Source organism: Lissotriton helveticus, chromosome 11 (genome assembly GCF_964261635.1).
Source record: "Lissotriton helveticus chromosome 11, aLisHel1.1, whole genome shotgun sequence".
Classification (NCBI taxonomy): Eukaryota; Metazoa; Chordata; class Amphibia; order Caudata; family Salamandridae; genus Lissotriton; species Lissotriton helveticus.
Genome location: NC_136072.1, coordinates 456,458,468 through 456,530,556, shown reverse-complemented (window position 1 = coordinate 456,530,556; position 72,089 = coordinate 456,458,468).

The window sequence follows — 72,089 nt, the reverse complement described above, 5'->3', positions numbered from 1 at the left end:
CAGTGGTTTGACCTGCTGTCAGAATTTTTTCTGTAGAAGTCAATTTCATTTCTGCTTGTCTGTACAAATGGGATTTGTATGCAATTGGTACTTTTTCACCTTCGTTAAAAGTTAAGTAGGTGAATCCGCATTGATCCAGAACGATTCGGATCACTAAGTTGCGTACGTATACGCGTGCTTGTAAATGTTTGGTTGCTAACATGTCTGTTTGCAGTGAACGCAAAATTTCTGTGTGTTTTTGTGTTCTATTCACTGTTTTAAAATCCGGTTTGATTAATTCTTAGAGCGGTGTAACCCTTTCTGCTTAGTTTAGAATGTAAGTTCTTCCAAAATTCAGGAAACCTAGAATCAGCTGTAAGTTTTTCAGCGTTTTTGGAAGTTGGAGCAGCGCACACTTTTCAAAAAGGTTGGCTGCCAGGCTTTTGCCTTCACTTGATAGTTCATATCCTAGAACGAGGACGTTGAGATGGGCAAGTCTTGATTTTTTTTAATTGAATTTATATCCTTCAGAGGCGAAGCCAAGTATAATAGTGTTCACCCTGTTCAAGTGCCTATCCAGGTCATCATCTGTTGGAGAGATATTATCGACATATGACAATGCCTTGTCATCATAAGTTTGTAGTAACTCTGTTACCCTTGCTGAGAATAACCCAGAACTATTCTTGAATCCTTGAGGGAGACGACAGAAGTGAAACTGTGTCCCTATTATTGGGTAAGCGGTCAAATACCTACTTTCAGGTGCAATATTTTGACAAAAGAAACCGTTAGAAATATCTAATGTGGTTTTATATTTTTTACACATAATGTTATTCATTAATACTGCACTTTGTGCATTTTGCACTGCAAATGTTTTGCAACAATAGTTTAAGTGTCTGTAATCCAAAACTAGATGATATATAATGTCTGGTTCGGAAACATGAAACAAAGGATTGTTCATTGATGAGATGCATGTTTTAATCACCCCTTGATATTCAAGTTGATCTAAGATCTCCCTGACTTTTTTTTAGCTTCTTGCTTAACTGTATACTGTGGTTATGCAGTTGGTTGATTTTTAATTGGATTTTGTGGTGAGGTGAGTCCTCATCCCATCCTACATGATTTTTATATAATGCTGGGGCTTGGGCAACTGCCCATTTCCTGACATAAGTATATATCTGAAAGAAACAGGTTAGTATTAGATTCCTTACCTTAGAATATCCCCAGGCGTCAGACTGGATCTGGAAAATTTTGCATAGCAGTACCTCTGCACGTCGGTATGTGTCGTCTGCGGCACCACGTCCGTCGTCGGCGTCATTGGCGCCGGGATGACGTCGTAGGAGTACTTATAAGCCGCCCTCGTGCGCTGACGTTTTTTCCGTGCCAGCAAGCGCAGGTCCGGAGAAAGTGGTACCCTTTAGCCACTTTTTGACTAAGCTTTTTTGATCCTTTTTGGATCCATTTCGAGTCTACGACTCCATCGGTGCCGGTAGGGACGCCCGGGTTCAAGCCCTTTGCCGACTGCAACCGACTGTTGTCTGTTACTGACCCTCATCGCTGGTGCCTACCTTGCCTGGGGCCTGACCACGATGACAAGTCGTGCCCCGACTGCCGGGCCTTGACGTCAAAGGCTAGGCGGGAGTGGTCCCATAAGCACCTCGAGCTCCGGCAGTCGGCCCGTGCCGTTCGAGGTCCCGGTCCGGAAGGAGGTCGAGGGACCGGTCGAGGGGCTGGAGTCATCACAGCTCGGCGAGTTGACACCACTCGTCGGGCTGCAAGTCCTCAGATAAGAGGCACAAGAAGTCGAAGAGGCGACATCGCTCTTCTGACTCCCCGCTACACTCGCGCGATGCGGCCGGGCGTTCAGGTGACACCGCCCACGCGGCTCCGCCGGAGCCAAAGGTGTCAAGGCCTGCTTCATACCCGCCGGTCCATGGGCAGAACGCGACGCCGGAGGAGATCGAGGCCTTCCTCATGGCCATGAGGTCGCTCACTCCTCCGTCGGGTTCCGCGGCGCCTTCGGGCCACATGGCCCCGACTGGGAGCCCAAGCGGGCCGGGTGCTTTGGCCCCGGCACCGTCGGGTGCTTCGGTCCCAACGCCGCAAGGCCGTACTGGATCCGGGTCACCGCTGGTCGATCTTACGACCCCTCCGGCATCGACCCCTAGGGTATCACCCCCGACGCTGTCCTCGTACGATGCCGTCCCTGGTCCAACCCTCGGTCTGGATCCGACGCCGGAGCGGTGTCGCTCGACGCCGCTTTCGGCGCCGGCTGAAGAGTAGTTCTTTGAAGATCTGGATCCATCCTTTACCCCTGAATATCAGGAGATGGACGACAAGGGAGGCCGGGAGGGGTCTGAGGACCCTCTGGCACGTGAGTGCCAGTCATTTCAGGACTGGACACAGCAACTAGGGGAGGCCAGTGGCCTGGATACCTCCCCTGAAACTGGTTTTGTCTCCCCTCCTACCGTGGCTACGGAGTAGGGAGCTACTTATAGTGTGGTGCTGATGAGGCTTGGCTCTTGAGCTCCCCATCGCAACGGTGAGGTCTAACATCCTCACAGAGGTCCTTAAACCGCAGGTAAGCTCCCCAGAGCCTCTACTGCCGTTTAATGAGGCTCTCACGGACGTCCTGTTGAGCACTTGGTCCAGGCCGACTACAGGTCTGCCTGTAGATAGGACGTCGCTAGGCGCCACCGCCCTGCTCTGGGCGACCCTAGTTTCTTGTCCACCCACCCCCGAGAGCCTGGTTATCCAGGCCTCTACTTCCCAATCCGCATTCCCAATCGCACCTCCGGATCGGAAATCCAAGAGGTATGAGCAATTCAGCAAGTAGATGTTCTCCTCCCTTAGTTTGGGGTGCGGTCGGTCAACACCGAATGCCTCTTGGGCCGTTACACCCACTCCCTGTGGGATACAGTTGCGGCCGTGCTGCCTGAGTGCCCGGAGGGAGCCCGGGTGAAGCTCGCTCAAGCCCTCGTGGAGGGACGAGATGCAGCGCGGTACTCCATACGATGTGGACTGGATACCATGGACTCGCTGGGGAGAGCAATTTCCACGTCTGTGGCGGTTAGCCGCCACGCCTGACTGAGGTCCGCCAACTTCTCGGCCGATGTCCAGAACACCCTTATGGACATGCCGTTCGATGGCAGCCACCTCTTTGGTGGCAAGGCAGATAGTGTGCTGGAACGCTTTAAGGACTACAGGGCTACGGCCAAGTCCTTGGGCCTGTCGGCCCCGCGCCAGCAATCTTCTGCCCAGCGTTCCTTTCGTGGCCACGGAAGGGGCGCCCCCCACACGTCCTGCCAGCCACGGGCCACAGACTACCATTCAGCGTGGGGGCAGTCGTGGTTACCGTTGCGGCGTTAACAGGGGACAACGACGCAGCCAGTCCACATCCACCCCCACAGCATCCGCCTCAAAGCCTTCCTTGTCCGAGCTTTCAGGCCCATTTGGCACCAGTGGGGGGCAGGGTTCGCCATCACCTCCTCCACTGGCGTTCCATCACATCGGACAGATGGGTGCTGCAAATCGTCCGAAGGGGCTACTCCCTCCTCTTCGAGGGGACCCCTCCAGCCATGTCACCGCAGAACCACCACCTGTCGGGGGATCACTTGAAACTTCTGCAAGAGGAAGTCATGGCCCTCTTGGCCAAGGGGGGCATCGAGTGCGTTCCTGGGCCAGAAGTAGGGTGTGGTTGTTACTCCTAATACTTTCTGGTTCCCAAGAAGGGCAAAGGGGGCTTACGCCCTATCTTGAACCTGCGGAACATCAACGGCTGCCTCCGGAAGGAGAAGTTCAAGATGCTAACTCTCACTCAGGTCTTAGCTGCCCTGGACCCGGGAGACTGGAGGGTAGCGTTGGACTTGCAGGATGCTTATTTTCACATCCCCGTCCTGCCGGCCCACCAGCGTTACCTGCGGTTCACGGTAGGCCACGAGCACTTCCAGTTTACCGTGCTCCCCTTCGGCCTTACCAGCGCCCCACGGGTGTACACGAAAGTGATGGCGGTGGTCGCAGCTCATCTGCGCATGTTAGGGGTTTCAGTCTTCCCCTACCTCGACGACTTGTTGTTGAAGACAGGTTCGCCCCAGATAGTCGTCAGCCACCTCCAGACTACGGCCGACCTCCTGCACCTGCGGGGGTTGTCCATTATCGTGCCGAAGTCACACCTGTGTCCCTCTCAGAAGCTCCTCTTCATCAGAGCGGTTCTAGACTCGGTGCAGTTTTGGGTTTATACTTCCGAACAGCAGCTTTGGGATATTCAGGCTCGGTCCACATGGGAGAGGCGGAGATCAGAGGACTCCGGTCTCCAGCGGAGTTCCGGCTCCACATCAACCTTTTGGAGCTGCGGGCGATCCGCCTTGCACTGAAGGCATTCCTCCCCTCTGTCCGGGGGAGTGTAGTGCAGGTTTTCACGGACAACACCACCGCCATGTGGTACTCCAACAAACAGGGCGGGGTGGGGTCGTGGACCCTATGGCTGGAGGCTCTGCGCCTCTGGTAGTGGCTGGAACATCAGGGCGTAACCCTGGTGGTTCAACACTTGGCAGGTTCCCTGAACACCAGGGCGGATGAACTCAGCCGTTGGTGCATGATGGATCACGAATGGTGTCTGAACTCGGACGTGGCGCAAGGTCTCTTACAGCAGTGGGGAGAGACTTGGTTAGATCTATTCGCCACAGAAGAGAATGCGCAATGTCATCAATTCCGCACGTTGGAATTTCCAAGGCGGCACTTGTTCGGCGACGCTTTTCGTTGCGAGTGGAGTTGCAGTCTGTTGTACGCCTTTCCACCTCTACCACTTCTGCCCAGAGTGCTGAAGAAGATCAGGCACAACGGGGCCCAAGTCATCCTTGTGGCTCCGGACTGGGCACGAAGATACTGGTATCCTGAGCTACTCAGCATGTCAGTCGATCCCACGATTCGTCTGCCTCTTCAGGAGGACATTCTGTCGCAGCAGCAGGGGACGGTCCTCCATCTGAACCTGTCCAGCCTCCACCTCCATGCTTGGAGATTGAGCGGCAACAGTTGAGGCCATTTGACTTGCTCCTGAAGTCTGTGATGTTATTCTGGCGGCCAGACGGCCCCCCACAAAATCGGTATACACCTGCACGTGGAACAAATTTTTGGCATGATGCACAGCAAAGGCTGTGGATCCACTCTCTGCCCCTCTTTCTGAGGTTCTCCTTTTTCTTCGTTCTCTTGCCCAGTAGGGCTCTGCTCTGGGCACTATCAAGGGCTACCTCTCTGCCATTTCTGCCTTCTTAAGGCTACCTGATCAGCCCTCTTTGTTCAAGTCCCCAGTTGTAAATAGGTTCTTGAAGGGCATCACTCATATGTTCCCTCCTGTTCCTTTCGTGATGCCTCAGTGGGACTTGAACCTTGTTCTGACTTATCTGACGTGCGCTCCCTTCGAGCCACTTCATAACTGTCCTCTTCGTCTTCTTACCCTTACGACTGCTTCCTGGTTGCCATCACCTCTGCCAGGGGAGTGAGTGAGCTCCAGGCCCTTCCTTCTAAACCTCCTTTCCTTTCTGTCCATCTGGACAAAGTAGTGTTGCGGACATGACCCTCTTTCCTGCCCAAGGTAGTCACAGCCTTCCACATTGGGCAGTCCATCACCTTGCCCACCTTCTTTCCGCCTCAGCATCCCTCGAAAGAGGAAGAAAGGCTCCACCTTCTGGACCCAAAACGTGCGCTCTCGTACTATCTGGATCGCACACGCCAGTTCCGGGTGGATGACCAACTCTTTGTTCCTATATTCCCAATAGGCTCTGCGCATTGGAATAATATAAACAGCAGTGTAGACGTAGGACTGAGGTTGACTAGGTCTCTACTGACTATATTAGACTTAATTAGTTTTGCCAGCTAGCTCAGAGGTCACTAGAAACTTTCTGGAATGTTCAGGAAAGAGTTAACTCTCCTGATTTAGAGAAGAAGGGATTAGCTTCTGACAACCGCATAAACATGACAACTTTGCTCCCTCAGAATACAGAGTGTATCTCTAGAGTCGTGTGAAAACAATAGACAGCTATTTCACTCAGCCAATCGTGCATACTTAGTTTCACCAGAGTGCAGAGAAATAGAGAGATGAGCGTTTTCAATAAAAGGTGTTATTTATTGAGCAGTCTTCTTTCTCATGCAAGAGAAATGAATTGCCATAATTGCAATACTTATCATAAAGTAAAGTGCGTACAGTAAAAGGAGTATTATGAAATAATACTGTAAAAGCATTGATATGGTTTCTTAGCCATATGATACTTTAAAATGGATAAAATATATACATACATAAAAACATTAACTAACGTACTCAACTGGTGCTTCTAATCTACGCATACCCCGGTGTACCTGACCTAAGCCTAATACGTGGGAAGGAGTAAGTTAGTAGCAGTTTTAAGTTAAGTTGTTTTTTGCCAAGGAATCTGAATCAAGAATTCTCTCAAGGGTTTAGTCAGCTCCGTACCTGGGTAATAGAATGCAGGAGGTCTTGTATCTCTCTCTCAGGACTCGATATCCCAGCAACCCGCAAGGGTATCTGGAAACACCGGAGCTGGATTTTCTCGGCAGGAGAAAAGACAGTGTCTCTTTCAGTGCGTCAAAGGGGAGGGGCAGCTTCCGTGGGCTCTCGCATCAGCTGGGCTCTCGGGCAAGTTGATAGCTGCTCTGCTCCAAACCACCGTGTGATTGCTTAAGGCAACGTTGGTATATTTATACCTCAAAGGTGCCGGGTTTGACGTAAGGTTGGACATAAGACGTCAATAACAGATGTCACTAAGAACTGGCCGTTCTTTCAGTGCTCGCAGGAGTTCTAGGACAAATCAAAACAACGGCATGGGGAATTCCCAGGTTGCTGGAGGTTTGGTTTGTTTAAAGAACGCGTTGTACTTTCTAGGAGTCTAGGGAAGTAGCCTTGCCTAATTTGGACTGCATGGGCTATGACTAAATATGGATATGATTCTTATGCCTTTATAAGGATATTATTTATTATAACCACATGAGGGCATAAATCGGGAATATTGAATTAGGGTCCTAGATATAAAAACAACAGTTACGTGGGCGCTAAGAAGGGACGGGGGGTGCACAAACGAACCATTTCCCGATGGGTCGTCTTGTGCATCAAGGCTTGTTATTCTTTGGCTAAAAAGGAGCCTCCTGTGGTGCTACATGCCCATTCCACTCGGGCTACGGCAGCTACCACTGCCCTGGGTCGTGGAGTCCCCTTGCAGGACATCTGTCAGGCAGCTACGTGGGCCTCGCTGCACACGTTCGCAAGATACTACTGCCTGGACAGCCAAGTCTGGAGAGATGGCTTTTTCGGCCGTTCCGTTCTCCAGGACTTTCTGGTGTGATCATTGGTTCGCAGACCCACCACTGGGGTTGGTATTGCTGGGGTATCTATTCTAAGGTAAGGAATCTAATACTAACCTGTTTTTTTCAGATGCACAAGTTACTTACCTTCGGTAACGATAAATCTGTAAGAAACAGTAGTTAGTATTAGATTCCTTACCGTCCGACCCATCCTCCCCGTTCTGCGAACCGATATCTAGGGTTAAGGTCATCCCCTTTCAGGGCCCTAGTTTCAGGACACCAGTGTTGGTTTTTATCATGGCTCTGTGTTTCTGGCACGGAAAAGCTGTGTATAAGAACTGATGCCACCACGTGAGGGCGGCGTCTACGTACTCCGACGACGTCATCCCGACGCCGACGAAGGACGTGGAGCAGCAGACCACGCCTACTGAAGCGCAGGGGTACTGCTACGCAAAATGTTCTGGATCCAGTCTGACGCCTGGGGATATTCTAAGGTAAGGATTCTAATACTAACTACTGTTTCTTACAGATATATTGTTACCGAAGGTAAGTAACTTGTGCTTCAAATGTATTGGAATATGATTAGAGAAGGCTGGCATAATTATGTATTCGCTATGTGGGCACTCCCTGACAAATTCTTTTGGCCAGTCTTCTTCTGCTAGAAGTATATCAAAACCTTTGGAAAGTTGCTCCCAAAAGAGTGCTTTCACTTTTCTTGGTATGTCTCCTTCCATCCGGAGTGTTATTTCATATAACCTAAGAGGAGAGCTAACCCTGGTGTCTGCACTTTCAACTTGAATGAATGCATTCAAGTCCACTGTCTCCACAAGTCCCTTCAGGTTCTGGCGAGCTATTGCTACTTCTGCTGCGCTGTCCAACATTGTCTGAGCCCATTCTCCATTCTTGAGTTGTATCCTCAAGATCATCGGCATGTCTGATTTTTAGACCTGCTACCTTCTTTTTGGTGAATTGAGGTTTTGGTTTCCTTTTCTGAACATGTTGATGGTCGTTGGACTTCACACGATCTTCCTTGTTGTCTGACCATCCTCTTCTTCTGGATGTCTGTGACGATATCTGAAAGGTACAAAAGGAACGTGTATCAGTATCTTGATACCTGTCAGGTTTTCTCAAATTATCCCTATTCCTGAGGTTATACCTCCTTTCAGAGGGCTCCTTTTGAGGAGGCCTACCTCAGGAATGAGAACGCTTCTCTTTGGAAGTTTGTTTGCTATTCTCCCACTTCTTTTTAGAAGAGGTAGGAGTGTTTTTAGTAAAGACCTTTAAAGGACTTTCGGACAGTTTCCCACCCAAACTGTCTGCCTAATTCTTCATAGGATTTTTCAATTATTCTAGCTAGTACTTGTGGTTGTTCTGTTACATCAAATTCCCTTAACTTTTGGCAGATCGCCACTGATGCTGCTTCTCCTTTAATATTAGATCATATTATTGATGAGACCTGGTTAACATTTTTCAGTAATTTCCTACCTAAATTCAGAACAGGCTCTGCCCCGTATTCATTTCCAAGTGGTGCAGTCTTCCAGATATGGTGTGATCCCCATTGGTAAACCGATTGTTAAAATTCTGTGTTTTTCATGAGGGCTAGTATTTGGAAATACTGCTTCAATTTGAGTATTTTTTGTGCTATCCAGAATGGAATTTTTTCACGTTTTGCGGGTAATTTACCCATGACTGCGTGTAAAGTCTTTGGTGTAATTTTTAGTATATTCCCCTGTTGAGAGGTTTCTTGTGGAATAACTACTGGAGGTTGGACTGTGAGAGTCTGCATGACATATTTAACCAATTGTCTGTAGATTTTGATTAACTCTTTGAGTTGAGTGAGTAATTCTATGTCTGACATGTCATTAATGTCCGGATGTGGTGTATAGCCGGTTAAAATCAGCCAAGTTGCTCCTGGCCTACCTAGTGGACCGAGCCTGGTAATGTGATTTAAATGTTTTAGGGCGCCTTTAAACCAGAGATTATGCTCCTGACATGTGAGTGGAATTTTAATATCCTCGAAAGGAATATATTCCTCTGGTGGATCATCTTCTTTGTAGAGGTGAAACATATGAGTTACTGGATTAGATTCAGGGAATACTATCCATGAATATAATATTTCTGTCTGGTGATATTCATGTGCCTCTATCACAAAAACTAATCTACCACCTCTTGATGATAGGCCATGTTTTATAAGTTTTAGAGTGATGGCTCTCCTTAAATTTGGAGGAATGGTTATAACATTCTCATCTTTTTCTTGGAAACCTGTGAAGTTAAGAGCTGCTTCGGCATTGTCGCCTGTAGCTCCACCGGCTTCGGTGGTGTTATCCCCGTTTAGGGACTTTTTTTTGTTTAATGAAAACTGCAGAGCAAGTTTCAAGGGAGCAAAGATAAGGTGCACAATATTTTGGAACACTGTATCCTTCAACGTTGAACAAACCAAAAAACTCATACATAGGATTTTTTGGCCTACTCAGCTATGGCGGATATTATCCCTTACCCACTCCAAACGTCTATTGGAGTATTATGAGTAAAGGGGTCTCTGAGAAAAGCACGACTGAGTTACTTCAGTATCTAGCGTTAAATTAGTGCCTTACCAAACCGTTGGGTACCATGTAGTTCCTATATCCCTGATAGGCTCTGCGCATTGGAATAACCTGCACTATAGATTTGATGTCAGGTACCACTGCAGTCCCAGGTAGAAGTCGCCGTTCCCTAGGAGCGAAGCTAATGTCTCTACCTTTCCAAAGATTACCACCCTCGCTGTGTAATCATAAAACACACAAGAGAAGGTAGGTAATTCCAGAAAATGCAGAGACCCAGAAATGACCCAGAAGTAGCTCTCAGTCTGTACAGAAAAGATTGGAGAACCCTGGTGTATAAGGAGTCATTTTATCGTGTGAGAAACACTCAAATAGTTTGTTTAGCAGAGGACTGCTAGACGTGATACAAAAAACGCTACTCAGCAATTCAGCCCCAATTGCTTTACAAAGATAAAAGACAAATGCCTTTACTGCATGTATAGCTGACAGGCTTGTTTTTGTCTTTTCAATATTAAACCTATGACAAACATTCTAGAAAGAGCTGCCACATGAATGTCAAGCAAATTACATTTGTATTTCTGCAAAGATGGGTACTTAAATTTTGTTGAAGGGCTGTTTTTAAATATCCACTTTTTCTCAGTTTACAGCGTTCTGTCAATGTTTTTTAAGTTGTTGGGAGGACCATGTAACCAGAATCAACATAAGAGAAGAGGAATATTTAAGTCTGTGTGTGGATTTGCTCCAAGTTTAAAAGTAGTTTCCTTCATTGCCAAGGACTTCTACTCAATGTTTGTTTTTTGGGACCAAGAAATATTTTTGCTTGTGCCACTCTATAGGCAAGACCCAAAATATTCACACCCTATAGTTGTTTGCCAAACGCTTAGCTTTGGCAGTGCTTTTATTCTCATGGTTTTTTTGTAGAACCATATGGTGGTTCCCCCACAATAAGTTTCAGCAAAATCCATAAAAAACCAGCACTGGTAAAGCCAAAAGGTTGACAGCCAATTATAAGGTTTGAACATGTTGGGTATAAATATATAGGCAAGCCCAATTACATTTTCACTGGACAATGGAGATGAAACAAAATGTTACTTTCACCTTTATCTCGAAAGGAAAAACATGAACATCCTCCATCTCAGGGCAGATCGCCACATAAAGCACTTTGGAAACCGTGGCAAACCCCCTCCTTTAGAAAATAATTCCCAACCCCTTGCCACTAGCTCTGCAACCAATCGAGAATAACGGGTGCAAGCTACTTGAGTAAGATCTCTGGCGATCAGTATTAATGCAAATTCACTAATGTCCTGCATAATAAACACCCTAACGAGCATGTGCAATATCAGACTGCTGAGTTTTAAGTAGCAAGACAGCAACCATAGTCCCTCACTAACAACTGTGAGATGAACTTTGTTAATTTTTGCTAACTGCTCTGTTTATCCTATGCTGATGGCAACAGCTGCAGCCTCACCTGATTTAAAAGTATGTTTCCACCTTCACAGCCTCTTATATAGCAGTAACATGTTTTAAGTGTTAAGTAGGTGACTTCCTTGTAAACCTCCAGGAGTGGGAGGAGGGTGCATGAGGTGGGTATAAGAACAATAGAGATCAGGAGGAGGGCTCGGAAGAGGGCTTAAAACAACGCCAGGGTTTGATGATTAAAAACAATGCCAGGGGTTTGAGTCTCGGCAGGAGGCTCAACATCTTGTGATGCTGGGTAAATCACGTGGGAAACAACCTTTACAACGCAACTTTTACAACGCACTACCATTACAACAAAACCTTTACAACGCAACATCCATTACAACGCATGCATTTACAACGCAACCATTACAACGCATGACACTACAACGCTCACCACTACAACGCATGTCATTACAACGCATACCATTACAACGCATAACATTACCATCCAACACTTACCCTGCTGTTGCACCCCCTGGAGTTAGAATAGTAATTTTTACCCCTACACTATGCAACACTTACCCTACTGTTGCACCCCCTGGAATTAGAATAGTACATTTTACCCCTACACTATCCAATACTTACCAAACATGCAATGTAATCTAATGCGTTGTAATGGTATGCGTTGTAAAGGTAGTATGCGTTGTAATGGAATGCGTTGTAAATGTAGTTTTAAAAATTTCGTTGTAATGGCATGCGTTGTAATGGAATGCGTTGTAATGGATGTTGCATTGTAAAAAATGCGTTGTAAAGGTATGCGTTGTAAAAGTGTGCATTGTAACGTCATACATCCAAATCATGTATGTCTTAGTGTCTAAAAATGGATGTGTATCTGTGTAAAGCAGCTGACTGCTGTACAGCACTCCAATACTTTCAGAGTGTGGGGACAAACTTTTTTTCAAAAGTACGTCAGAAGCACGCAGCCAGTGGCAGGACACTGGTGTCCAGCCACCCACCAGAAGCAGTGCTTGGTCCAGGCTCCACAGCAGTATAACAAAGGCCCTGCCCAGTAAATTAAATAAACACAAGTGACGTGGGAGGCAGTGACAAGTAAGGTGAGGAGGGACCCATGTGGCAGCTAGCCAATGGTAAAAAAATGACCTAGGATCCATGTGGAAGCCAGCCAATGGTAAGTATAGTTAGGTAAGAGGCGGGTTCAAGCCCCTTTTGTATTTAAAAAGGAAAAAAATCTTAAAAGAATTCGCAAGCACAGAGCAAGTGCTGTGCGGGCAAAACTTAAAAAAAGGGCTCAGCACTACAGAGGAAAAGTCTCTTCAATTAAGTGGTTAAAGTATATTTAATTGATTGATTGTACTGTATGCGTTGCAATTTTATGGTCGTAATGACTGAAGTGTGTATACTTTTGTGACTTTCTTTATTTCAAAGTGAATAGTGCAGGCATATAAAATCAACAACGGAAGGTTGGTCAAGACTACATTATATCAACCAATGAATTATGCAATTTATCACAATACCGTTTACTACAGTTTTCAATGGTAGGTGGATCAGAAAGTGCAAATACGTACAGTACAATATGAAGATGGAGTAGCATAATGGAGCTAATGATTAACATAATTATTTAGCTAATAGCCACCCCACATGAGTACTCGACTGGCTAGAGCTAGACTTTAATCGAAACAGTAAGCTAATGTGCAACCTATGGTGCAGAGGCCAGAAAGTGCAAGTGCATACATATCGACAGAGAGATAGGTTTTATGCTACCATTTTTAGTTGGTTATGTTCTGACGCAGACCTTCTAAACCATTGACCGACAGTAATGTGTCCTGGTAGTTGTGAAAATCTATGACCTTAACAAGTTTATAGAAGTTGGCCTGGAAACCAAACCAATGTGAATTCTGTTTTGAATGAGCAAATATATATATACATTATATATATATATATATTCACTGAAAAAACCATAGGTTATACACCATATATAGTTAGGAATTAGCATTTAAAAAACCTTATTTTACTCACACAAAACCAATGAAATTCCATATATAGTTAGTTGTACTAACTATATATCACGCACCCGCAATCCACTGCTGATGATGTCACATATTACATCATTCATGACATGGTCAGTGACATCACTGATGACATCACTGATGACATCTCAAATGACATCACTGATGACATCACTGATGACATCTCAAATGACATCACTGATGACATCACTGATGACAACATCCAGTGACTGTATTTTTCTGTAAAGTTAAAATATGTCTTACATATTTATGAATGAGTCGATGTATAAGTGTCTGGACGAAGGATTTAGTAGGTGCATGACTGAATGTATGAGTGAGTGATTAAATGTGTCTCACTGAGTGCATGGGTTAGTGACTAAACTGTCTTAATTTGTGCATCATTATGTCTGTTGTTCTGTAAACTGCTGCATGTGTTGATCAGTAGCTATATGAGTAACTATATAGGTTATTGATTGGTTGCACAAGCATTTGTATGGGAGACTGAGTGTGTGTGTGGGTGGCTGGGAAGTGTATGACTCTGTGCATAGATGTATGGATTCAAAAGTGCATGTTGGAAACAGCTGTATGGGCGGTTGACTGTGTGCATGACTGTATTGGTGAGTGAATAGATATCTCAGTGCTACATGTCAAATTAAGTACATATGTAAAATACAGTACATGTGAGAGTTGACATATATAAATAACTGTGCATAAGAGCCAGTGAATGTGTGAGTGGCTGTATGGATCATTGTGAACTTGTATCCAGGATTGTATAAGTGAGTAAATATGTTTTAGTATATGTTTGAATAAGTAAGGTGTGTTTAACTGTATAGTTAAGGAAACGGAGGTGTGATTGATTGTTTGCATGACTGTCTAGGTGTGTGTGTAACTTCATGGATGAGTGACAATCTGTGAGTCTGTGTTTACACTGAGTGTATCTAAGGTTATATTACAGTCTGAAGAGGTTCATCGTATTATCACATGAATGATTTCATCAGTGATGTCATCAGTGATGTCATTTGAGATGTCATCAGTGATGTCATCAGTGATGTCATTTGAGATGTCATCAGTGATGTCATCAGTGATGTCACTGACCATGTCATGAATGATGTAATATGTGACATCATCAGCAGTGGATTGCGGGTGCGTGATATATAGTTAGTACAACTAACTATATATGGAATTTCATTGGTTTTGTGTGAGTAAAATAAGGTTTTTTAAATGCTAATTCCTAACTATATATGGTGTATAACCTATGGTTTTTTCAGTGAATTTCATTGGTTTTTTAATAGCTAATATCAAAACCTTTACAATGTATTATTCTTTAAAAAGAAAAATATTTTTTACATGTTTTTTATACAATTTTTTTTTTATTTTTTTTTGTTTCGCTCCCAGTACGCGTACCGGTTAGCTTCCCGTTAGCTCAATCCGGAGGCGCGACCCGGTACGCGAACTGGTAAACGTTCCTTTTGCGCACCTCTCGCGTTACAAAACAACATCGCGACGCTTCGCGTCAGCATGACGTTTCGCGTTCTCGCGTAATACGTCATATTACGTGCTACGTTCGCGTACCCGGAAGCGCAGCGGTACGCGAACCGGAAGCGATCCGCGGCGCGGCGCCGACCGCGTAATGTAAACATAGCAGGTCATGTGACTCGGTAATAACACTTTTCATTGGTTCATTTCACTTTTGGTTTCCTAATGATGTAATACAAGGTCATGTGATCTAAAATGGACACTTTTCATTGGTTTAGAACTTTTGTTTTTCCCAAATGATGAAAACCCCTCCTTCTTTCATCACTCTGACTTTCATCTTGGTGAGAGAAAGACCCTTTATTGATACTTTGTGATGGCTTCATTAGTAGCTTCAGCTGGTGCTAGCCCACCACCTCCACCAAATCCAAGAAAGAGAGGACCACCTGCAGAAGTAATTTTGCAAGAAGAGGAAGAACAGGAAGAGGAGGAAGAGGAGGAAGAGCATGAGTTTTTGCCAGAGGAGCCCAGGAGGTACAATCGAAAGGAGAATTATATCTGGCAATTCTACAGAATTCCTGAGGGGCAAAAGAAAGTGAATGCACGTTACGTGTTTTGCCGCATATGCGGTGATAGATTGTCAAGGGGCACTGATAAAAAATACAGTTATGGCAATCATACTATGCATCGGCATATGAGTAGGTGGCACCCAAATAATTATAGTGCTGCCCAGCTACGTGACGAACAACAAAATCCCCTCCCAATGGCAAGAAGATCGGTGGTTCCAGAGGTGTCGGGACCAGAGGCGAGGGAGATGATCGCAAACATCCAAATGTTGTTTGGGCACGTAAAGCAAGTGTGCGTGGAATGTGGCACTTTCATCTGCTACAGAGAAAGTAGCATCACTTTGATTTTGCGAGCAATTCAAAATCATATTAATGTTTGTACGAGACGCACCAAAAAATAAATTCTTTTTTTTTTTTTTTGCTCCTGTTGAGCCCTTTATAATGGATCGTTTTTGTTTCCCCCCCCCCAAAAAAAACAAAAAAAATTTAAAAACGTTCAGAAAATACAAAAAAAGTAAAAAAATGTTCAAAAAATACTAAAAAAAATATAAAACAACAAAAACATTAAAAAAAAGTTCTTTTCAGAACTAACTCCCCATTATAAAAAAATTGGTAGAATATTTGGAACTCTGCCAACCTCTATTTCTCTTAGTTCGCTCCCGGAGCGCTACCCGGTACGCGTACCGGAAGCTAACCAAAAAAAATATTTTTTAAAAAAAAGAACAGTAAGTATAAGGTAAGCAAACAGACAGTTATGTTAAAAGAAAGACAGCTCTAGGGAGTAAACTAAGGATACTGTTACCTACAATCCACTGCTGATGATGTCACATATTACATCATTCATGACATGGTCAGTAACATCAACAGCAGTGGATTGTGGGTAACAGTATCCTTAGTTTACTCCCTATAGCTGTCTTTCTTTTAATATAACTGTCTATTTCCTTCCCTTATAGTTACTGTTCTTTTTTAAAAAACATTTTTTTGATCAGTCATAAACAGTGACATTAATAGAAACAGAGAGAGTGAACAAGAGTGAAGAACTATGGTCCTCCTCAGCCACCCTCAGAAAACCAAGGGGGTCAAGATACATCTACCGTGCCCCCTTCTACCCATTCTGAACATTATTTGCCCTCCATCTTGTATCTTGATTCGACCGAAACACAAAATGGTGGACTGCCATAACGCTGCTGGTTTGCGAACCGGGCAACTTCCCAGGAAGCGGTCCAAAAAAAAAAAAGTTGGGAAAGTAATTCACAGACACTAAGAGTAATAGAGATGGAGTGAGTGAACAAGACTGAGGAACTATGAGAACAGAGGGACTGAGAAAAAGAGTGGAAGGAGTTGAGTAAATAGGTAATAGAGAAAGGAATGAGGAAAGTAGCAAAGGCAGGAAACTGAGGATTAAAGAAGTGAAGCAGTGGATCTAATAGTAGGTGAATGTGATAGAAATGTAACGAAAAGAGTACAACTATTTACCTTGTAATTGCCGTTATATTAATCACATTTTATTTCTATACTTTCAATCTGTGAAAGAGAGAACCAACATTTGAAAAAAATTAAAATATGTATTTAAAAATTACAAAAGACAAGGGAAAATATTGAAGGACAAATAGTTTTTCAACAACTTTGACACTGACAGAAGCTTCTGCTTCTCCAGGTCCTCTACACAATCCTAAAGATATACATTTTAAACTAACAGTATCTTGATGCAGATGAAGTGAGGCCTATCTTAAAACATGGTGCATCTTTTGCATTGCTCTTGTTTCAGAAAAGTGTCGCTTCAGTATGCCAATAACATGTCTCCTATCCAGAGATTTGTTTGAGGTGAGGCCTACTCAGAGTTCATGATGAGATTTACACTTGTTGAAGTGTACAGAGGAGATAATATCTGTGAAAGTCTACTAATGAAGTGAGTCATGTCCACTGCACTCTTCAACAAAGTAGAAACCTCCTATGTTTCCCTGGACAGACCTAAACTTGATCTGCACAATGTGATTCGTAATGATAGGAAACACAGGTGATGTAATTGAAATATGTGCAATTTATTTTGCTCATTTCACAATCACATCACTTGTGTTTCCTTTGCTTAGGTATCTCATTGTGCAGATGTAGTCCAGCATATGAAAGAATACGTAGAAGTGCAGCACTGCATACAATAAATTTAACACTTACAGAAAACTCACCTTCTCCATGCCTCCTACACAGTTCTACATATACATCATAAATGCAAACAGTACAGAATTAATTATACATGTTAAATGGTTTATTTTTGCTGTTCTCAGAATGTATCAAAATTCACTAAAAACAGTGACTTGAAGGTATTCATCATGTAACAGCGGGGAAAAAAAAACACAATCAAAATGATTGTGTTTAAAAAACCCATACAACATCAGAAATTAAAATTCAGAACTCCTTAAAGTTAACTTACTTTCCATGACGTCCAAGGATGTCCTATGAACAGCTTACACTCTTTTGTGCTGTTATTACTTTCAGCCCGCCACTTTCTGAAAGAAAACCTCCATCGTTTTTAAAAACACGTTACATGCAATAAATGACTTCTTGCTCTCTACCACTATTTTCCACAAGGCCAAATCTAGTCAGAGATATTTATAACTCTTGGATTTCTTGTAAGCCAATCCCATCATTTGGCATTTCCGCAACTTTCAGAATTAAAATGTTGAAGATCATTTTCACAATCCTGGAATAGTAATATCTTCCCCTTCTTGCTCAGTCATGTTCTACATTTCCTATGACACTGATACTGCTTAATATGAAGCAGACTTACACTACCTCTATGAGTACTACAATTATTTAATTCTCTACATCACTTTTAATCACAAAGCAATGTAAAACAGTAGACAGCATTGCAGACTTACATTCCCTCTACTCCATGTTTTGATTGGCTGCTTCAATTAGCTTATGAAAAGAAACAGTTTTTCTGAACTCATTTAAAGTGCACATACATCTCCATGATGTCCAATCCTATGATTAGAAGTTATGTCTCTGAACTACACTTATCCTCAAGGCCAAATTGTGTAGGAGCCATTAGAACTTCTTGAAATTCCACAGATCATATCCCGAGATTATTTTCCTAAAATTTTGGTTTTAAAAACACCAGGTAAGAGTTTTTAAGGTCATACGGCAATTTTTTTTTGAAAATTAAAACAGAATCATTGCAGAATGACCAGCCATTTCTAGACTTTAAATAAGCTGTGTAATGTCCTGATGATATTGAAGGGCCGTCATGATATATAATTGCTGTAGTTACAAAAGTCCTTCCTGATATTGACAACTGCGAAGCTACAAAATTTTTTATTAAAGTTGTCAATTTTGTTCCATCAGGCCTACATCGTTGGAACATTAAAATGACGTACTGGCCATATGTTTGTATAAATAATGTGGACATCATTTCAGATTTACATTGGCTACACTCCATGTTGTGATTAGCAGCTTTTACTAGCTTATTAAAGGAGACTGATTTACTGTCTGGCAAAGTTAAATATATAAATCTTTCTGAGTCTACACTAGTAGTACTTGATACCATACAGTTCTCGCAGTCATGCTGCCATTGATAAGAAAGCCCAAACAGCTGATCTACATCTACACCTTCAGCATGTAATACATCAAGCATATACATTAAAAACTCCTGACAATCTTGCTGAATATTTTGAGAGAATTGTGTTTGGCCTGAACATCTATCTAACAGATTTCTAATTTCAGACACACTTTCTATGTTTCTTTTATCAGTGGTACATTTCTCTAACACAGAATTTAACAAACTGCAAAATCTTTGATCAGAATTGACCACAATCTCTTCTTTTACATTTTTTAGAGAAAACAAAACATTAATTACTACATTAGCATAGCAGTTGACACCAGAACTGTTTTCAAACTGAAAACCAACAACATCTTCAACAGAATCCTCTTTGTTTCTGCTTGTAATTTTAGGTTCATTCACTTTTTGTCTTTTTGCTACAACCTCCCCAGTATTGTTCTCATTTCTTCGTTTCCGGCCTACCAGACGTTTCTCAAACAAAGGAAACTGAGGCAAATGTGGCGCATACTCTCTTCTTAACCTATTGTATTCCTTAACACAATCTAGATCTGCACAAATGTTTCTGACATCACACTCAATCAAGTACAATCCCGATAAAGTTCTAACTCGTGACAATGCCACATATGCCATACCCTCCTTGAACACAGAACTGCCAATATTCACCAATGCAGTGTCTACACTTAAACCTTGCGATTTATGAATTGTCACCGCATATGCCAAGCAAACAGGGAACTGCTTACGGCGAACATATAAGTCTTTTACAAGCAAAAATCTAGCAGAACAACGAGCAATTAGCTGTACTTCCTCAATGCCATCAAATTTAATTTTTAAAAATTCAATTCCATCTCTATTTCTGTATTTCACAAAATCAACAACATTACCCATTGATCCATTTACCAGACCTCTTTCAACATGTAAATTCCTTCTTAAAATTATACGGCAGTTCAAGCACACATTCAGAGTCTTTTCAAAACCTGCAGTTTTAGATATACTCTTCTCTAATGAATCCAATTTTGTTTTCAGATTCTCAGACAAAATAATTGTTGATCCCATATGCTCTACTCTATCAATAGCTTCCACTTTCACAATCTCTTGCTTTTCTAAATGCAACATTTTGTTGTTAAATTTGGCACATTCTGCAAGAGTTGGCATCAAACATATTCCAGATTTCTTATCAGTAATTTTCTGAAAAATATTCTCAGGCACAACATCTTGTTCTGGATATAAATTTGACAGTAATCGTGCATGTAAAGCTTCTTTCCCATGCTCGGTCACTTTTCCAATTCTAACATCTTGTAGAATAGTCTTGTAAACTTCATCCTTTGCCTGACGCATATTTTCATGCAGTTCAGCATAATTGAAGTTTAACCATATATTGACGTTGCCAATGCTGCCTAGGCACTTCCTGGTATCTTCATGCGTGAGCATTTTGAACACAGGTTGCCCTTTCACTGGTGTCAGCTGCAGAAGATCTCCGAAAACAATGATGTGTTTGCCACCAAATAACACATCATACTCTGTTTTGAGAACTTCTTGCATCCTCAAATGCACAAAGGCAAGCATGACATTGGAAACCATGCTTACTTCGTCAATGATAAGAAGTTTCATTTTCCTCAAGATTCTTGAAACTTCAAAACAAGCATCTCCAGATAGCTTGTGATATTCTAATTTGTTGTCATGCTCCACTGGCAGCATCAGTAAACGATGTAAAGTAATCCCTTTAATATTATGTGCTGCCAGTCCAGTTGGAGCAGTGACAACACAAGACAGCGATGACTCTGTCCTTTCCTGCAAATAGCATGAAATTGCTTTAATGAGGAAACTTTTTCCAGTTCCCGCTTCTCCACTCACGTACAGTCGGACAGGCTTCAACGACGTACATGAGCACTCTTTCTTATCATGACTTAATCCATGATCAATTTGCATGGTAACTTCGTCATATATTTTCCTCTGCTCAACGTTGAGTTGCCTTTCCAACTCTTCTAAGTTAACCGCATCCTCTTGAGCATGTGCCATGGCTCTTTCCACCTCATTCATAGCAGTGGCAGCTTCATTTTCAATAAGAGGTCCTCCTAGTGGATCCTGACTCAATGAAGCAGAACTCTGACTGTCCTGAGAACTGTCTCTGGCAATCTCGGCTGCAATCGTTGCTTCCTGCTCAATTTCCGCATTCAACATTTCTACATATTTGGGAAAAGCAGGACATTCTATGGTCTCCTTGGCGGCATTGAAAGAGTCTTCGTAACAGAGGAAATCTCCAAGCAGTTCCTCTTCTGCACGCCAAGGCTTGAAAAGTTGCAAAAGTGCTAAATAGAAAAACTCCTTTTTTTCAGGAGATTCGCCACTCAATTTTCGATGGTTTATCAAGTGGCATTTTCTTTGCTTGACCAGACATCCCTCACTTCCTATTACAGCATACACTCCTTTCTCAGTATCTTCTTTGATGTTCCTCTTGAACATGTAATTTTGCAGAACCTCATACAGACAAACATTCTCTAGGTGACTGCTTCGATTTGGATAATATGTATCCAACATGTTTGTCTTCAAAATGTCGGTACTGTTTGGCTCCTTTTCCGCCAAATACTCAATTTCCCGCACAGGTTTGAGAACTCGATTACGCGTTGCAGCAAGACCAAGACTCGCCCAAACGATACTCCTGGACTTGGCATAGAGACTTGCTGAAGACAACCGGTCAGAACATTCGTACGCTCCGATTTCTCGATGCGACAACATCTTCAGACTGAAACTGTACAACTTCTTGCTGAGGCTCTTTTCATGGGAAATGTCCTCCCACATATCCTTCAATTCTGTCTTCTCTTTTTTGGTGATGTAAGACGTCACATACCGAGCCACAGCCATACAGTTATCAGCCACAAACTGTATATCCATGTTAGCATTCCACATGGACAAAATCACCGGGTTGTAGTCGTTGATGTACTTGGACTCTTCGTTCCTCTTCAAATTGTAAGTGTTTTTAGGTGATTTCTTCATCACATTATGTCGCAGCGAAGACATCAAACTGTTTACTCTTCCTTTAGAAATCACCGGTCGTGGAAAGCCGAAACGACATTTGGTGTAGAACTTGTCTTTGTTTCGGAATTTACGACGGCAGTACTTTCCACATCGATGGCTTTGGAAACGCAGAACTTTTTCTCTTAGGCTTTTCTTCTCCTTTGCGTTTGGAACAGCACACGTAGAATACTGTTGGATGAAACTCATCACTGAGTCTTCTGGATCCGTTCCAAATTTAGGTGCATCCTTGATCCACAGCAACATATGTATATGAGGAGCACCTCTTGCTTGGTACTCCTTTCTCCAGAAGAAATCCAACACCTCTCCAAGAGGTGGATTCTTCTTATTCATGATGAAAGACATCATAGCTTCAAATCTATGATTGAAGTACCTACATACATTGACTGGATCCAAAGAGCACAGTTCTCCGGGTGTCTTGAATTCGATGTTTTCTACGTTAGCATTTGCCTCTCGTAGAAATTGAAGTAAGTCTTCCCAGCCATACTCGGCACAACTCAGAGTGAGGAACCATGTGGGAGTACCTAAGTTCCTCAGCATACATTTTAAATCACCATGACGACGGTACCAGTACTCATTAGTACCACGCTGACACGCCATGAGATTAATCAGGTGAGAATCCAAAATACTATCTTGGACATTCACTTTATCCATAAAATCACTTGCCGAGATGTTTTGCATGTGTATACCACTTTTCAAGATGTGGTTCACTGCATATGACAGTCCAGACAGATCGCTTTCAAACAGGAGATGAAACAAATAAGGAATGCATTGTCGAAACCTAGCATCTCCTGCATACAATCGCAAAGTCCGGTGTTCAGAAGCAGGAATTTGATGAGGTCGCTCATCATATCTTCCTCCCTGACCTGTTGGAAAAAGCTGTGGGAAACACCGAGCTTCCAAACTTTCCTCCCAAACACTAATGGGACTCCCTTTGGCTTGTTTCATTTGAAACAACTCAATAGCATTCCCCATGACTTCCTTTGAATGCAAAGGATGAACACTATAATGTTCATATATTTCCTCACTAGTAGAGGGTTCTACTTTCTCAATTTGACCAGCACACAAATCGCTATCCTCTTCCTCACTTACTTCCTCTTCTGCAACATATACATTCTTATAGTATTTATTATTTTTTTTCAAATACAATGTTGCCTTTTTAACTTTCCTAACATCTACTAAATCTTGCCATATTTTCTTATTCTTTGTCGGAACCCCATTAACTAAGATAACCAGAGGTTCCTCTTCCACTTTTTCTACTCCAATTGTGTTAATGTTTTTCTTGAAATCTAGAGGCAAATAAACAACTCTTCCCTTTAATCCTCTCTGTAAATCTGATGGAGGCAATTTCCCTGTCTTTGGCTCCATTCTTACAATAGCCTGAAAGGGATGGATACTTTGAATCAAAATAGATTCATAAGTATTTAAGTCCTTCAATTCAGAAGGAATCTCAACCAATTCCAGATTATTATGAACTGCTCTAGCAGGCATCTGGTTTTGTTTTAATTTGTTACAACAATAAGTACACACACGTTGATCCAATCCCAAATCAAAACAATTTTCTACCATCAAGTATGTTGCAAAATCCTTCCATTCACTATTATTTTCCCTTTCACTTTTTGCATATAAATCCACTAACTTAGTCTGATTCTTATAATAAGTGCGTCTACAACACACACAAGTGAAATTAGGCCTCTCACTTGATTTCATGTCAAACGTCGCAATTTCCCTCTGGAAATTATCTGTACTGGAAACCTGTACACTATCTTCCAAATGACCCTCTACTTCTTGCTCAATTTCAACATTCTCCTCTTTACTTCCAAAGTAACAAAACTCAATTTCTTCACATATATTCTTCACATCTATTTCAGAACCATGCAAAAGAGCAGCGCATAATTGTTTCAGCATAATTGCTGGACTCTTAGCATAATACAACAGTCTAACTAACTTCCTCACTTTGTTATGATGCACTGCTAGCATCCTGAAATGATGAAAAACACTCTGGCATACTCTCCTGGAAAGACAAGCCAGTGAATGACCATGCAAACCTGTCACTTCTCTCACTCTGCAAGGATCTAATTCTTGCAACAACCTTATTTTCTGCTTCAAACTTTTCTTGTTAAATGTCCGTACAAAATCACAAAGCAAATTGATGGAATCCTGTCGCACACTGCAAATACTACTACACTTCCAGGTGTACACAGGACCCTTAGCACGTCTTCCTAAAACCTCATTACCTAACAACTCTTCTGCCTCTGTTGTCACAAGTTTTTCTTTTTCAACTGGACAACCATCTTTCACTTCATAAGCACGACCACTGATGTCAACTGCATGCACCAAATCATTATCCTGGAAATAACTCTCTTCATTAAAAAATGCCTCACAGCTTGAACTATGTATCCATTCTCCAGAAAAAACTTCACAAAAATTACTACGATTAACTATTCTCTTCCATCTACTATTTCTTTTGAAATCAAAAATTGCCTTGTTTAGCTTCCTAATTCTATTGATTATCAAAATAAATAACTTACGTTTAATTTCAAAAGCCTGATCAATAACTTTCTCAACTTTTTTTTTTCTCCTATAAAAAACTAATTTCTGTTGACCTTTCTTAATATTTTTTAACAAATTGCCAATTATCCTGTTACGGAACATTCGTTTACGAATCTCCCTAAACTGTTGTTTCCTTCTACTATCATGCACAGATTTATCTCTTGCTCTAGCAGTAACATTTTCATTTGTCCTTTTCTTTCCATTTGATTTACTTGTCATGTTATGGATTGAAACATTTTCTGTACTAATATTTTTTTTATTAGAAATATTTCTTATGAAATATTTAGAGCTCTTACCCGGTGCTTTGTTCATGGCTTGAGAAATCTTTTTGTTAGAGGACTGCTGCGTTTTTTTTTTCTCCTGCTGTCTTTGACGTTTTGCAGCCTTTATCTCTCTTATTTTTGTAGGCATATTTAAATCTTGAAATGATCTGCAGTTGAATCTGAGGAAAAATATAATAAAAAATGTTATTAAACATTATTATCAAACAGTAAATCAGTAATAGTGATCAAAAACATAACACACTACTTGACAATTTAATTTGAAGATTTTTTAGTCATTGCCATTTTTTGGGAAAAGTAATGGTTTGCAAATTTATGACAAGGACATAATGGTGTATGCTTCTCTATAAGGCATTTCAGTATCTCTAATGTCATTTTTCCCATATTACATTATAAGACCTTTCCCCATGAAGCACATTCCTTGTAAATATGCTCCCACCTGTGCATTGCAAATTTAGATTTTGACTGTTTCAGACACATAGCCATGTTGAAAGTGACCCAAAAAAATTGCAAACGTTTAAAAAAAAAACATTCATGTGTCTTAATGACATTTTAAGTCATTTCCCCATGGACAATGTTTTCTAAGTGGCACAAAAGAGGTATACACCTATCATAAAACAATAACAGTGATCAAAAACTTAACACACTACTTGACATTTTAAATAGAAGATTTTTTTAGTCAAATTTACAATACAGAAATACCAGAAAAGAAATGACATTTATATTTATGTCACCTATGCTATTTTATATGTGAATCTGATCTAATTTTATGAGCATATTTTAATATTTTATTGAAGACACTACACATAACCTGTTTTTGAAGGTGTCTTTATTTTTAAATTAAACGGTTTACCTTTTTACTTTTTATTGATTATAAATTTTAAAAATAAATGTTTATAATTCCAAAGGCTCAAGCAGGTCAGCTTCCCATCCTATATCATATAATTCGGACAAATCTGCATCCTCATCACGCTCTTCTTCATCCTCAGGATTTAAATCATCCAATGGATCAACATCCACTGATGTTTCAATTACAAGTTCAATGATGAGGTCAAAATCAACTGATTGCAGATTGTCGCTCATGTTGAGGTTGTCTTTATCTTTAAATAAAGATAACAACAATGAGATGTTGCAGAGTAAGAGACAAATCTCACAGATTATAATAGTAAAATTATTTAACAAGAGTAACATTTTGCAGCTATTATTTAGCCATGTCCAGCGATGCTTAGCAGGTGAAGCCTATGTCTAATTTTTCACTGAACAGGACTCATCTGTTCTTAACCTTGGATAAGCCTCAACGACTCTGTGTCCCCTGCACATACTCAAATGTTAAAGTGCAGATTTATATTAAATGGCACATCCCCAGGCATGCACCAGTTAATGTGCACCACTGCTTTACCACCCATGGTGTGCCGCATTTACAATCAGATAGGAGAAAGCTGCTTCAAAACCCTGCGCCTGCTTGAAGCTGGCATAGGTCTTGACGCAGCATTGTATAGATGGGGCACCCCTGAGCCTTGCTGGAGCTGCATCGCACTTACGATACAACTCCAGCAATGTGCCACCTTTACGGCACAGATGCGTCACGCATCTGTGCCGTTTTTGCCCCATGCTGCGCCGCATTGTAAATGCAGCACAACATGGGTGGCGGAACAGTGGCGCAGGATGACTGTCACATCCCTGGTGATGCGCCACTCATCATAAATCTATCCCTAAGCTTCTTATCTTGTTACAGATGAACTGCCATATGTATCATCAAAATATTTTACATATTATAAATAGCAAATTTTAAGGAATAAATAGCGATTCTTTACTATTCCTAATTTGCAATGAGCAAATTGCTAATTGCAAATTACCCATTCATTTCCATAGGCTAGGAGGCTCATAGGAATTAATGTTGCAAGTTGTGATTAGCAATTAGCTCATCACAAAATAGGATTTTTTTCAAGCGTGCAGGGGTATCTCAAGAACACCCTGCTGCACCCCTGAAAAAGAAATTTGGGAGCACATGGCACACCTACATGCCCTAATGGCATGTATGGGCGTCATATGGGACCTTTTTTTTTTTTTTTTTTAAAATGCTTTTTGAAAAGAATTCGCAAATTACCACAAACTAGAAGTTGGTGGTAGTTTCCAAATCCTTAATATCATTTTTTACATATTTTTTTTTGATACATTGCATTTAAGGAATCACAAATTTTGAATTATTGACATTTTAAGTAATTTCCACATGTGCAGTGTTTTCAAAATATAATTTGAAAATCGTTTTTGGGGAAAAGTAATGGTTTGCAAATTTATGACAAGGACATAATGGTGTATGCTTCTCTATAAGGCATTTCAGTATCTCTAATGTCATTTTTCCCATATTACATTATAAGACCTTTCCCCATGAAGCACATTCCTTGTAAATATGCTCCCACCTGTGCATTGCAAATTTAGATTTTGACTGTTTCAGACACATAGCCATGTTGAAAGTGACCCAAAAAAATTGCAAACGTTTTAAAAAAAAACATTCATGTGTCTTAATGACATTTTAAGTCATTTCCCCATGGACAATGTTTTCTAAGTGGCACAAAAGGGGTATACACCTATCATAAATCTGTCCCTAGCATTATAAATGATTAAATCAGGATGACAATAAGATGTGGCCTATCCAGAGGTTTGTTTAAGGTGAGGCCTACTCAGGATTGCAGATTAAAGTTACGCTTGATGAAGAATACAGAGGAGATAATTTATTGTAAAGGCCTACCAATGAAGTAAGTGATTTCTACTTCATTGCACCAGTCATCATAAATGTATCCATAAGCTTCTTATCTTGTTAGACATCAACCGCCATATGTATCATATAACTATTTTGCATTTCCAAAAAAGCGAATTTTAAGGAATAAATAGCGATTCTTTACCATTCCAAATTTGTTTGAGAAAATTGCTAATTGCAAATTACCCATTCATTTCCATGGGCTAGGAGGCTCATATAAATGAAGGTGCAATTTGCGATTAACAATTTGCTCATCACAAATTAGGAATTTATTCCAAAGGTGCAGGGGTGTCTCAAGAACACCCTGCTGCAACCCTGAAAAAGAAATTTGGGGGCATATGGCGAACATAAATTTTAACAACATTCCTTTACCTCAAAAACGATTTTCAAATCATAACTTCAAAACACTACACATGGGAAAATTACTTAAATTGTCCTTAAGACACATAAAAGCGTTTTTTGATTGGCTTTCCTGCATGGTAGGGTCACTTTTAACATGGCTATGTAACATAAACATTCAAAATCTAAATTTTCCATGTACAGGTGGGAGCATATTTACAAGCAATTTGCGCCACAAAGAAAGGTCTGACATTAAAATGGGAAAAATAACATCAGGGACAGTCAATTGCCTTATAAAGAACCATACACCATTATATCCTTCTCATGAATTTAAAAACAATTCCTTTTTCCCAAAAACGATTTTCAAATCATAATTTCAAAAAACTGCACATGAGAAAATGACTTAAAATGTCATTGAAACACATGAAAGCGTTTTTTGATTGGCTTTCCTGCATGGTTGGTTCACTTTTATCATGGCTATGTAACACAAACATTTATAATTAACATTTTCATGCACATGTAAGAGCATATTTACAAGCAATTTGCGCCACAGAGAAAGGTCTTACACTAAAATGAGAAAAATAACATCAGGAACAGTCAATTGCCTTATAAAGAACCATACACCATTATGTCCTTGTCATGATTTTATAAACAATTCCTTTTCCCCAAAAACGATTTTAAAACCATAATTTCTAAACACTGCACATGGGAAAATGACTTAAAATGTCATTAAAACACATGAAAGCGTTTTTTGATTGCCTTCCCAGCATGGTTTGGTCACTTTTAACATGGCTATTTAACACAAACATTCAAAATCTAAATTTTCCATGCACATGTGAGAGCATATTTACAAGCAATTTGCGCCACAGAGAAAGGTCTTACACTAAAATGAGAAAAATAACATCAAGGACAGTCAATTTCTTATAAAGAACCATACACCATTATATCCTTGTCATGAATTTAAAAACAATTCCTTTTCCACAAAAACGATTTTCAAATCATAATTTCTAAACACTGCACATCAGAAAATGACTTAAAATATCATTAAAACACATGAAATCATTTTTTGATTGGCTTTCCAGCATGGTTGCGTCACTTTTAACATGGCTATATAACACTAACATTCAAAATCAAAATTTTCCATGCACATGTGAGAGCATATTTACAAGCAATTTGCGCCACATAAATCATAATTTTCTCCTTAAAGCACACTATTCTCTATCTAAAGTAAAGAAATATTTTCTCACCTTAGCAAATACTTTGAGTTTGAAAACAGTCTAAGAAACACACCAATTTGTCTTCAGCAGAGCAAAAGGTATGCACTCCAGAGTCTGCAGCTATCAAAAGCACAGAAATGGTGTAATTCTTCACACATATTTCTCATGTCACCCAATCAAAACTCTTCCCTCACTTTTTTTCAAATGAAAACCCTTCCCCCTCTGCCCTTTCTGCCTATTTTCCATAGCAACCAGCTCTTGGAGAAACTCTGGTGTTTGCAAATTCACACAACAATGTTGCAATTGAACTCTGAACTCTCAGTGCACCTGCATATCCAGTGCTTTCTTTCATTTAATGATTTTTTATTGACCACTCAAAATACATCTTTCAAACAACACATCTGTGCACCCTAACTTTCTGTTTTCATCAATCAAAATCCACCAATCACTGTTACTACTTCATGAACACAGAAACTCCACAGTTTTTTTCATTTCAAACTCACATTTTTTCAACTGCCATTTCATTGCCACACTTCATCTGACTGCAGGAGAACCTTCTCTCACCATGTTTTCTGTCTGGATTGTTGGTCATAGTTATATTCACTGGGCTCAAAGGTACGTTGAAAGCAGGAATTTACCTAACCTCAATTTACAAGATGTGGAAATTAAGTGGTTTGGCCACAGAGGATTAAAATGTCACCAATTGATACCATTGGTGAAAACCTTTATGCATTTGCCAAAACCTGACCTGTTAATTGTGCACTGTGGAGGTAATGACTTGGGCACTTTGACTGGTGTAGGTCTGGAAATGCTTTTAAAGGACACCTTTGAGCAATTAATGGCACTTTTTCCTCAGACTGCCTTGGTATATTCAAATATATGCCAAAGACAGAAATGGAGGTGGTCAAACCAATTTTGTCCACAAATTGAGAAGTCGAGGAAGCATGTAAACAAATCTGTTTCAGCTTACATGAGAGACCATGGAATGGGCTCCCTGTACAACAATAACTTGCGTTACTACATGCAAGATATCTACAGAGGAGATGGAGTTCACTTCTCAGATGAGGGCAACAGAGTTTTCACTCTGAATTTAAAAATGTGCATTGGTACCTACTTATAAGTACCAAAATGTACCATAAACCCAAAAGCTCTTCTCAGAGCTACCCTACATCTAATCACTCACAATTATTATTTTACTCTAACTTTTTTCACTAATTTTCAACAAAGTACACTCCCTGGGGCGCTACCCGGTACGCGTACCGGGAGCTAACCTCGCGAAATTTTTTAAAAAAATGTTTTTTTTTCGCACATATAAACCTCCTCAGCCACCCTCAGAAAACCTAGGGGGTCAAGATAAGTCTACCGTGCCCCCTTCTACCCATTCTGAACATTATTTGCCCTCCATCTTGTATCTTAATTCGACCGAAACACAAAATGGTGGACTCCCGGAACGCTTAAGGTACGCGAACCGGGGCGCTCAACGGTTCGCGTACCGGGTCGCTCCCTGGGAAGCGCACCATCAAAAAAGGTGGGAAAGTAGTTTACAGAAAAGCCACTGGAGACAATTTCACCAAATATAGATTAGCTCATACTACATACCAATCCCTACCATTTTCACAAATTTGATTGGAATTCCATTTAGCCATTTAGCCTGTAGACCTCTCTAAATACCGTGAGGTAAATTACTTCACAAAACACATCTGAAATGTTGGAATTGACAACCAATTAAAATGTTACTTTCATTTTCTACTTTTTTTACCTCACATTTGATTGGTTATGTACCCGAATATATATAAAGGAAGAGAAGGAAACACAGCCATTTTGACTACTACTTCCTGGTGTACATTTCAATAGGATTTTCATTAATAACTTCAACTTTTTTTTAAAGGTAAGTTGTTATTTTTAAAACTGAAGTATATTGTGCACTTTAAGTTAATATGGCAAACTTTTTCTGTTAGTTATATACTATCCCTCTGTAGTACTTATAAATTTAGATACACTTTTTTATATTCCTACTTCCACTCTGATACTATACACTGCCCAAAGATAAATTCTCTGTTAAAAACTGCCTATCTAAAATTAATCCCAACAGTGCCCTACCTCTACTAATATATATTTTTTTTATGCAAATTTCAGGAAAAATGGAAAGTGAACAAAACATTTCATTTGAAATTGTCCTTCCAGAGTCCAACACAGAAATCATTGATCCAAATGAGATTGAATTTATGGATGAAACTTGGGACCAAGAACTACTGCAATGTGTACAAGCAGTAGATAACCTCCTTGCAAATGAGGACATTTTACAACCTCAGAGACTACAATCTATATTCCATGATTATGAAATTTCTGACAATGAAATGTTAGAAAGTTTAATAAATTATGAAACACAATAAAAAAAGCTTAAAAAAAAAAAAAATAATCAACAAAACCAACAATCAATTAACATACAGCATTTGAAAAGTCTATCATTCATTTTTCATTGTGATACGCTCCCCAGAACGCTTCCCGGTTCGCGTACCGGGCGCTAACCACGAAAAAAAACAAAAAAAAATTATTTTTTTTTTGCTTAGCGGGGCCCCTTTAAAGCCTCCACATCAAACCTAGGGGGTCAGGGAGGATCTACTATGCCCCCTTATGGTCATTTGCCCCTTCGCTTTTGCCTCCTCTTGTCTCTCGATCCTACCGAGAGACAAGATGGCGGCCGCTCCGGACTGTTTAGAATGTTGACAGACACCGGAGAGCCAATCAACTTCGCTACGCGAAGTTCCGTTACGCGTCAAGTACGCGTACCGGGGCGCTGCCTGGTCCGCGCTTACAGATATATATCTTTTTTTGAACGTTATTTTCTCAAAATCCACTGCAGCACATATATTGAGACCTACAAAAGGCACATCGGGCTACCAGTCCCTACAATTTTGCCAAGTTTCGTGCAAATCCATTCAGCCGTTCGGGCTAAAAGTGAGGCTAACCGCCCTATGGAAAACTCAATGTTAAAAACACGTTTTGGGACCCCCCTTTTTTCTCGGCCCCCCCTGGACCAACTCCCCCCAAATTTCCAGGGGCTGCTCAGAAACAAAATGTGCCATTTTCCTGAAAATTTCAGCCAATTCCGTCCACAAACGCCAAAGTTATTAGACATAGAATTTTCAAAAATCCCATAGGGAAAAAATCCTAACTATATATACCTACTGGCGACCGCCAGTAGGTAATATTTATATATATATATCTGAAAGAGACACGTTAGTGATAGATTCCTTACCTTAGAATATCCCCAGACGTCAGACTGGATCCGGAATTTTTTTGCGTAGCAGTACCCTTGCGCGTCGGTAGGCGTCGTCTGTGGCTCCGCGTCCCTCGTCGGCGTCGTGGGCGCCGTGATGACGTCATCGGAGTACTTAGACGCCGCCTCCGTGTGCTGACGTCAGTTCTTCTTTTTTCCGCGCCAGCAGCGCAGATCCGGAAAAAGTGGTACCTTATTCTTTTTTGACTAAACTTTTTGATCCCTTTTGATCATTTCTTTTTCGAGTCTTCGACTCCTAACGGTGCCAATAGGATGCCAGGTTTTAAACCCTGTGAGGACTGCGACTGACTGATGTCGGTCACCGACCCTCACCGTCAGTGTCTCCACTGTCTCGGCGTCGACCACGACAACAAGACCTGTTCCGACTGCCGGGCCCTGACTTCGAAAGCTAGGCGGGAGCGGTCCCGCAAGCGACTCGAACTCCGGCAGTCGGCCCCGCGCCAAGAGAGGTCCCGGTCCGGACGGAGGTCGTGGGACCGGTCGCGGGAGCGGTGCCATCGTAGCTCCGGGAGTCGACATCACTCCTCAGGGTCGAAGTCAGGTAAGCACAAGAAATCGAAGAGACGTCATCGCTAACCCTGGGCAAAGCACTACGCTACGCTCGCGTACTTTGCAAAGTTTGCGCAACTTCGCACTACGCGAGCTGCACGTAGCACAGTGCGAACACGCGTAGTGCAGCGTAGCGTAGTGCAGCAGTCATTTTTTGCTTGTTCACGGTCCTCAACGTCATGTTCGCGACCGCAAGCAAAATGACATCCCGGCGTGATTCTCAACGAGGGGAAGTCAGGTTTCTCATTGTGAGTGGTTGCACATGCTCGCGACCGCACGCAATGAGAAACTACCAGTTCGCGTTGAGAAAGCTGCCGCTCGAGTAAAAATCAACTCGAGCAGCAGAAAACTACAGCTCGCAGTGTGCAAGATGTCGTTTTCAATGATTGCACAGTGCCGGATGCTTGTCCGCACTGTGCAATCATTGAAAACACATCTTGCACAGTGCGAACATGCTACTACGCAGCTCGCGTAGTGCTACGTGAAGTTCGCGAAGTGCGAAGTGCACTTCGCGTAGCTTCGCGTAGCGCTACTTTGCGAACTACGCCCACCCTTAGTCATCGCTCTTCCGACTCCCCCCGACGCTCGCACGACGCGGCCGGGGGTTCAGGTGGCACTGCCCACGCGGCTCAGTCGGAGTCGTCGCGTCAGGCCCCATACCCTCCGGTCCCTGGGCCGCGCGCGACGCCGGAGGAGATCAAGCGGTTCCTCATGGCCATGAGGTCCCTCACTCCCCCTGCGGGCTCCGCGGCGCCTTCGGGCCCAGCGGACCCGTCTGGGGGCCCTAGCGGGTCGGGGGCTTTGGCCCTGACGCCGCCGGCGCCTTTGGGCCCGGCGCCGCAGGCCCCCACTGGATCCGGTTCCGGATCCGGGTCGTCGCCGGTGGACCTAACGACCTCCCCGGCGCCGGTCCCTCAGGTGTCACCCCCGGCGCCGTCTTCGGGCGGCGGCGACCCCGATACCTCCCTCAATCCGGTTCACGTGCCGGAACGGCGCCGCTGAGCACCGCTTTCGACGCTGTTTGGAGAGTTCATCTTCCATGAGCCGGCCCCATCATTTGACACCCCTGAGTACTAGGAGATGGGTGATGAGGAGTATTGGGAGGGGTCTGAGGACCCTCTGACACGGGAGTGTCAGTCTCAGGAGGACTGGACAGGTGGACTTGGGGATGCCAGTGGTCTGGACACCTCGCCAGACACTGGTTTTGTCTCCCCTCCTACCGTGGCTACGGAGGAGGGTGCTACCTATAGTGTGGTGCTGACGCGGGTGGCCAAGGCCTTGGGCCTTGAACTCCCCGTCCCGGCCGTGAGGACTAACCTGCTCACTGAGGTCCTTAAACCGCAGTCAAGCTCGGCTGAGCCTCTGCTGCCGTTTAATGAGGCCTTGACCGACGTTCTTTTGGACACTTGGTCCAGGCCCACTACAGGTTCGCCTGTAGATAGGAACGTGACCAGACGCCACCGCCCGGCCCCGGGCGACCCTTGTTTCCTGTCCACCCACCCCACTCCTGAGAGCCTGGTGATCCAGGCCTCCAATTCCCAGACCGCATTCCCGTCGGCTCCGCCTGACAGGGAATCCAAGAGGTATGAGCAATACGGCAAGAAGGTATTTGCCTCCCTAAGTCTGGGACTGCGGCCTTCCAACACCGCATGCCTCTTGGGCCGCTACACCCACTCCCTGTGGGATACGGTCGCGGAAGTGCTGCCAGAATGCCCGTTGGAGGTACGGGCTAAACTCGGCCAAGCCCTTGTGGAAGACCGAGATGCGACACGTTATTCTATTCGCTGTGCACTGGAAACCACCGGCTCACTGGGCAGAGCGATGGCAACGACGGTGGCGATTCGTCACCCCGCCTGGTTGAGGTCCGCCAACTTCTCGGCTGATGCCCAGAATACACTCATGAACATGCCGTTTGATGGCCGTCGCCTTTTTGGCGAGAAGACAGACCATGCGCTTGAGCCCTTTAAGGACTCCAGGGCTACGGCCAAGTCCTTGGGCCTCTAGGCCCCGCGCCAGCAAACGGCTGCCTTTCGCTCCTTTCGTGGCCAAGGAAGGGGTGTACCCACACGTGCTGCCAGCCACGCATCGCAGAGTAATACCCAACATGGTGGCGGCCGTGGAAACCGCCGTGTCGGCGGTCGGGGACAACGGCGAGGACAGTCCACACCTTCCCCCGCAGCATCCGCCTCAAACCCCTCCTAGTCCATGCTTTCAGGCCCATGTGTCGCCAGTGGGTGGCAAGGTTTGCCATCACCTCCTCCACTGGCGCACTGTCACATCGGACGGGTGGGTGCTGCAAATCATCTGAAGGGGCTACTCCCTCCCCTTCGAGGCGACCCCTCCAGCCATGCCACCGCAGAACCACTGTGTATCGGGGGATCATTTGCGACTTCTGCCGGAGAAAGTTACGGCCCTCTTGGCCAAGGGGGCCATCGAGCACGTTCCTGGGCCAGAAGTAGGGTGTGGTTGCTACTCCCACTACTTTCTGGTACCCAAGAAGGGCAAAGGGGGCCTATGCCCTATCTTGGACCTACGGAACGTCAACGGCTTGCTCCGGAAGGAGAAGTTCAAAATGCTGACTCTGGCTCAGGTCTTGGCTGCCCTGGACCCAGGAGACTGGATGGTAGCGTAGGACTTGCAGGACGCTTATTTCCACATCCCCGTCCTGCCGGCCCACCGGCGCTACCTGCGGTTCACGGTTGGCCTCGAGCACTTTCAGTTTACCGTGCTCCCCTTCGGCCTTACCAGCGCCCCACGGGTGTTCACGAAAGTGATGGCGGTGGTCGCAGCTCATCTGCGCAGGTTAGGGGTGTCAGTCTTCCCCTACCTCGACGACTGGTTGTTGAAGGCGGGCTCGCCCCAGACAGTCCTCAGCCACCTCCAGACGACGGCAGACCTCCTGCACCAGCTGGGGTTCTCCATCAATGTGCCGAAGTCACACCTGTGCCCCTCTCAGAAGCTCCTCTTCATTGGAGCGGTTCTCGACTCGGCGCAGTTTCGCGTCTATCCCCCCGAACAGTGGGTTCGGGATATTCAGGCTCTGATTCCACTCTTTCAGCCTTTATCCCGGGTCTCGGTCAGGTTGACGCTGCGGCTTCTGGGGCTGATGGCCTCCTGCATCCTGCTGGTGCATCACGCCCGGTGGCGGATGTGGGCTCTGCAGTGGGACCTGAAGTTTCAGTGGGCCCAGCATCAGGGCAACCTATCCGACCATGTCCTGATCTCGGAGGGCACTGCAAGACAGCTGCAGTGGTGGCTCACAGACCGCGATTGGGTCAGCGGCAGATCCCTCTCCCTTCCCCAACCGGAGCACGTAGTTGTGATGGACGCGTCCCTGCAGGACTGGGGAGGCCACATGGGAGAGGCGGAGATCAGAGGCCTCTGGTCCCCGGCGGAGTCCCGGCTCCATATCAACCTTTTGGAGCTGAGGGCGATTCGTCTAGCACTGAAGGCATTCTTCCCCTCTGTCCGGGGGAGTGTAGTGCAGGTGTTCACGGACAAAACCACCGCCATGTGGTACTGCAACAAACAGGGCGGGGTGGGGTCATGGACCTTTTGCCAGGAGGCTCTGCGCCTCTGGCAATGGCTGGAACATCAGGGCATGACCCTGGTGGTTCAACACCTGGCAGGATCTCTGAATGCCAGAACGGACGAACTCTGCCGTCCGTGCATGATGGATCACGAATGGCGTCTGAACTCGGACGTGGCGCAAGGCCTCTTTCAGCAGTGGGGAGAGCCTTGGTTAGATCTATTGGCCACCAAAGAGAACGCGCAATGTCATCAATTCTGCGCATTGGAATTTCCAAGGCGGCACTCGCTCGGAGACGCTTTTCGTCGCGAGTGGAGTTGCGGTCTGTTGTACGCCTTTCCGCCTATACCACTTCTGCCCAGAGTGCTGAAGAAGATCAAGCGCGACCGGGCCCAAGTCATCCTTGTGGCTCCGAACTGGGCACAAAGGTATTGGTATCCAGAGCTACTCAGTATGTCAGTCAATCCCCCGGTTCGTCTGCCTCTTCAGGAGGACCTTCTGTCGCAGCAGCAGGGGACAGTCCTCCACCCGAACCTGTCCAGTCTCCACGTCCATGCTTGGAGATTGAGCGGGGACAGTTGAGGCCATTTGACTTGCCTCCTGAAGGATGTAATGTCATTCTGGCAGCCAGGCGTCCCTCCACAAAGTCGGTATACGCCTGCAGGTGGAACAGGTTTGTGGCATGGTGCACAGCAAAGGCTGTGGATCCACTTTCTGCCCGTCTTTCTGAGGTTCTCCTCTTCCTTCTTTCTCTCGCCCAGCAGGGCTCTGCTCTGGGCACTATCAAGGGCTACCTTTCTGCCCTCTCAGTATTTCTAAGGCTGCCTGATCAGCCTTCTTTGTTCAAGTCCCCTATTGTTAATCGTTTTCTGAAGGGCATCACACACATGTTTCCTCCTGTTCCGTTTGTGATGCCTCAGGGGGACTTGAACCTTGTTCTTACATTTCTGATGTGCACTCCCTTTGAGCCACTTCACAACTGCCCTCTCCGCCTTCTTACTCTGAAGACTGCTTTCCTGGTTGCCATCACCTCTGCCAGGAGAGTGAGTGAGCTCCAGGCTCTTTCATCTAAACCCCCTTTCCTTTCTGTCCATCCGGACAAGGTTGTGTTGCGGACTAGGCCATCTTTCCTGCCCAAGGTTGTCATGGCCTTCCACATCGGGCAGTCTATCACCTTGCCCACCTTCTTTCCGCCACCGCATCTCTCTAAAGAGGAAGAGCGGCTCCACCGTCTGGACCCAAAACTTGCGCTCTCATACTATCTGGATCGCACACGCCAGTTCCGGGTGGATGACAAACTCTTTGTTGGTTACATGGGCGCTAAGAAGGGAAAAGCGGTGCATAAGCGGACCATCTCTCGGTGGATCATCTTTTGTATCCAGGCATGTTACTCCTTGGCTAAAAAGGAGCCCCCTGTTGGATTACGGGCTCATTCTACCTGGGCCACGGCGACTACAACTGCCCTGGGCCGGGGAGTGCCCTTGCAGGACATTTGCCAGGCAGCTACGTGGGCCTCGCTGCACACGTTTACAAGACACTACTGCCTGGACAGTCAAGTCCGGAGGGATGGCTTCTTTGGTCGTTCCGTCCTCCAGGACTTTCTGGTGTGATTATTGGTTTGCAGACCCACCACCGGGGTTGGTATTGCTGGGGTATCTATTCTAAGGTAAGGAATCTATCACTAATGTGTCTCTTTCAGATGCACAAGTTACTACTTGTGTAACAATATATCTGTAAGAAACATTAGTTAGTGATAGATTCCTTACCGATCCACCCATCCTCCCCGTTCTGCAAACCGATATCTAGGGTTAAGGTCATCCCCTTTCAGGGCCCTAGTTTCAAAGGCACCAGTGTTGGTTTTTAACATGGCTCTGCACTTCTGGCGCGGAAAAGCTGTGTCTAAGAACTGACGTCAGCACGCGGAGGCGGCGTCTAAGTACTCCGACGACGTCATCACGGCGCCCACGACGGACGCGGAGCCGCAGACGACGCCTACTGACGCGCAAGGGTACTGCTACGCAAAACATTTCCGGATCCAGTCTGACGCCTGGGGATATTCTAAGGTAAGGAATGTATCACTAACTAATGTCTCTTACAGATATATTGTTACACAAGTACTTGTGCATAAATATATATATATATATATATATATATACATATGTACATATTACCTACTGGCGGTCGCCAGTAGGTATATATAGTTAGGATTTTTTCTCTATGGGTTTTTTGAAAATTCTATGTCTAATAACTTTGGCGTTTGTGGACGGAATCGGCTGAAATTTTCAGGAAAATGGCACATTTTGTTTCTGAGCAGCCCTTGAAAATTTGGGGGGGGGTTCGTCCAGTGGGGGCCGAGAAAAAAGGGGGGTCCCAAAACGTGTTTTTAACATTGAGTTTTCCATAGGGCGGTTGGCCTCACTTTTAGCCCGAACGGCTGAATGGATTTGCACGAAACTTGGCAAAATTGTAGGGACTGGTAGCCCGATGTGCCTTTTGTAGGTCTCAATATATGTGCTCCAGTGGATTTTGAGAAATTAACGTTTAAAAAAAGATATATATCTGTAACAGCGGACCGGTTAGCGCTCTGGTTCGCGGACTTTTCGCGCAACGGAGCTTTGTGAAGCGAAGCTGATTGGTTCTCCGGCGTCTGTCAACATTCCAAACAGTCCGTAGCGGCCGCCATCTTGTCTCTCGGTAGGATCGAGAGACAAGAGGAGGTCAAAACAAAGGGGGAAATAACTATAAGGGGGCATAGTAGATCCTCGCTGACCCCCTAGGTTTGATGTGGAGGTTTTAAAAGGGCCCCGCGGGGCAAAAAAAAATAATAATAATAATAATCGAACGGCTGAATGGATTTGCACGAAACTTGGCAAAATTGTAGGGACTGGTAGCCCGATGTGCCTTTGCTAGGTCTCAATATATGTGCTTCAGTGGATTTTGAGAAATTAACGTTCAAAAAAAGATATATATCTGTAACAGCGCACCGCTTCGCGTACTTTTCGCGTTACGGAGCTTTGCGAAGCGAAGCTGATTGGCTCTCCGGTGTCTGTAAACATTCCAAACAGTACGTAGCGGCCGCCATCTTGTCTCTCGGTAGGATCGAGAGACAAGAGGAGGCCAAAGCGAAGGGGCAAATGACCATAAGGGGGCATAGTAGATCCTCGCTGACCCCCTAGGTTTGATGTGGAGGTTTTAAAAGGGCCCCGCGGGGCAAAAAAAAAAATAATAATAATAATCGAACGGCTGATGACCATAAGGGGGCATAGTAGATCCTCGCTGACCCCCTAGGTTTGATGTGGAGGTTTTAAAAGGGCCCCGCGGGGCAAAAAAAAATAATAATAATAATAATCGAACGGCTGAATGGATTTGCACGAAACTTGGTAAAATATTAGGGACTGGTAGCCCGATGTGCCTTTGCTATGTCTCAATATATGTGCTTCAGTGCATTTTGAGAAATTAACGTTCAAAAACAAGATATATATCTGTAACAGCGCTCCGCTTCGCGGAGATAAAATTATATGTGTATTACCTAGCTGTTGCTAACACCAGTTAGCGACGGCTAGTAGGAGATAGCGACCATCTTGGGTCCCACTTTGCATGTGAGTGATATTTATCACTAATGACATGCAAAGTGGGCATGCCAAGATGTTAGCGACTGGAAACAGTCGCTAACATCGCTATCTCCTATTATCAACTTTTGGAAATATTCGAGATAAGCGCGAATATCTCCAAAAAGTAACAGCTGCCCTGAGCAGTTCTTAGCCATGTTATCCAATGGGAGGTGGATAACATGGCTAAGAGCATTAGCTCGGTAATGCATGAATATCGCGGAGTTTTCAGCGACATTAATGCATTGCGCTCGTTTTTTATCGTATTTGCGATAAACCTTGATAATAGCAAGGTTTATCTGCGATAATTTCTGACGGTAAAAAAATCTTTGCAATGCATCGTTAGGGATAAATATCGCTTAACTTTGGTAATATGCCCCAACGGCTGTTAACGTTCGATTCGAAGGAAATCAGGAATTGTTGAAAAACATTGTGTGCGCCATCTTGTCTTTTTTCAAATGCCACACTTTTGTCGTGCACGGCAGCCATTTTAGATGCCTTGACCAGATCCACTCTGTGAACGCTGTCGATCCTTAGCATGGCTCCCCACCCTCGCAAGCATCTCCCCCAGGCAGTGGTCACCCCCGCTCTCTGTCTTATGCATGGGTAATAAACCTCCCCCCATCTGCGCTGCTCTTCCCTGAGAATCACACCCTGTGCCCGCCCGACACCTCCCTTTCGCCCTATTCACTACCGCACCCTCTGACACTCCTTTTCCTCTGTGTCCGATTGTCCAGGCCGGTCCTAGGCTATCAGCTAGCCCTGCAGATGTAGTTTATGGCCACAGCTGTAAAGAATCACCCGTCTTCAAAGGAGTTATAGTAGATCAAGGCCCACACTCGATGAGATCCGTCACAGCAGAAGCGTTGCTATTATCTGAAAACCATTCTGTATTGTGATTGGGGAGGGGACCGAGCGTGAAGCGGAAGATTCCAGGGATGACTCTTTGTACATCAAAGTTTTTACAATTATGTGTCACATTAAAAATATATAGCACTCCGACAAAGTAGTAAGATTATAAAACTTTAATAATTTATAAATATATACAAGAAAACAAAAATAGTAATAACATATAAACATTTTTAGAGAAAAACAACGAAGTAGCGGTCGGCTGTGCGAATAGTCCCAACGCAGCACAACGTCCAGATTTCCGGCGTGGGGCGTCGCGGGGGGTGGGTGATCAGTAGCAAACTGTTGTGCGAATAGTTCCAAGGCAGCAGAACGCGCCGAAATCTAGATGACACAAAAGTGATGTCTAGTAAGTTGCCACCCAGCAAATAACGGCGTGGGGCGTCGCGGGGGGTGGGTCATCAGTAGCAAACTGTTGTGCGAATAGTTCCAAGGCAGCAGAACGATGGCACCAAGGTGATGTCCAGTAAGTTGCCGCACTGGTTTTGGTATCCTACAATGCTGCTCCGAATAACGGCGTGGAGCGCCCCGGGGGAGGCGGCGTGAACGGGCCTCTCCAGGTGGAGTCTCGTCTGTTGTAGTGGGGCGCCCCTTTACCGTTTCAGTTGCCATTCCGTCCGCTTTTGGTCCACTGTGTCAAAATCCGCCATTCAGCTGAGTTGCGCCCACTCTTGCGGTGCAGCGATAGGCGGCTGTCATAGGACTCTCAAAATGGCGGCAGGCTGTTTCCTTTTTGGGCCTGGTCCACTGAAATGGCCCTGGGACACCTTGGAAATCGGACGCTTGTCTGCTAGGTCTTGGACCCCATTCTCGAAAGCGTCCCCTCCGCCTTGAGAATTCATCAAAAGTTTTGGGGGCCCCGACTCCTGCAGGCTTCTGGTGGGGAGCGGCTGCCATGATTGCTCGCGGAATGACCACGACGGAGCTACGAGATGGTGGTGCTCTCATGGTGACGCCAGCTTCAGTCTGAAACATCCAGAAACAAGGTGGGGCTTTCATCGTTTGGGGGAAAAAAAAAGTTTTCATCCAATGAAAAGTGTTGTTTTTAGGTCACATGATCATGCCTTCCATCATTAGGAAACCAAAAGTAAAATGAACCAATGAAAAGTTTTATAAACAAGTCACATGACCTGTTATGCGGCATAGGGTGTAAAATGCGGAGAAAATACGTTGGCACGTGAGGCGGCGTCAATGTGGAGGCTTTAAAAGGGCCCCGCGGGGCAAAAAAACAAAAACAAATTTTTGTTTTTTTTGCGTGGGTAGCGCCCGGTACGCGTACCGGGAAGCGGTCGGAGGAGCGTACTATGAGGAGAAAAGAAAGACAGGGTATAAACATTTTGGCAATTTTGTTATAAATGGAAGGTAGTTCTGAAAAGAACTGTTTTTTTATTCTTTTTCTTTTTTTTCTTTTTTTTAATGAATTTTCTGAACAATTTTTTGATTTTTTTTTGGATTTTTGAAAACTATTTTGTGTTTTTTTTGTGTTTTGTAAGGGGGAAATAACAAAAAAGCAGGGTTATAACATGTCTCAACAGGAGCAAAAAAAAAATAAAAAGGATTCATTGTTTTCTCATCTTGTAGCATTTATGATTTTCTCCAGCTCGGTTAATCAAAGTAATACTCTTCTCTCCATAAGCAATAGTTCCTCCACAATATATACAAACTATTTTGTAGTGTGCAAAAGGAGCTTGAATATTGGGGATTATTTCTCGGCCTTCTGGTCCGGCGAATGAGCTTTGACCCCTGTTGGTGCTGGGGATGACATCTGGGGGGTTGGCAGCAAGATCCCTTACTTGTGCTTGGGAAAGATTATTAGGATGCCATCGCTCCATGTGGCGAATCATTGTATGATTGCCAAAGCTGTATTTCTTGTTGGGGTTGCCACGAGAAAGTATATTTTTGCAAATCAAACAAGACACCTGGGGTGCATTGACCTTCTTTTGTCCAGGTGGAATTTTAAAGAATTGCCATATGTAGTGGTCTTTAATATGGCTCTGCCTTGGTGTTTCTGGCAGGAACTGCCTTACTTGCTCTTCCTCCTCCTCCTCCTCTTCGTCCTCATTATCTTCCTCTCCACCAAAGTCCAGTGTTGGTGGTGGTCCTTTTGGTGGTGGTGGTGGTGGTGGTTGCTGAGAAGCACCAGCTGCAGCTATTACAGAAGTCATTGTGAAAAATAGGTCTTGCTCTCTGGAAATAGAAAGTAAGAATGAGGTAAAAAGAAGGAGGGGTTTTCATCATTTGAGAAAAAAAAATAGTTCTAAACCAATGAAAAGTGTTATTTTTAGGTCACATGACCAAGCCTAACAACATTATGAAACCAAAAGTGAAATGAACCAATGAAAAGTGTTATTAACAAGTCACATGACCTCTCACGCTTATGTTACGCGCTGCGGAACGCGCCCCGGAGCACTTCCGGGTGCGCTAACGCGGTACGTCATAAGACGCATTACGCGGTAACGCGATACGTCGCGCTTACGCAACGCGCCGCGGATCGCTTCCGGGGAGCTGCGTTTCGCGCCTCGGTCCGCGCCCAGGAGCACTTCCGGGTGCGCTAACGCGGCGCGTCATAAGACGCATTACACGACAACGTGATACGTCACGCTTCCGCGACGCGTCACGATAATGATTTCTAACGTGGCAGTTGCGCTAACGGAACGTTTACCGGTTCGCGGACCGGGTCGCGGCATCAAATTGAGCTAACGGGAAGCTTCTTACATCATTAGGAAACCAAAAGTGAAATGAACCAATGAAAAGTGTTATTACCAAGTCACATGACCTGCTGTGTTTACGTTACGCGCTTTGCAGGGCCTCCCGGTTTGCTTCCAGAAACCTGTGCTTTGCGACTCGGTAAGCGTACCAGTTCGCTAACGTAGCACGTCATATGACGTATCACACGACAACGCGAAACGTCATGCGGACGGGAGGCGTGATGATGTTGTTTTCTAACGCGGCAGTTGCGGTAAAGAAACGTTTATATGCTCGCGGTCTATTTCGCGGCATCAAGGTCAGCTAACGGGAAGCTTCCCGATTCGCGAAGCGGGAACGAAGAAAAAAATATATAAAAAAAAAAAGTTATTAATAAACATATAAAATATATTTTTGGATTTAAAGAAGAATACATTTTACAGGTATAGATATTAGCTTTTAAAAAACCAATGAAATTCACTGAAAAAACCATAGGTTATAGACCATATATAGTTAGGAATTAGCATTTACAAAACCTTGAAAATTCACTGAAAAAACCATAGGTTATACACCATATATAGTTAGGAATTAGCATTTAAAAAACCTTATTTTACTCACACAAAACCATTGAAATTCCATATATAGTTAGTTGCACTAACTATATATCGCGCACCCGCAATCCACTGCTGATGATGTCACATATTACATCATTCATGACATGGTCAGTGACATCACTGATGACATCACTGATGACATCTCAAATGACATCACTGATGAGATCACTGATGACATCATCCAGTGACTGTGTGTTTTTGTAAAGTTTAAATATGTTTTACATATTGAAGAATGAGTAGATGTATAAGTGTCTGGACGAAGGATTTAGTAGGTGCATGACTGAATGTATGAGTGAGTGATTAAATGTGTCTCACTGAGTGCATGGGTTAGTGACTAAACTGTCTTAATTTGTGCATCATTATGTCTGTTGTTCTGTAAACTGCTGCATGTGTTGATCAGTAGCTATATGATTAACTATATGGGTTATTGATTGATTGTCCAAGTATTTGTATGGGAGACTGAGTGTGTGTGTGGCTGGCTGAGAGGTGTGTGACTCTGTGCAGATCAATGTGTACTTGTATCAATGATTGTATAAGAAAGTAAGTATGTGTTAGTATATGTTTGAAAATGTAAGGTGCTCTATGTTTAACTGTATAGACAAGAAAATGGAAGTGTGATTGATTCTTTACAGGACTGACTAGGTGTGTGAGTAACTCCATGGATGAGTGGCAGACTGTGAGTGTCTGTATAGGTGTATGAGTGCATATGATAGTGTTGTAAAGATGAGTGATTGTATGTATGAATGATTGTATGGGTGAATGAGTGAAGGTGTGTGTAGACGTAGCAATCAGTGAGTGCGTATGTAGTAACTAGTATTGGTGTGTCAATGGTTTCAAAAATTATACTCTTTTTAACACTGGGTGAAACAGAGGTTATATTAAAATGTGAGGAGATGCATTGTATTGTCACATGAATGATATCATCAGTGATGTGGTCATTGATGTCAAATGAGATGTCATCAGTGATGTCATTTGAGATGTCATCAGTGATGTCATCAGTGATGTCACTGACCATGTCATGAATGATGTAATATGTGCCATCATCAGCAGTGGATTGCGGGTGCGCGATATATAGTTAGTGCAACTAACTATATATGGAATTTCAATGGTTTTGTGTGAGTAAAATAAGGTTTTTTAAATGCTAATTCCTAACTATATATGGTGTATAACCTATGGTTTTTTCAGTGAATATATATATATATATATACATATGTACATATATATATATATCATGCGTGACTCCATTTGCCGCAGTCTTCGAACCAAATGGATGCGGCAAATGGAGTCACGCATGATAGTCAGACTCAGAACAAAACACCCGAAAGGGATGAATTTTGGAGAGGATCTGCATATTCATCTGGAATGAAATGTTCTCAATATGATATTGGGTACTACACCCTTAATTTGGAACATGACTGAAATAATGAGGAACACTAATGAAAGACTTGGGTACTATACCCAGAAATTGTTTATATTTCATTATGAAGCCACAGTGAACTATTAGTCACATATGTGCAGTAATCCAAAAGCACACATTGTCTTTCTTCTCTTTTTTATTTTCACAAAAAGTAATGTAACTACAATTCCCACAATGCTTCCTAAATGGCTAGATATGGGATAGTACAAATAACAACACTGTGGAGGGACTAACCAACCGTGAGCAAGGCCAGTGTTGGCTGAAACGCGTTGGTGGGGTGAAGTCTTGATTAAAAAGGCTTAAAATATTTCCTGATTGTGCCGCCTCTTTTGTTTGCCGAAATTTTCCTGGGTCTGGATCCGACCCCTGGGTGGAGCACACACTGCTGAGCGCTCTCGTGTGGCCTAAGGATCACTTTGTGTAAAGATATATATACATATGTACGTATATATACACATATATATATATATATACATGCATATATATACATATGTACATATATTACCTACTGGCGGTCGCCAGTAGGTATATATAGTTAGGATTTTTTCTCTATGGGTTTTTTGAAAATTCTATGTCTAATAACTTTGGCGTTTGTGGACGGAATCGGCTGAAATTTCCAGGAAAATGGCACATTTTGTTTCTGAGCAGCCCTTGAAAATTTGGGGGGGGTTCGTCCAGTGGGGGCCGAGAAAAAAGGGGGGTCCCAAAACGTGTTTTTAACATTGAGTTTTCCATAGGGCGGTTGGCCTCACTTTTAGCCCGAACGGCTGAATGGATTTGCACGAAACTTGGCAAAATTGTAGGGACTGGTAGCCCGATGTGCCTTTTGTAGGTCTCAATATATGTGCTCCAGTGGATTTTGCGAAATTAACGTTTAAAAAAAGATATATATCTGTAACAGCGGACCGGTTAGCGCTCTGGTTCGCGGACTTTTCGCGCAACGGAGCTTTGTGAAGCGAAGCTGATTGGTTCTCCGGCGTCTGTCAACATTCCAAACAGTCCGTAGCGGCCGCCATCTTGTCTCTCGGTAGGATCGAGAGACAAGAGGAGGTCAAAACAAAGGGGGAAATAACTATAAGGGGGCATAGTAGATCCTCGCTGACCCCCTAGGTTTGATGTGGAGGTTTTAAAAGGGCCCCGCGGGGCAAAAAAAAATAATAATAATAATAATCGAACGGCTGAATGGATTTGCACGAAACTTGGCAAAATTGTAGGGACTGGTAGCCCGATGTGCCTTTGCTAGGTCTCAATATATGTGCTTCAGTGGATTTTGAGAAATTAACGTTCAAAAAAAGATATATATCTGTAACAGCGCACCGCTTCGCGTACTTTTCGCGTTACGGAGCTTTGCGAAGCGAAGCTGATTGGCTCTCCGGTGTCTGTAAACATTCCAAACAGTACGTAGCGGCCGCCATCTTGTCTCTCGGTAGGATCGAGAGACAAGAGGAGGCCAAAGCGAAGGGGCAAATGACCATAAGGGGGCATAGTAGATCCTCGCTGACCCCCTAGGTTTGATGTGGAGGTTTTAAAAGGGCCCCGCGGGGCAAAAAAAAAAATAATAATAATAATCGAACGGCTGATGACCATAAGGGGGCATAGTAGATCCTCGCTGACCCCCTAGGTTTGATGTGGAGGTTTTAAAAGGGCCCCGCGGGGCAAAAAAAAATAATAATAATAATAATCGAACGGCTGAATGGATTTGCACGAAACTTGGTAAAATATTAGGGACTGGTAGCCCGATGTGCCTTTGCTATGTCTCAATATATGTGCTTCAGTGCATTTTGAGAAATTAACGTTCAAAAACAAGATATATATCTGTAACAGCGCTCCGCTTCGCGGAGATAAAATTATATGTGTATTACCTAGCTGTTGCTAACACCAGTTAGCGACGGCTAGTAGGAGATAGCGACCATCTTGGGTCCCACTTTGCATGTGAGTGATATTTATCACTAATGACATGCAAAGTGGGCATGCCAAGATGTTAGCGACTGGAAACAGTCGCTAACATCGCTATCTCCTATTATCAACTTTTGGAAATATTCGAGATAAGCGCGAATATCTCCAAAAAGTAACAGCTGCCCTGAGCAGTTCTTAGCCATGTTATCCAATGGGAGGTGGATAACATGGCTAAGAGCATTAGCTCGGTAATGCATGAATATCGCGGAGTTTTCAGCGACATTAATGCATTGCGCTCGTTTTTTATCGTATTTGCGATAAACCTTGATAATAGCAAGGTTTATCTGCGATAATTTCTGACGGTAAAAAAATCTTTGCAATGCATCGTTAGGGATAAATATCGCTTAACTTTGGTAATATGCCCCAACGTCTGTTAACGTTCGATTCGAAGGAAATCAGGAATTGTTGAAAAACATTGTGTGCGCCATCTTGTCTTTTTTCAAATGCCACACTTTTGTCGTGCACGGCAGCCATTTTAGATGCCTTGACCAGATCCACTCTGTGAACGCTGTCGATCCTTAGCATGGCTCCCCACCCTCGCAAGCATCTCCCCCAGGCAGTGGTCACCCCCGCTCTCTGTTTTATGCATGGGTAATAAACCTCCCCCCATCTGCGCTGTTCTTCCCTGAGAATCACACCCTGTGCCCGCCCGACACCTCCCTTTCGCCCTATTCACTACCGCACCCTCTGACACTCCTTTTCCTCTGTGTCCGATTGTCCAGGCCGGTCCTAGGCTATCAGCTAGCCCTGCAGATGTAGTTTATGGCCACAGCTGTAAAGAATCACCCGTCTTCAAAGGAGTTATAGTAGATCAAGGCCCACACTCGATGAGATCCGTCACAGCAGAAGCGTTGCTATTATCTGAAAACCATTCTGTATTGTGATTGGGGAGGGGACCGAGCGTGAAGCGGAAGATTCCAGGGATGACTCTTTGTACATCAAAGTTTTTACAATTATGTGTCACATTAAAAATATATAGCACTCCGACAAAGTAGTAAGATTATAAAACTTTAATAATTTATAAATATATACAAGAAAACAAAAATAGTAATAACATATAAACATTTTTAGAGAAAAACAACGAAGTAGCGGTCGGCTGTGCGAATAGTCCCAACGCAGCACAACGTCCAGATTTCCGGCGTGGGGCGTCGCGGGGGGTGGGTGATCAGTAGCAAACTGTTGTGCGAATAGTTCCAAGGCAGCAGAACGCGCCGAAATCTAGATGACACAAAAGTGATGTCTAGTAAGTTGCCACCCAGCAAATAACGGCGTGGGGCGTCGCGGGGGGTGGGTCATCAGTAGCAAACTGTTGTGCGAATAGTTCCAAGGCAGCAGAACGATGGCACCAAGGTGATGTCCAGTAAGTTGCCGCACTGGTTTTGGTATCCTACAATGCTGCTCCGAATAACGGCGTGGAGCGCCCCGGGGGAGGCGGCGTGAACGGGCCTCTCCAGGTGGAGTCTCGTCTGTTGTAGTGGGGCGCCCCTTTACCGTTTCAGTTGCCATTCCGTCCGCTTTTGGTCCACTGTGTCAAAATCCGCCATTCAGCTGAGTTGCGCCCACTCTTGCGGTGCAGCGATAGGCGGCTGTCACAGGACTCTCAAAATGGCGGCAGGCTGTTTCCTTTTTGGGCCTGGTCCACTGAAATGGCCCTGGGACACCTTGGAAATCGGACGCTTGTCTGCTAGGTCTTGGACCCCATTCTCGAAAGCGTCCCCTCCGCCTTGAGAATTCATCAAAAGTTTTGGGGGCCCCGACTCCTGCAGGCTTCTGGTGGGGAGCGGCTGCCATGATTGCTCGCGGAATGACCACGACGGAGCTACGAGATGGTGGTGCTCTCATGGTGACGCCAGCTTCAGTCTGAAACATCCAGAAACAAGGTGGGGCTTTCATCGTTTGGGGGAAAAAAAAAGTTTTCATCCAATGAAAAGTGTTGTTTTTAGGTCATATGATCAAGCCTTCCATCATTAGGAAACCAAAAGTAAAATGAACCAATGAAAAGTTTTATAAACAAGTCACATGACCTGTTATGCGGCATAGGGTATAAAATGCGGAGAAAATACGTTGGCACGTGAGGCGGCGTCAGTAGCGGACCGATGTGCGAATAGGCCGAAGGCAATACAACGCGCCAAGATCCGGATGGCATCGAGGTGGTGTCATAGTTGAGAGTTCTGAGCAGCGGTTGTAACACTGTCTGAAGCTTATTTGCAGCTGCTGCAGCTTCACTACGCGCCAAGATCCGGATGGCACCGAGGTGGTGTGTAGGAAGTTGCCGCACTGGTGTGGCCATCCTACAATGCTGAAAGTCGGCGTGGGGCGCCCCGTTGGCCTGTGAGTTTGCGTCAGTAGCGGACCGATGTGCGAATAGGCCGAAGGCAGCACAACGCGCCAAGATCCGGATGGCACCGAGGTGGTGTCTAGTAAGTTGTCGCACTTCTGTGGCCATCCTACAATGTTGAAAGTCGGCGTGGGGCGCCCCGTTGGCCTGTGAGATGGTGTCAGTAGCGGACTGATGTGTGAATGGGGCCAAAGGCAGCGCAACAATATTTTCTACTATATTTCCGGTGTAGAAGAGACCACAAGGCGCTGAGATGCCAAGATCCGGATGGCACCGAGGTGGTGTGTAGCAAGTTGCCGCACTGGTGTGGCCATCCTACAATGCTGAAAGTCGGCGTGGGGCGCCCCGTTGGCCTGTGAGATGGCGTCAGTAGCGGACCGATGTGCGAATAGGCCGAAGGCAGCACAACAATATTTTCTGACTGACACCACAAGGCGCTGAGATGCCAAGATCCGGATGGCACCGAGGTGATGTCTAAGTTGCGGACTGATGTGCGAATGGGGCCAAAGGCAGCGTAACAATATTTTTTGTATGGAAGATACCACTAGGCGTTGAGATGCCAAGATTCGGATGGCACTGAGGTGATGTCTAGCAAGTTGGTGTGGTCATCCTACAATGCTGAAACTCGGCGTGGGTCACCCCATTAGCCTGTGAGATGGCGTCAGTAGCGGACCGATGTGCGAATAGGCCGAAGGCAGCACAACGCGCCAAGATCCGGATGTCACCGTGGTGGTTTCATAGTTGAGAGGCACTTCATCTGCAGTGGGGCGCCGAGATCCGGATGGCACCGAGGTGATGTCTAGCAAGTTGCTGTACTGGTGTGGTCATCCTACAATGCTGAAACTCGGCGTGGGTCGCCCCATTAGCCTGTGAGATGGCGTCAGTAGCGGACCGATGTGCGAATAGGCCGAAGGCAGCACAACGCGCCAAGATCCGGATGTCACCGTGGTGGTTTCATAGTTGAGAGGCACTTCATCTGCAGTGGGGCGCCGAGATCCGGATGGCACCGAGGTGATGTCTAGCAAGTTGCTGTACTGGTGTGGTCATCCTACAATGCTGAAACTCGGCGTGGGTCGCCCCATTAGCCTGTGAGATGGCGTCAGTAGCGGACCGATGTGCGAATAGGCCGAAGGCAGCACAACGCGCCAAGATCCGGATGTCACCGTGGTGGTTTCATAGTTGAGAGGCACTTCATCTGCAGTGGGGCGCCGAGATCCGGATGGCACCGAGGTGATGTCTAGCAAGTTGCTGTACTTGTGTGGTCATCCTACAATGCTGAAACTCGGCGTGGGTCGCCCCATTAGCCTGTGAGATAGCAGTTCTTTGGATTTGGGCCTGGCTCGTCTGCTGTAGTGGGGCGCCCCTTTACCGTTTCAGTTGCCATTCAGCTGAGTTTCGGCTGCTCTTGATGCTACAGCGACAGGCGGCTGCAACAGGACTCTCAAAATGGCGGCCTGTTCTTTGGATTTGGGCCTGGTCCACTAAAATGGCCCTGGGACACCTTAGAACTCGGACGCTCGATTTTTTTTTCCTTTCCTGTACATGCAAAAAAAGGTAAATGCCCGGTACGTTACACGCTTCATCTGCCACGATGAACTCTCTTGAGGAACCGAAAAAAAATATAGTTGTGGTAACTATACCATGCATCGTCATATGGAGAGGTGGCACCAATTAATTATAGTGCTGCATAAAAGAGAGATTTGGAGGAGAACCCCTGACCTGCTAGTACATTCATCAAAGAAGTGGCACTGAGAGCTTCAGAGGCAAGGGAAACGGTCCCAAATATTTAGAAGAACTTTGGAAAGATTAAAATGACATGTTTAGATTGTGGCAAATTTATTTCATGTGGACATCTGAGTGTTACTCTAATAAATACAGCATATGAACATCATCATAGTCGATGGTTGGTAGAGACATTTTGACTATATCCTGGACCTGCCCGTCCTCGCCCAAAATGGCGCCAGAATAAATGGGACTCGTAACTCCTTGTTGTGTACTGGTTGCAGAACCTTGAAATCACGAGATACGTATGCAGTTTTGAAGCACATGGCGGGCGGGGACGAGAATTGATTGAATATTTCGACATCCCTATTGATATTAAGTTCTGATGTGTTATTGATTACTGTACTGTTGAAAGTTCGAATTAACGTCACCCATGGTACTTGCCCGCAAATGTATATCTAGATAATTTTATTGTAACTGGCCCTGTCGTATTTTAATTATAAAATGTACGTCCACCGATTCCGTAACTGTTAGACACCTTAGTTCTTGCAACCTAATGGCCCGCCCGTTACGTTCCTCTACAGTGTAAATGTCTATTCATCATATACGATTACAGTTTGCTCCGTGGCCGGCCCACGTGGTTATAGGCTCGTATTTGTATAATGAAATTTTCACAATAAAGGTTTTTAAAAGAAAACATGGTAGTAGTATATACATTGGTAAAGTTTTTAATAATAGTCACTGTTTTAGAATCATTAAAAGGCAAGTGAAATAAAGCAGACCAATTACATGAAGGGTAAAAGGTATAATACGAAGGAACGCAGTAAAGATAAATGGTCAAGGGCTGTTGTGTTTTCTATTCCTGCAACATAAAGTGATCGATAAGAATCTCATATTCAGGCGTATCGGCGACTAAGACAGCAGGTCGACCCTCTTTTGCTCAACGGCTCCGTCATGGGACGAAGAAACGCTCTTTTTCTCGAAAAAAGAATATATTTTACTTGCAGGACAGTTGTAAAATTTCCGGGAAAGTACATTAGCCTGGAACATTATAACATATATTTAAGAAAAAATAATGTTCGGAAGTAATGAAAAGCGTAATTTTTAGGTCATATGACCAAGCCTTTCATCATTACAATAAGAAAAGTAAAATGAACCAATGAAAAGTTTTATTAACAAGTCACATGACTTGTTATGCTTACGTTACGCGCTGCGCGCCCCGGATGACTTCCGGATGCGCTAACGCGGCGCGTCATATGACGCATTACGCGACAACGCAGGTACAGAATATAGTCAAAATGTCTCCACCAACCAGCGGTCGGAACACAACCCCTTTCAGCAGGCTAAATAGTTCTGTTAAATGACAACAGAAGGGACAGGCAACAAGAACCATCAGTCAAAGAGGGGAGGGCTAGTTCTTCTCTACCGGGTTACATTGGGGCGCTACCGGAACTGATCGAATTGGTAGTCTACAGTGTTTCTGGATGTTTCAGACTGAAGCTGGGGTTAGCATGAGAGCAGCACCATTTCGTAGCTCCGTCGTGGTCATTCCGCAACCAATCATGGCAGCCGTTCTTTATCGTTATTTTGGGCGGGGTGGGTGGCGGAGCAGAGCTGTTTTGCAGCCATCATTGTGTGGAGTTCAGTTCATCTCACTAGTTTTGTATTTGTCATGAGGGGTTGTTCCTAATGTTTCTATTTTAGCGAGGTCAAAAAGAGATCCCATTAGTGGCCTACTGATTTTGCTCGATTCCTTTTCTTTTTTTTTACACGATTTTTCGTTATCTGCAAAGACTAAACAGAGTATTGCGACTCTGTGTTTGTTTGTAAATAGAGAATGAACCAAAGAGAACTAATTCTAAAACAGTAAATACTTGGATAACAATGAATCAAATGGAGAGAGAAGCAGGCACGACGGATTACAATGGGGGCAAAGACCTGCGTTAACTACCTTTCACTATCTGCAAAGAGAGAGTACTCCTAATAGAAATGAGGGGGGGGGGCACCATTCAAAGCAGATCAGTGTGCATAAACACGAAAATGTTTTCACTTACCACGTACTTGACATTCGACAGCTTATGATATTTGCTATTAAAAAACCATTGAAATTCACTGAAAAAACCATAGGTTATAGACCATATATAGTTAGGAATTAGCATTTACAAAACCTTGAAAATTCACTGAAAAAACCATAGGTTATAGACCATATATAGTTAGGAATTAGCATTTAAAAAACCTTATTTTACTCACACAAAACCATTGAAATTCCATATATAGTTAGTTGCACTAACTATATATCGCGCACCTGCAATCCACTGCTGATGATGTCACATATTACATCATTCATGACATGGTCAGTGACATCACTGATGACATCACTGATGACATCTCAAATGACATCACTGATGACATCACTGATGACATCTCAAATGACATCACTGATGACATGATGACACACCAATACCAGTTACTACATACGCACTCACTGATTCCTACGTCTACACACACATTCACTCATTCACCCATACAATCACTCATACATACAGTCACTTATTATTACAACACTATCATATGCACTCATACACCTATGCAGACAGTCACACACTGCCACTCATCCATGGAGTTACTCACACACCAAGTCAGTCCTGTAAAGAATCAATCACACTTCCATTTCTTCATCTATACAGTTAAACACAGAACACCATACTTCAGTGACATCACTGATGACATCACTAATGACATCTGAAATGACATCACTGATGACATCTCAAATGACATCACTGATGACATCATGACACACCAATACCAGTTACTACATACGCACTCACTGATTCGTACGTCTACACACACATTCATTCATTCACCCATACAATTACTCATACATACAGTCACTTATTATTAGAACACTATCATATGCACTCATACACCTAGTCAGTCCTGTAAAGAATCAATCACACTTCGATTTCCTCATTTATAGTTAAACACAGAACACCATACTTTTCACACATATACTAACACATACTTACTCTCTTATACAATCACTGATACAAGTACACATTGATATGCACAGAGTCACACACCTCCCAGCCAGCCACACACACACTCAGTCTTCCATACATCCAGTCATTCTTCAATATGTAAAACGTATTTAAACTTTACAAAAACACACAGACACTAGATGATGTCATCAGTGATGTCATCAGTGATGTCACTGACCATGTCATGAATGATGTAATATGTGACATCATCAGCAGTGGATTGCAGGTGCGCGATATATAGTTAGTGCAACTAACTATATATGGAATTTCAATGGTTTTGTGTGAGTAAAATAAGGTTTTTTAAATGCTAATTCCTAACTATATATGGTCTATAACCTATGGTTTTTTCAGTGAATTTTCAAGGTTTTGTAAATGCTAATTCCTAACTATATATGGTCTATAACCTATGGTTTTTTCAGTGAATATATATATATATATATACACACATACACATACATGCATACAAATACATACATATATGCATATATTTATATTTATATTTATTCCCATGACTGTTGATGCTAAAGAATGTCCAGCCTCTCGAGTCGTGGCTTGTAAGCAGGCATCACCTCTATATATCTACATAACAGATACTCCTGCATCCAGGGTGAAAGCAAGCCCACTATGCGGCTATGAGTTCAATTTTATTTATTTGGAAAAAGAGTTAATTTGGCATGACGCATTTCGATCTCTATCCCAGACTTAGTTCTTCCTTAGTAGTTACCAACTGTAGGGCACATTCTCAAGGAGTTATCTGCACTTTATCGCAGCCAAAGTTGCAATAAAATTATCAACCCATTCACAAGCTGGTGCTAACAGCCCATAGTACCAGTTTACCTGCGATAGCAGCTGCAAAAAACATCGCCACAGATGACCCCCGCAACCATCGATAATGAGATGCAGACTAGGCGTTCCCGTGCCAAAAGCCGCAACAGCACCACTCCCCAACATTCTCAACGACCAGCCAGATCGGCGAAAAGACTACAAAACATGTGATAAGGCTCGTTAGCAGCAGGAAACTAACACCTGCTCTGACCTGGTGTAAAGTCGGCGACAGTCTGCACCACAAAAGGGAGCCCAGCCCAGACCCACACTTGAAGAACAACAGATGCCATGGAGCCACTGAACATGCGGCCCGGACACCCATGAGGGCCACAACACCCACCGCCACACCCCCAGGACCACCCCCCCAACACCCACCCCGGGCCCCACCCCAGGGACACCCCACCTCCCCCGGACAAAGAAACTGCACATCAACGGCTCAAAAACATGAACAAAAGCACCCACCTGATGTCGCACAATTGCAACAATCAACATACATGTGTGTCAGGCACTCATCAAAGGACAGGGAGAGCGAGAAAGAGAGAGAAAGAAAAAGAGAGAAAGAGAGAGACTGAACAAGGAGCGCAAGGCCAATCAGGCCCTTGGCTCATGCAAACATGCCAACAGCTGCGTGTGATGCCAGGCCTGTGATATGGGGTGCACAAATTTCGTGACAAAGTCAGCGCGAAGGCCACATCACAGTTAAGAAATGAAAGCAGTAGTCAGACTAAAATTAGGTATGAAAGCTCCTTTGTCTCAACACACAAGGTGGAAGGCTAACCGAACCTCGGAACTTGGTCCTAAATGCGACTGGCACACCCTGCGTGAGATACCATACCAGCCTCCGACGGCTCACACGCCACGAACTGCGCTAATGAAAAACCAATGTGCCCACACCCACTTGTCCCTGTATGACTTGCACCTGCAAGCGATGCCCTTGACAGATTGGTTGAAAACAACCCATACGTCCAAACGTTACACACATACGACTCATTAGCCTGAGCTGTGGCATATCGTCCACAGAACTACCACCGGTCTGAGGAGTTCTAGTGCTACGAGACCAACAAACGCTATGGCAGACATACCCGGGCACATGCACAACCCCTGTCATGTGGCACTGTACCGTGCACGAATGCTGCATCTGTTGGGATCACTGTCAATGGCAGTGTTGTGAATCAGTTTCCGTCTTGCCTACGTCACCTGTGTCCAGCCCTGGTTCCACTGTCGACCAGGCACATTTGAATGCCACATGGAGGTCTGCCAATCCAACGCAATGGTAGCTGAATTGGATTATGACCAGACAGTGCGCTACCTGTTGGCCCACGAACAGGTGTGTCACCGGGATAGCCGTGCATTTGATGCACTGATCATTGGCATATGTACTGGCAGCTGTGCATGGGAGATTGCACAACTCCTCGTGTGCAGTGACCACCTCGAGGCGGTCCCCTATTGGGCTTTGTTGCGATTGGAGAAACAGCATGGACATAGCACATCTGCCCTGACCAGTTAATGGATTGGGTCACCCTGGTGTCCTTGAACAGGGCAACAACATACTATTGGAGCACATTGTCCATGAAGCTGCACTGGCATTCATGGACGAGTAACTACGTTCCTGCAGCCACATCCGATTGTCACCCACAGCACAGGTCCCAACACCTTGTTGGATCGTGGGGAATGCTCACACATCCCACCACAACAGTTGACATGTCTGTCTTAGTCTGGTCTCTGAATGCATGTGCGTGGAACAATGTGTGTGTACACACACCTGTGCAAGGTGATGCGGTTCCATGGTTGGAGCAGCTCAGCGTCGTTTGGCAATGTAACCAATTTGGACATACTGCTGGGGGAGAGTACAAACATGGCAACGTAGCACGACATGTGACCTTGTCGGACCCTTTCGCCTGATCACTTTCAGCAGAGCAGACAGCCGGTGCAGTCTGGTGGTGGGACAAGACTCACAGCCCATGAGTCCTCAAAGTGCACTCTCACACAGGGCAATGGGCAAACGCCTCCCTAATTATTGCACCTCGACATGTTCCCTTGCAGCGTGTAAGTGTCTTAAGCATGTCCCTGCATGTTGTGGCTGTTGCCTTGTCCGTACTGACACGCACATGCCAATAAAATCAACGCAACTTTACTACTGTCCAATGTTATGAGTGTTGATTATATTTACAAATCGTGTGCCACAATGAGCATCGTCCCTACTCAGGCAGGGACTGACTGAGGAATGTACAATGGGGGTGGGACCCTTTGGACTGCTCCACCTCTGTGAGCCAAACATTGTGTTCGGGTTTGTTGCTGGCAGGCCTGTGCACTTGTCATCAGCAATGTGAGTATGGTGTCCAACCTCTGACCATGTGAAGCAAGGCTATAAAGCAAACCAGAATGTGTCTACACAGATGTGTTCGGGTAGGTATGCGAAGGGAAGTTCTGGTGTCACATGTGATGTAGGACACCACTTCTGGCCAGCTACCCATTTGGTCATTCCTACACACAGCCTTATTCAATACAAGGACGTGTGCCTACGTTGGGGGGGGATGCGAGATTGTGAAGGTGAGTACTAGCTGTGGCCTCATTGTACAATAACGACAGTCATGCAACTGGCCATGTGGCTCAGAGTTAAACATGCGCATTCATGTCATTTACCAGGGTGAACCTTCTTGTGCAATCATTGTCCCTACATCCCTCCATACTTTCATACTTGAGTGAACATAGTCATGACACATCTGTGTGATTTTAAATGTTTTATTCACATTCTGGTGAATGTCGGAGCTGGAGCTGTACATGGCCATGCCAAGCCCACATTACATGGAAGCCCTGGGGTGTGCCAATCATAATCTTTTGGGGATTGAAAAGTGATTTGGGAGAGTGCAGTCCGCAGCCGGATTGCTGTGTAATTGTTAACCAGATAAGATATGGCAGTCCATGTCGGGGGCCAGGGGAATGTCGCAGAGTGTTCCGGGGGTCAGTGGAAGGTGTTGTCCCAGGGCATGATGCATAGGGCAGGACCAGGCAGGGACAGGTCATATGGCGGTGATGGATGCTACTACCTCCTTCCTCACACAGTAATTACCATCCAGATCTTAGTCCTCTGATACTTCTACTTCTTCTGTATCCGGTGTGTGTGGCGGGATAATGGCTGCATCACAGTGAGCCACTGACACATCAGGGGTCGGAGATGTGTTTGTCGAAGTTCCAGCTTCAGTCATCTGGGACCGGCTCAGTGGCAGCAATGGCAGTATGATGAACTGCAAGGCATGGAAGATCCCAGCTACATCTTGCTGGTGTTCAGCCGTGGCAGCCATACCTCCAGCCTGCATCTGGTCTCAAATGTCATGCGCATCTGTGCCAACTCTGTGCTGTCATCACTGGTGCCTGTCTTACTAGAAAGTTCTTGTATCCGAGTGGTAGCCCCAGCGATGTCAGCCAAGGATTGTCGTGGAGCATGGTGCGGACAGTGGGTGTCCGTTAGGGACTGTAAGTGGTTCCTGATAGGACTCAGATACCCATGTATGGCATTGAATTTGGCTGCCATGAGCTCGAAACCCACCCGCAGTTGATCAGCCAACTCCACCTGGCAATCCAACACACAGCGTTGAAATTCCATGTGTTGTTTGTGGGCGTCCTGGGAGACAGCTGTGGTGGTGTGTGTTTCCTGCTGTGTGGTCTGTGTAGGTGGTGGGGGTCACCTCGAGGCAGCTGGGCTGCCCTGCTCCTGGCAGTGATGTGCGGAGACTGTCCATTAGCCATTGGAGTGTGTCTGAACATATGTGCAGGTAGTCCTCTTCATCTTCACTGATGGGATTTGTGGTCTGCTCTGCAGTAAGTGTTGTTTGTCCCTCTGCAAGGTTAAGAGGAGATGCAGGCTAACAGTATTTCCCATGTATGTTGCCGCTTTGCCGTTGTTTACAAACAGACAGCATGGCAATACACATTGTGACTGTTTTGGTGGTGCTGGCTATTTGATGGCAGACAGTGGGTTTTTTGAGTACATGACGGATGTGTGGTAGTACCCCTACAATGACGTCACACAGTGTCAGGCAATGCCAGATGTGAGTGGCCAGTTACTACGCAGAAGCGGAATCTGTTGTGTCCTCTGTCCTGTGGTGTAGGTGTTGCACTATGTACCACATTGCCGTCATTGCTGATGTTCTGTTGTGTCCTCTGTCCTGTGGTGTAGGTGTTGCACTATGTACCACATTGCCGTCATTGCTGATGTTCTGTGATTGCTATGTGTGTGTTGCATTGTGGGAGAGTCGCCCCTGCAGCTCTGATTTCATAGACCCTTATCCCTTTGAGGCAGTGTGCCTTTGAATTGTGTGCTTTTCGGGGCCTGAAATGTTTGCGACTTGGGCCATTTGTGCTCTTGGACAGATTTTGTGGCCTTGTGCATTGTTTTATCTGCTGCGCCTATTGGACAACATGGGTTGTGGGTGCACATAGATATGTCGGAGTGTGACCTGTTCTTTTACGGATGTGATCCACACTGGGCGACCTCCATGTCGAATCGGGCACCATGTCATGTATTTTGGCTGCTGCCATGCAATCGGTCATGCAATGTCACTGGATTGGTCAGTGTGGCTCAGACAGCCGCTGCTTTTCTGGATTCATCACATGTGCATGGATAGGTTGTGTTGGTGATTTGGTGGGTCCCATATGTGCACATGGAGAACAGGGGCCTACTTGGTGTTTGTGGAACATGTCCCTCATCCCCTTGGCACACTGCAGCACACATACAGTCATTGTACGTGTGCAGTGGGCTACACATGATTATGCATGTGTACCATTGTGGCCTTCTCCCCATCCACCCAGTCCCTGGGCGTTACCCTGTTGCTGTAGGGTCAGGTCATATTGAGCTGTGTCCAGGCCCCCGACTCCTGCGACCGTCCCCACACTGGTGACTATGGTCACCATTTCCTCCAGCTCATCCGGCTCCTTCCTGTTGGCGGCGAGTTTCTGTTTGGTCTGGCTTTGCATATCATGCCAGCGCCTTTTGACCTCCTTCACTGACCTCCTCAACACTTCGACTGCATTGACTTTGGTGACAATAGTCTGCCATATTTCCATTTGGGTTGCCAGTGCCACAGTGGAGGTGATGAACAGTTGTCGGTAGTGTCTTATCTGAAAGAAACACATAGTGATTGATTCCTTAACTTAGAATTACCCCCAGGCGTCAGACTGGATCCAGAAAGTTTTCATCAACAGTACCCCTGTGAGTTGGTAGGTGGCGTTTGCGGCTCCGCATCCGTCGCTGGCGTCGTGGTTGCCGAGATGACGCGCGGGCGCTACTTAGACGCCGCTCACGAGCGCTGATGTCAGTTCTTTCTTTTTCAGCGCCAGCAAGTGCAGATCCAGGAAGAGCAGGAACCCTCAGTCAATTTTTTACTGACTTTTTGAGGCTTTTTTGTCTCGATTTTTTCATTGAGCCTTCGACTCCTAGCGTGCAGTTAGGATGCCCTGTTTTAAGTCCTGTGAGGACAGTCACCGTATGATGTCGGTGACGGACCCACACCAAGTGTGTCTTTTCTGCCCGGGGTGCAACCACGACCCCAAGTCGGGCCCCGACTGCCGGGCCAAGTCGCCGGAAACTTTGCAGGAGCAGTTCCGAAAGCCCAGCAGTGGGCTCTGTGCTGTTCGAGGTTCTGGTCCCGAGGGAGGTCAAGGGACCATGCATGGAGTCATCACCATCGGTCTTAAGGATCAAAGTCTTCGCACTTGGAGTCAGGTAAGGCAAAGCACAAGGAGTTGAAGAAACAACATCGTTCTCTGACTTCCCCTCGCCGGTCGTGCGACACGGCTGAGGGTGCGGGTGGTGCCTCCCCCGTGGCTCCAGCAGAGGCTATGCAGTCGCAGCTGGCCTACCCGCCCTTTCCGGGTTTGTCGGCAACTCCGGCCCACATACAGGAATTCCTGCCTGCCATGGCTTGCCTGTTTGGGCCATCGGGTCCTGTCGGTGCGCCTTCCGGCCCGCGGTCCCGAGTGGGGGGTTCTCACCTGTCACCACCAGTGGCTCCGGCCCTGACGTCGCCATCAGCTCCGGCCCCAGCGCCCGGGACCCCCCTTGATTCAGGCCTGGATCCCAGTCTACGCCAGTGGACCTTATAACACCTCCACTGACGTCGAGCCCACCGGCACCACTTCCAGTGTCGCCCGCTCCTCGGGACGACATCTGCCCCAGTTGTAGCCCCGAAGAGGATGCGGCGTCGGCCTGGCGTAGTTCGATGACGTTTTTAACGCTGCTCAGGGATTTCTATCTCCATGTCCCTACTTCTTATTTTTGGCCTCTACACCAGCCTGAGGAAGGAGAGGACTGGGTGGGGTCTGAGGACCCTCTTGCAGCTGCTTACGAGCCTGAACAGGACTGGGCAGAGGAGTTGGGGGCGATGCCAGTGGTCTGGATACCTCACCAGACCATGGCATGCTGTCTCCTCCTACTGTGGCTACGGAGGAGGGTGCCAGTTATGCTGTGGTATTGCGTACGGGCAGCCGAGGCCCTACACCTCTAGCTCCTTACTGCGACTGTCAGGAATAACCTCCTGATGGAGGTGCTTCAGCCAGCAGCTACTTTTGCGGAGCCACTGTTTCCTTTCAATATGGCACTTTCTGATTTTCTTTTGGGCACCTGGTCCAGACCCACCAGAGGGGCTCCTGTTGATAGGAGCGTGGCCCAACACAATCACCCAGCTCCGGTTGACCCCATTTTTCTCTCCCAACACCCCACCCCTGAGAGCGTGGTTGTCCAAGCCTCTGCTTCCCCAACTGCCTTCCCTTCCCCCAGATAGGGAGTCTAAGAAACTGGATCAGTTCCGAAAGAAGATTTCTTTCTTCCGTCAGTTCTGTGCTGCGGTCCATGAACACTGCATGCCTCTTGGGCTGTTATTTCCACTCCCTGTGGGATACGGTGGCACAAGTGCTTCCTCAGTGTCTGGAGGAGGCCCGGACAGATCTCTCCCAGGCTCTTGCAGAGGGGAGAGACGCAGCTAAGTTTATGATTCAATGTGGCCTAGACACCGCCAACTCACTGGGCAGATCGATGGCAATGACAGTGGTGGTTCGACGCCACGCCTAGTTGAGGACCACTGGATTCTTGGGGATGTCCAAAACACACTTATGGACATGGCCTTTAATGGCCGTCGCCTCTTCGGCAAAAAAGCAGACCTTGCGTTGGAGCGGTTTAAGGACCCATGGGCTATCGCCAAGTCCTTGGGGCTCTCCTCAGTCCACCTTCCTATGCAGGCTGCTTTTCGCTCCTTTCGTGACACCGAAAGGGGTGTCCTGCAGCATTCGCAACAGAGCCAAAAGCCCGCACAGCAACCATCCCAGCGCGGATGTGGTTTCCGCCGTGGCGGACCGAGGGACCAGTGGACGGGTCAATCCACCTCCACCCCGGCCACCACTGCCTCCTAACCTTCCTAGTCCAAGCTTTCAGGCCCATCAGATGCCAGTGGGCGGCAGGCTTTGCCATCACCTCCCCCACTGACGCACCATCACATCGGACAGGTGGGTTTTAGAAATAGTCCGAAGCGGCTCTTCGAGATCACCGCTCCAGCCATGCCACTTCAATACCACCGCATGGCAGGGGATCACTTGGGTCTTCTTCAGCAGGAAGTTGCAGCCCTCTAGGCCAAGGAAGCCATCGAGCACGTTCCGATGCCAGAAATAGGTCATGGTTGCTAATCACACTACTTTCTGGTGCCAAAGAAGGACAAGGGCCTGCGTCCTATCTTAGATTGCCGTAAGGTGAATCACTTCCTCCGCAAAGAGAAGTTCAGGATGCTCACTTTGGCTCAGGTCTTGTCTGCTCTTGACCCACAAGACTGGATGCTTACTTTCGCATCCCAGCCCTGCGGGCACACCAGCGTTACCTACGGTTCACAGTAGGCCACAAGCATTTTCAGTTCACTGTGCTCACTTTTGGCCTTACCAGCGCCCCTCAGGTGTTCATGAAAGTGACGGCGGCGGTTGTAGCTCATTTACATAGATCAGGGGTTTAAGTCTTCCCCTATCCTGATGACTGGTTGTTGAAGGCGGGCTCACCCCAGGCAGTCGTCTCCCACCTCCAGACTACAGCTGACCTCCTGCATTTGCTGGGGTTCACCATCAATGTGCCGAAGTCGCACCCGATTCCCTCTCAGAAGTTCCTCTTCATTCAGAGCAGTTCTGGACACATCGCAGTTTCGGGACTATCCTCCCGAACAGTGAGTCCAGGATATTCGGGCTCTGATTCCACTCTTTCAGCCCTTATCCCGGGTTTCGGTCAGAGTGACCCTTAGGCTGCTGGGCCTCATGGCCTCCTGCAACCTGCTGATCCAACCTGCCAGATGGCATATGCGGGCGCTGCAGTGGGACCTGGAGTTCCAGTGGGCACAGCATCATGGGAACCTGTCTGATCACGTCCAGATCTTGGAGGGCAGTGCACAACAGTTGCAGTGGTGGCTCACAGACCGGCATTGGGTTGGGGTTGGGAGAGGGATCTGCCTTCGACCCAGAGTTCACAGTAGTGACGGATGCGTCCCTCCTGGTATGGGGCGGCCACAATGGAGAGGCGGAGATCAAAGGCCTCTGGTCGAGTCCCATCTCCATATCCACCTTCTGGAGCTTCAGGAAATCTGACTTGCACTGAAGGCCTTCCTTCCCTCTGTCAAGGGGAGAGTAGTGCAGGTGTTCACCGACAACATCACCGCCATGTGGTACTGCAACAAGCAAGGCGGGGTGGGGTCGTAGACCTTATGTCAGGACACCCTGTGCCTCTGGACATGGCTGGAACATCAGGGCATATTTCTGGTGGTTCAACACCAGGCAGGTTCCCTGAACGCCAAGGTGGATAAACTTAGCCGCAGGTGCATGAAGGATCATGAATGGGGTCTTCACTCTGAAGTGGTGCAATGTCTCTTTCGGCAGTGGGGAGAGCCTTGGTTAGATCTATTCGCCACCGAAGAGAACGCGCAATGGCATCAGTTATGCACCATGGAATTTCCAAGGCAGCATTCGCTCGACAACGCTTTTCATTGCGAGTGGAGATGCGGTCTATTGTACGCCTTTCCTCCTATACCACTTCTACCCCGAGTGCTGAAAAAGATCATGCGCGACCGGGCCCAAGTCATTCTTGTGGCCCCGGACAGGGCTCAAAGAGTTTGGTTTACCAAGCGACTCCATATGAGCATCGATCCTCCGATCAGACTGCCTTTTCAGAGGATCTTCTGTCGCAGCAGCAGGGGACGGTCCTCCACCCAAACCTGTCCAGCCTCCACCTCTTTGCGTGGAGGCTGAGCGGCGGCAATTGATTCCTTTCGACTAGCCTCCTGAAGTTTTTGATGTCATTCTGGCAGCCAGGCGTCCCTCCACTAAAGTGGTATACACATGCAGGTGGAACAAACTTGTGTCGGGGTCAGAAAGGGGATCCACAGCCTTTGCTGTGCACCATTTTTCTGAGGTCCTTTTGTTGCTTCTCTCTTTAGCCTTGTAGGGCTCTGCTCTGGGCACTATCAAAGGTTATCTTTCTGCTATCTCGGCCTTTCTCAGGCTCTCTGATCAGCCTTCTCTTTTCAAGTCCCTGGATGTAAAAAGATTTCTCAAAGGCATTAAACACCTTTTGCCCCCTATTCCGTTAGTGATGCCGCAGTGAGACTTGAATCTGGTTCTTACTTATCTCATGTGTGCTCCTTTCGAGCCCCTTCATAACTGTCCTCTTTGTCTCTTGACCCTGAAGAATGCCTTCCTGGTTGCCATCATCTCCGCTAGGTGAGTGAGTGGGCTCCAGGCTCTTTCTTGTACGCCTCCTTTTCTATCGGTCCATCCGGACAAGGTTGTGCTTAGGCCCCGTCCTTCCTTCTCGCCAAAAGTTTTTACGGCCTTTCACATTGGGCAGGCTATTACCTTGCCCACCTAATTTCTGCCTCTGCATCCTTCCAGGGAGGAAGAGAGGCTCCACCCTCTGGACCCTAAATGTGCGATTTCATTTTATCTCAACCGCACACAGCAGTTCGGGGTGGATGACCAACTCTTTGTTGGCTACATTGGCACTAAGAAAGGTCAGGTGGTGCATAAGAGGACTATCTCCCACTGGGTCGTCTTATGTATCAAAGCCTATTACTTGTTGGCTTAAAAGGAACCTCCGGTGGGGCTGCGTGCTTATTCCACTAGAGCAACTGCAGCCACTACTGCATTGGGACATGGTGTTCCCCTCCAGGACATTTGTCAGGCAGCCACCTGGGTCTTGCTGCACATGTTTACTAAGCATTACTGCCTGGACAGCCAAGTCCGGAGAGACAGCTTCTTTGGCCGTTCTGTTCTCCGGGACTTTCTGGTGTTATTTTGGTTTGCAGACCCACCACTGGGTTTGGTATTGCTGGGGTACCTATTCTAAGGTAAGGAATCTATCACTATGTGTTTCTTTCAGATGTAGAAGTTACTTACCTTTGGTAACGATATATCTGTAAGAAACATTAGTAGTAATAGAATCCTCATCATCCCATCCATCCTCCCCATTCTGCGAACTGATTTCTAGGGTTAAGGTCATGCCTTTCAGGGCCCTAGTTTCAATGCACCAGTGGTCAGTTTCTTGCATGGCTCTGCGTTCCTGGCGCGGAAAGTCGTGTACAGAACTGACATCTATGCGCATAGGTGGCGACTAAGTTGCGCCCGCGATGTCGATGCTAGCGACGGACGCGCAGGGGTTCTGCTGACGAAAACTTTCCGGATCTAGTCTGACGCCTGGGGGTAATTCTAAGGTAAGGAATCTATCACTACTAATGTTTCTTACAGATATATCATTACCGAAGGTAAGTAACTTGTCCATCACTTCCGTGACGGTGATCCGGTCTTCCAGCAGACTGAACCCAGCCTTCCTCTTCTCATTGCCCTTCCCCGAACACGGGGTTCCATGCTGTTCCTCTGTGGGGCTTGTGGGGTTCGGATTGTCCTCTGCACTTGATCTGGGTGCATCCATGGTACTACGCAGTTTGAATTGGTTTTGGTGTGTTTTTTTTGGGGGCTTTTAAAGTGCATTTTCCCGCATGACGCGTGGAAATTGCAGGCCTCTTGCTGATTTTGGTATCGCGCTTTGGGGCTTCACAATTTTTTGGCGTTCATGTTTTGCATTTTTTGTTTGTCGTGTAGGATTTTACGCGGTCATTTGGCACGTTATCCAGCTACTATTGCATGGTGCCGCCGGGTTGGGAATTGGACGGTAAGACTGTGATATTTTCTCACGAGAAAAATAACACAGTCGCAAATTTGCATATTGCAAACACACGCTCTTGAGAATATGCCCCTGTGTATTTTAATGGAGGAATAGACTGCTCCTGATTTGCTTATGATTGCGCGTGGATTCCTCATTTGTGGATAATTCATGGACCACAGTGCCCGGAGTACAATATAACTGTAAGTACACATCCACTTTATGTCCTTGTAAAACTCCTCCTTAAAATAGTGTTTTCTGCTGCCTGGGCAAAGTATAATTACATACAATCCTTTTGTCTCGAAGAAACCAATTTCCTATTGGGCATCTCCCTCATAATAATTATATAATTATTCATGGAATGGTAATATGCTGTCCTGGTAACAAACATGTCAAGAGATGTTCAGGTGAGAAACTGAATACACCAAACAATGTCCTCCCACGGCATGTGCAAAGGGTAATCACCATTGCAAACTATGGCAGTCTTACAAGGTCTTCCAGCAAAAACAGCCGGGCCTCCCTTCTAGTGGCCCTTCCTGAATTACTCCATTTGCCTTTTTTCACAGATTCTATTGTGGTGCAATCATGAATAGCAAAGACACCTCTCGGGATGTAGCATTCATGTTGACAATTGATAGTAAGGGACACATTGTTACACAATTAAATGACTTTTAATGAAGAATATACTTTTGAATACTGTATATCTTGTATGTGTTGTATTTTGCAAACCTGCATTAAAGACAGTGCATTTCTACACATACAGCACCCCATGACGGGTCTTTTCCCTATATTAAGCAAATGTTTGGAGTGATATTTGCACTGATATTTGTCGCTGCAACCAGATGTGCGGTCGGGTTCTTGGCACACGTAGCCTTAGCTGCAGTGCACAGAGACCTTACTCTCCAGCAATGTTCCCTCTAATTTTTTTCCGCTGTGTGCGGCAGTATAAGTGTGCTGTAAATGTACTCTGAGTACAAGTGTACCTGTACGTTTACTTACATGGCATGGAGGACCCTGTGTTCCATTTTGGGAAGCTCAGGTCTGCTTGGTGGAGACATGAGGAATAGAGGACACCCCTGCCCCAAGACAGATTTGATATTGCTGCATTCCTGTGAGTTTGGTTGGACCCACACTGGAGGAGAGGAGGAAGAGTCTCCCCCTTTACACTTCAAAAGGTTGCTCTTTGATTCAGTGAAAGATCACAAGCAATGGGCCTGGAAACACCACAGGAAGGAGGTAGGGCTGATAATGGATTCATAAAGAGTGGGGCTGGAAGCCTGTGATTAACATGTTGATGCACATATTGCTGTGGCTATCATCCAGGTGTGAACTCTGGTCACTCCCATGAATTGTGTTGTAGGTCAATTAGCTTCGGATTCTAGCCTGCTATGACAACTTCTCTTTTTCTTCTTTCCCTTTGAAAGGATATCTGACACTTCAAAAGAAGCAGAACCCAAACATAAAACTTAATTTCCAGATACCAAAATGCCATTTTTGATTTCGACTATTAAATGGAAACGAACCTACCTTCCAAACCCTGCACTACTACAGTACTAAGAATATCTGCTTCCATACAAAATGTGTATCCTCCAAGTTGGAAAATAAGGTTCCAGGACAAACAGTGCCTACCGCATATCATCCTCATGGGAGGCTCAGGCACACTCCCTAATGAGAAGAAAAGGCACACTGGAGAAGACGTTGGTCTGAATCTCTGGGGCTCGTGATCCTAAAGCAAACTACGCAAAAGGCATGTGTTTGCATGTACTTTAAAAATGTTGATTTCCCTTTGTCGAGAAGGAGATAGAATGTCCTGTGGCATAAGGTCCACTTCTAGTCTAAATGTGTTACACGTAATTAAGAAAATTTTAGAAATTACAGTAACTACTTAATCCAAAATCAAGATCATTTAAGAAGCAGTGCATGAACTTCAAGGAAAGCATAAATGGATAGCCATGCCACTATCAAATAAATATTTAAGATGTTTGCGTGGTCGATTTTGTCTATCGAATGATGAAACCCATGCATTACTCATTTCCTATGAGTCTGCATCCAATCTTCCCATCAGTAGAGGTGAGGAAATCAGATCAGTCCTGACTGATGCAAATAGAACTACCTTGCTCAATAACAGAAAACGCAACCCTAATAATCTAAAAAAGCATTGGCATAGCCAATGGGGCTCACTTTTGGGACCTTATAAGTGTTTAGCCATGCACCACATTATCCATTACATTACATTAGCCATTAAATACATCAAAGTTTGTGGTAAATCAATGCGTGCATCACGGACCTCTACATAGAAAGTTACAAGCAATCACAGGAAGTGAAAACAGGATGGGAGGAAAGGAGGGCAAGGATTAGTTAATAGGACATTTAAAAACAAGTCTCAGCTTCAGCTCAAAGCCTTGTGATTCTGGGCAAGTCACGTAATGTACCTAAGCTAGTTTGTGCGAAATAAAAATCTAAAAAAAAAGCTACTCGAGGTATAAAAGTGGTGTGCCCACTGCTTTACAGCTCGTTACTCTTAGTTCTCCAAAGCACAAATAAGCAGCTTGAGTTCTTCATGTTGGGTGGAAGGTTAGCGTTGATTGGGTGGCCAACTGCACAGGCAGGAGTTAATAGGACCTAAACATGGTGCCTGTAGCATATTAAAACAAAAAAAAAGAGAAAAGCTGTTAATGAAGAATAACAGGAGCCCAGGGGATGGTGCCCTGGGCCCATGCCCGGCTCGCCCATGAAAAATGCCAGCCCTGATTGTAAGTATGCATTGGTGCCTGAGCAGTGTCTCTGGGTAGACATACCTTCTTCGCGGGACCGAGAAAGAATGTTTCTAATGGAGCGTAGCGGGCGCTAGATGGTGCACAGCAGAATGGCTGCCTTCTGAGACTGCTCCGCCGGCCAGGTCTGAGACGCGATGTAAAAGTGCGTTTGGCTGACTCGGAATCAACAACAGATGACAGAAATGGGTATCGGAATGATCCGGCACTGAACTGAGCAGTATGAAAGATTTTTATCACACTGCTGCCACCGCAAACCTGTGAAAGAAGCGGAGCACGAGACGGGACTCTTGGCGGACAAGATGGCGGTGCCCTGATGCGATATTGGATAGGAGCGAACTAGAAACGAGATAGGGAGGTGAGATGCAGGGCGAAAAACGATTGCCTCCCTTGATGCACACGACGTAGCGTAGAGCTTGTCTCCTAGTGCCCTGGGACATCGGAAGTGCCACTGAGAGCTCTAAAGACGTTTATGATGCGTACTGTGGTGCATCGGAACAAAACGGCAGCTAGCATTGGTGGCGGCTTACTGCCTGCGGCGCGATATGGGGCTGTAAATAGCAAGCTTGACACCACATGAGGCTTGCTTTCAGGTGCCAGTGTCGCCCGACTTGTCTGTGGCGCTAGAAATGATGCTGTATTTGCTTGGACTGTAAGCCTGGCTCGAAGCTATGTCCATGCGGAGTCTCGCCCACCCACTAAGTGATTGCTGGATCTACGAGGTTCATGAATGAGTGGTGCGGTAACCACAACACGGAAGCTGCAGTGGGGCGTGCACTATCTGGCTGCCTTGTGAAATGCTGTGAATGTGCCCTTTGAGTTGCGAGTAACACGGATGCTGTCGCCTTTCCATTTGAAGAGTGGTGCAAAAGCGGATCACACTAGATGAGATGTTTCTACCTAGAGGCCCAGTTCTGCGCAACCGTTGTAGTCAACTAGTGGGACTGCTGTAAAACGCTCATTATACTGTGTGCCTTGTGATCGCAGGTCCTCTCTACAACACGGACTCATAACGGGACCCCCGAAAGAGTGCTCTGCCACTGTGGTCGAGGGGGCTGGCCTTGCAGTAGCGCATCACTGCGACTAAGGTGCCACTCCTGCCACTGGTTACCTGTGTGCTCTGCTGAGGACTGATGGGTGAACAGCGGTTGAAGATCTGCAGGGGTGAGACAACGAGAATTTGTGCCGAAGTGGACTACACAGCACAATGTCTATTTTGGGATACTCACCTTTACTTCTGAGCTGGCAGTGCCTCTTAACGGGGAAAATGGGGAAGCCGGATAAGCAACAGTCCAAGCTAACATTCGAAACAAAAAGGCACACTAAAGGGGCAACAGCACACTCCGATACTGAACTTGATAAGGAAAGGCGGTAACTAATGGCATGAAAAATGTGCTACAGGCCAAACAGCAAAGTCTGCAAGACCTAAATGGGAAATTGGATACTATTACTCAACCTGTCAACAGCATGGCGACTAAATTAGAAAAGCATGGGAAACGTCTTATCGAAGCCGAAAATCGGATCACAGCAGTGGAGGATGAGTCCCATTGTTGTTGTATTTTATTGTGCACTGTTCATTTCTACAGTCCCAGTGCCCCACAGGTCGAGGACAGGGTGGGTGGGCGGGGCTCAACTGTTCCCTCAGTGTGCGTGGATTGCGCAGCCTCCTTGGACCCTTTCTCAAAAGCCGTCCATCTCAGTGTCAAAGCAGGCTGTACAGTGCACCCATTACTAAAGAGGGCAAACATGAATACTGCTTTAAATACCTGTGCTATCAGCAACAATTAAAAGCAATATCCGGGGGCTGATCCGTAATACAGAAATGTTTTTAGCATGGCATAAACTTGAGAAACCAGCAGTGGGTACGAGTAGCACTGCACTGCCGAGCTGTGGTCGGACTGAGCACCAAAACACAATTGATTGTCCGGTGATTCTGGGCAAATCACTTAATCTCCCTGTGCCTTCCAAATAATGAATGTGTGCTTGCGTAACATAACTGGTGACCTTCCGGTTCGGTTTGTGCTATATAAAACTACAACAGCAAAAAAAAAAAACCTGACCTGCAACAGCCAGAAGGGAGGAAGGGAGAGAGGCCATCACACACTGTACTGTGTGATGGCCGACCATAATGCTTTCTGGGTGTAATCACCAGAATGAGACCTATACACACACAAAGGAGAGACTTTACAGTAATGCACTAATAAGAAGTCAGCATTTCTGAATGCCACAGATAGTAACCATTAGCAATTAGGGGTTTACCAAACCCCACAGAAGAGATATAATCGGTCGATCGACGCTCGACCTAAAAAGAGAAAGCTGTGTTGGAGAGCTGGATGAGGTAGACTGGAGAGATGCCTGCATGGCTGCTCGGACCATAATGATATCCAACAGGCTCTGCCTAATACAATTCAGGTACCTACACCAAGCTTATATCAGCTATGGTGGACGGGCATTCGCAAATCCCCAGCCTGCTACAGGTGTTGAGATCCTATGGGCGACTTTTTACCATGTGTATGGAAATGCCCAGTGACACTCGCTTATTGGGTCACTATTTTAAATGTCCTTTCCACTGTCGTGGGGTCCCACATTGAACCACATTCAACCATTACACTGTAGTGCA